Source organism: Telopea speciosissima, chromosome 6 (assembly GCF_018873765.1).
Source record: "Telopea speciosissima isolate NSW1024214 ecotype Mountain lineage chromosome 6, Tspe_v1, whole genome shotgun sequence".
Taxonomy (NCBI): domain Eukaryota; kingdom Viridiplantae; phylum Streptophyta; class Magnoliopsida; order Proteales; family Proteaceae; genus Telopea; species Telopea speciosissima.
This window is the reverse complement of record NC_057921.1, coordinates 66,593,453-66,646,713: the sequence shown is the minus strand read 5'-3', so window position 1 is coordinate 66,646,713 and position 53,261 is coordinate 66,593,453. Positions and strand designations below refer to the sequence as shown.

The 53,261-nt window shown below is 39.0% G+C and overlaps 7 protein-coding genes across 10 annotated transcripts; 3 read left to right on the top strand and 4 right to left on the bottom strand.

The window, feature by feature from the left end:
• Positions 1-1,011: 1,011 nt before the first annotated feature.
• LOC122664961 (ORM1-like protein 3) lies at positions 1,012-9,133 on the bottom strand. Its single transcript, XM_043861009.1, has 3 exons — positions 8,826-9,133; positions 6,643-6,791; positions 1,012-1,420 (listed from the first exon to the last, which is right to left on the bottom strand). Exons 1-3 carry the CDS (start codon positions 9,042-9,044, stop codon positions 1,282-1,284), a joined length of 507 nt encoding a protein of 168 aa, XP_043716944.1. The 5' UTR covers positions 9,045-9,133; the 3' UTR covers positions 1,012-1,281.
• On the top strand, positions 5,303-22,866 carry LOC122664960 (protein LEAD-SENSITIVE 1-like). 2 transcript variants are annotated; one of them, XM_043861007.1, is made up of 3 exons: positions 5,303-5,329; positions 20,170-20,269; positions 22,146-22,866. In XM_043861007.1, the coding sequence occupies exons 2-3, from the start codon at positions 20,176-20,178 to the stop codon at positions 22,859-22,861; spliced, it is 810 nt and encodes a 269-aa protein (XP_043716942.1). In that variant the 5' UTR covers positions 5,303-5,329; positions 20,170-20,175; the 3' UTR covers positions 22,862-22,866. The 2 variants fall into 2 exon arrangements, with proteins under 2 accessions (XP_043716942.1, XP_043716943.1); XM_043861008.1 differs by lacking the exon at positions 5,303-5,329 and having other exon boundaries at positions 20,168-20,269; positions 22,141-22,866.
• On the top strand, positions 11,479-14,164 carry LOC122664956 (pentatricopeptide repeat-containing protein At2g13600-like). Its single transcript, XM_043861003.1, has one exon. It carries the CDS (start codon positions 11,498-11,500, stop codon positions 14,078-14,080), a length of 2,583 nt encoding a protein of 860 aa, XP_043716938.1. The 5' UTR covers positions 11,479-11,497; the 3' UTR covers positions 14,081-14,164.
• Positions 14,064-38,241, bottom strand: LOC122664958. Of its 2 annotated transcripts, XM_043861005.1 has the most exons (6): positions 38,210-38,233; positions 18,082-18,395; positions 17,398-17,603; positions 16,737-16,835; positions 15,368-15,441; positions 14,064-14,637 (listed from the first exon to the last, which is right to left on the bottom strand). In XM_043861005.1, exons 2-6 carry the CDS (start codon positions 18,377-18,379, stop codon positions 14,412-14,414), a joined length of 903 nt encoding a protein of 300 aa, XP_043716940.1. In that variant the 5' UTR covers positions 18,380-18,395; positions 38,210-38,233; the 3' UTR covers positions 14,064-14,411. The 2 variants fall into 2 exon arrangements, with proteins under 2 accessions (XP_043716940.1, XP_043716941.1); XM_043861006.1 differs by lacking the exon at positions 16,737-16,835 and having other exon boundaries at positions 38,210-38,241.
• On the bottom strand, positions 24,219-38,135 carry LOC122664957 (plant UBX domain-containing protein 10-like). The gene is made up of 4 exons (XM_043861004.1): positions 37,175-38,135; positions 25,871-26,041; positions 25,543-25,746; positions 24,219-24,669 (listed from the first exon to the last, which is right to left on the bottom strand). The coding sequence occupies exons 1-4, from the start codon at positions 38,009-38,011 to the stop codon at positions 24,439-24,441; spliced, it is 1,443 nt and encodes a 480-aa protein (XP_043716939.1). The 5' UTR covers positions 38,012-38,135; the 3' UTR covers positions 24,219-24,438.
• Positions 38,242-41,813: 3,572 nt separating the features above from the next.
• Positions 41,814-42,448, top strand: LOC122664755 (50S ribosomal protein L11-like). The gene is made up of 2 exons (XM_043860728.1): positions 41,814-42,365; positions 42,406-42,448. The coding sequence occupies exon 1, from the start codon at positions 41,867-41,869 to the stop codon at positions 42,332-42,334; it is 468 nt and encodes a 155-aa protein (XP_043716663.1). The 5' UTR covers positions 41,814-41,866; the 3' UTR covers positions 42,335-42,365; positions 42,406-42,448.
• Positions 42,449-43,013: 565 nt separating this feature from the next.
• LOC122666126 (transcription factor LHW-like) lies at positions 43,014-49,447 on the bottom strand. 2 transcript variants are annotated; one of them, XM_043862246.1, is made up of 11 exons: positions 49,089-49,447; positions 48,316-48,405; positions 48,032-48,140; positions 47,683-47,730; positions 47,435-47,494; positions 45,367-45,999; positions 44,362-45,318; positions 44,174-44,275; positions 43,911-44,060; positions 43,664-43,789; positions 43,014-43,540 (listed from the first exon to the last, which is right to left on the bottom strand). In XM_043862246.1, exons 1-11 carry the CDS (start codon positions 49,181-49,183, stop codon positions 43,439-43,441), a joined length of 2,472 nt encoding a protein of 823 aa, XP_043718181.1. In that variant the 5' UTR covers positions 49,184-49,447; the 3' UTR covers positions 43,014-43,438. The 2 variants fall into 2 exon arrangements, with proteins under 2 accessions (XP_043718181.1, XP_043718179.1); XM_043862244.1 differs by having other exon boundaries at positions 44,362-45,999.
• Between the last annotated feature and the right edge of the window lie 3,814 nt (positions 49,448-53,261).

Below are 53,261 nucleotides of genomic sequence, written 5' to 3'. Positions count from 1 at the left end.
GATGGGCAAAGCTCAACACAACGAAATAATGGGGCTGGGGTTGAGGCTATTCCCTATAAATTTCCTTTGCTTTTGCTTGAGATTTATGAATGTACAAAGAGAGGGGGGGGGGGGGGGCGGGGGAGGAATCTCAAAAGGGCCACTTTACCTTACACCAACCACACACTCTAAAATGAGGAGCATATGCAGAAGGATTTGCGATTGTCAGAGGGGTCTGTCCGCAAAGCTTTAAATCCACTCAGAATGACATCTCAAAAGGAATCCACATGCCAGTAAGTCTCAGTCATATGGAAAGTTTCTTTACAGTAGGACCCCACAAAGCCCCCAATCCCAAATAAAAAAGAGCAAAGTAGAGAAACGGGCAGAGGGGTAGGGGGAGAGAAGCTGGTAGAAATAGCAGATAGTGAGCCATATACTGTATCCACTTGGTGGTCTTTGGTATCCATTATGGGGTCTAGAATGCACTCTGGAACGACAAAAATGTACTGTTCTTGAACCCATTCTAGGAATTCTAAATCAGAACCTGTACCAAACAACATTTTTGTCACTCCAGAACACATTATAGATTGTGAGAATGCATACAAAACATAGCTCAAATGTGCACCTGACCAGGGAAATGCAGTTGTAACAATTCCCAAAAATGGGTTGGTTCGTGGCCAATCCACTGGGTCCCCCATGAGGGCCATAAAAGCCATAAGCCTGACAAAGGGTCCAATCTAGCATTAAGTTGCCAAGTCATCTTCAGGCCTAACACACAGTTCCAGCACCAAGCTTGGGTGAAAGGGCACTACGGGGCAGAAGGGGTTGTAAAGGGACAATTCTTCTTGTACCATTACAGGCATTAGGGGAGATCAATGACTTGGTCACTTAAAATCATGTCGAAGGGAGGATTATCCTCTTGATGGTCAGTGAGTCATGTTGGCATTTCCATTCCCAAGGGTAGAACTCATCCAGGTGTATTGAGAGAAATACATGTTAAAGAAAAGCCTATACTGAATTTGGAGTTCTGAGAAGATGAGAATAACAGCACTAAAAATTCTCCAGGAGAATTTTTCAACTGTACAGTGGATATCAAATACACTTATTATTCTCATATCTAACAGACAAATATAACTTTGTAAAAGCAGTCCATGCCAAACAACGCTCACTTGTCAAGTAAAAGGATAAAAGAAAAGTAAAGTACCCCTTCCAATCCTGACTCCTGTACAGGAATATAAACCATCAACGATTGAAGGCTTTTACAGAAGTACAACCACAGTGCCTTGTCATCTATGGGTCAACTCAGTGGTCTCCATTGATTCCAAAGATGCGGACCTTGTGCATGTTTGGGAATTTGGCAACCACCAGTACAAACACCGCAAGAGTGTTCAGGAAGAGCATCGGATGTTGGTAGTCAGTTGTGTGCGAGGCAATCAAGTACCTGCAACAGAAACAGAGTTAATAAAATGGATCTTCAATTGGTAAACCTTCAGAAGAGTGGGCATCTCATTAGGTTTTGTATAACAGAAATTAGAAAATATACTAACAGTCTATCAGGCCAAAGCACCCACGGCAAGCATCATATGTAAAAATTTTCAGGTATTTGTTAAATGTGTAAATAAATGTATACTGTAGGGTCATAAAGGTCAAAAAATGGAGAACACAAAGGAGGGGGTAAATGAGATTATAGAATAATAGAAGGGTAGAAAAGCAAGAAATGGTTGAAATTTATAAAATGTGGAGGGCAAGATCATTAGGTTTTTGGGTCTGGACTTCCAGGGGCACCTTGTTGCCTAGGCAAAGCCATGACAACCATGCACTCTCTGCTATTCCTTTGATTCTGTATAATTGGTTTTCAACTCTTATTGTTTCCCGCTTCCCACTTTTTAGATTGGAACTTCCATATCAAATAAAAGTTTCACACAGTGGCCAAGTAGTACAAAATAACAAGTGAGAACCCACCATATCAGACAGCACACTATCAAATATAAGTTACCAATTTGCAAATTATGCTGGTCAATGGCGTTAAATATATTTAAAAAGATGAGGTAGCAAGACCCACAGCAGGATGAAATTTTCACCCCTAGAGCAAAAACCAAGAAACATAAATGATAAACAAGAAACCTGAAAGCTATCAGTTTTGTTATCTTCTGGTCCAACAGTTACCTTCCCAACACCCCCCCCCCTCAACCACAAAAAAACAAATGCAGTTGAGGTTAATTTAAATACTTGACCCTGGAGCTCACTCTCAAACAAGATTTGTGTTTCTTTGGAACAAATTTAATCACGCCAGGAGTGAGGCTTAGTCAATCACCTCATTCATAGATCCATCTCCATTCACATGAATGTCCAACCATGGGTTTCGGGCTCTCAGAGCCCATTCAGCCCTTCTGCTCACTGTGAAGTTAGTCCTCCACAAGGTAATATCTTGAAAGCTTTCCAAAATAGCATACCAAGGGTCTCCAATCATCACAGACAGATCCTCACCTCTCCTGTTCAATCATTTCACTGAATCCAATTCCTTCAATGGCAATGGAAGAAAGCCAACTCCCCAACCAGTCTGCTAGTATCACTCATGATATCAGTTCCACTTGTGCCTTTGGTTTCCTAATCCAATTCAACAAACATCTGAGTGGTAACAGTTCTCTACAAGCCAAGGCAACAACATGGAGACACTCAATGACTCGACCTAGCATAAGAAGTCTCCCCATAGGCCAGGAGGTCAGAAGTAACAAAGATAATACAAAAGTGTGGTCAGTGAATTCTGAAGGAAGAATACAGGACAGATCCAGGCCCTAAGTATGTGTGATTCTCAAGTGTGACCCACTATGGCATTGATTGGTCCAATGGATCACACTAATCTCTAGGCACATCAACTTTAAAATTATTTTTAGCTAGCTTTACATTGATTTTTTTTAGTTATATTCTAGTTTTCGAGTGGTCTTTCTTCTAAAAATATTGACCCTTTTTTTTTTTTTTTTTGGGGGGGGGGGGGGTTGTTTCACCTACCCTTTAGAAACCAAGCTCCTTAAAAAATAATGTGGGATAAAGGCAAAAGTAACTATCCAATGTTGATATTGAGATTCTTAAATCCCTTCTTCTTCTACCCCCCCCCTCTTTTCTATCAAGAGTTTTATGTAAACTAGAAGTCCCAAGCAAAGTCCGGTCAAGTTATGCCATATGCAAAGTAAATGTAGCTGATTACACTATACAGAATGAATTAAGACCATTGGTTGCCTGCCAGTAACGAGATAAATCTAAGTTTCTCAAGATTTAATTCGATTTGATGCTTTTAGAAACTCTAGGTGTGATTTCTAAAGCTCGAATGGTTTTCATGAACTTTTTCCCCCTCCAGCATATACTTTCAATTGTCCAGACCCAAACTCTTTTCTGTTTAATTGGCACAGCCTAAATCATACACCTATTCCACATGTCATTAAGCACTACATTCGCAAATTTCTTAAAGCATACCAGTTTTCTCCCACTCCTCAGATTCGGACTCCAACACTATTTTTATTTTTTTTTAGTTTTAACTAATACAATTCTTCATTTACTGACAAGTGACAAGCATATACAATAGAACCTATGTATATGGGAGAACAAACCCCTTCCCTGGGGGGATACTGATGCAATCTGAAAATTCAGATTACGGATCACAGATGCTAGCAGGCCCAATAATCAAATTTGTGATCAGATCGATGTCAGGAGAAAGGGAAGAGATGAGAACGGTTTTCTTGGGAGGAAGAACAGAGGAGAAGAGAAGAAATCAGGTTTGGGATACCAATCCCGTATGCACTGGTCAGCAACACCAAAACTCTTCAAAAAAAAAAAAACTAATATTCTTTACTCAAATCATCTCCAATTGATTGGAGTCTATTACATATATAAAAACCTTCTAAAATTCTTAAATTCATAAAAGTACTCTTAATCACTCTAACACACTTGATAAAATGAATAAACTCAAAACAAAACTCTATCTAACTATTAAGTATTCTAATCTAACTCAAACACTCAACTACTAACACCTGTACTAACTTTATTCCCACTATATGGGCTTATAAATTCAGCTCATTAAAATGAAAACCCAAAAAATAAAAGCCTCAACCTCTAACATTTGGCGGGATAAGCAAATCCAAATCAAAAAGCAGCTAAATATACCACAAAAATGATCTGCTATTAATATAGCTCTATGTAAAACTATTTGATTGGAAACATTGATGCAACTCAAAAGGAAAGAATTCAAAATAAAATAAATAAAGAAAAATACAAGATAACAAGGTTCAGAGAGGACCACTTAACTCTGCGATCTCATGGAGATTACTAGAGAACCTCAAACTCATAATAGCCTCACCATGGAACACCCACAAGTTTCAAAATACAAATTATCAACTCTACCTTTGATGCAGTTAGGCATAGGATTCATAAGAGATAATGATATAATTTATTTTTTTTTATATTTTTATCTTTTTAGAATCACTAATAGTAAGTAGGATTTAAATTTGTGTTTTAGTTTTAAGTCCAAGTTCGAGTCGACTACTGTTTCAGTTTCAAGGTAAAATTAGGACTTGTGTTTAACTCTATATAATGGCTTGTAACCCGTCGATTTGGGATGGATTTTGAAATTGATTGACTAGTTTAGGGTTAATACCTGGCTGCCAAGAGCGGCATATATTGCTCTCCTCCTCTGAAATCCCTCTCTCATCTCTTCTTCTTTTCGTTTCTCCCTACCTTGCTACCACTATATTCTTACCCTCCTGCTGCCTTTTGTGCACCGCCTGAGTTATTTTTAGAGATTTATTTTCAGTCAGTTGTGAATCCATGGAGCTGCCATTGCATTCGGTAGCGCATTTGAGTAGCTTCCCTTGCCTGAAATTTTGAGTCAAACTGTGGCTGTTTAGGTCAGTTCGAGCATCCAAAACCTATGCTGGTTCCACTGCCTGCACTCTTTTCCAAGGTTGAAGAAGACTCCAATGGTGAGTTATTTCTAACCTTCTTTTATAGTTGCTTCCAAAAGTACCCTCTCCCTCTTTTACTCTACTGTCTTATCATATACCTTATAATTGCTTCCAACATTGTCCCCATGCAAAAAAATACAAAAGACAATTGTGTCTTAAACCACATCCACTTTTCAATTTAACCCCTTAGAAAATTCTGGCCATTACAAGATTGTCATTGCCCTTCAATTATTTGGATTTTATGTTAATTGGGTGGGCCCATAAGCGATCCAAATAGGGTTTTCAAACCCCGGATCCGCATCAACCTACTACAAGTAAAAAGATATATACATATATATATATATATATATATATATATATATATAGAGAGAGAGAGAGAGAGAGAGAGAGAGAGTAAGGGGAAGAAAAGCTGTTGGAAAAGAGCCATTTGAATATAGCTGTTTGAATGTAACCATTGGAAATGTCTTGGAAAGAGTGCATTTGAAAAAGGAGTCGTTGCTTGAGAAAGACGTTGGAAGAGAGGGACAAAGTGGAGTGGGCCCTAAATGCTCATCATCTACATCAAACATTTATCTCGGTTCATGATGCATGTGATCAAGCAATAGAACCTCTTCTTAATTTAACCAATTGAAGATAAAATGAATTTTGGAATTATGGTTACTGCATGGACTTGGTTGTGGAACCTAGGCCTATCCCATCGTCACCCAACAAGCAGAATGATCAATTCAAGGACAGGAAATAGTGAAAGCCAAAGTATACATATAATGACAATGCATAGAAACATATAAAGGAACAGAAAATAATAATATTATTAACATATACATAACATGTCTGCACTGCTTAGCTCAAATTAAACAGTCATATATCTCTCAAAAGTCATAACCAAATCTCAATATTCCAATATTTTAGATTTGAAGGACATCAAGAAAAATATATTACCAAAAATGGGAATTTCCTTTTCATACTCTAATATGAAAAGAATTGATTAATATCCATCCAAAAAAATAAAAATAAAAATGATTTTCCCGAAGTTGTTTGGAAGATCTCCCGCTCCCAAAAAAAAAATCTGTGGAGTAATCCAAGATGTCACTGAGATTTTGTGCTCATAAAATTTCGCTTGTGGAAGATTTGCATTACGCTTAATCTCATTTCACAACATCCATCCCCCCAAGTAAGTATAGGAGTCAACCTAAATTTGGAACTATGATAAAGTTAAAGAGGCCAATACAACCACATTACACCAAAAATAACCTCTTCAAATACCTAACAACATCCAATAGCCCAGAACTTGGATTCATGACTTCAGCAGGGCATTGGTTCATTAAATCATGTGTCCACTTCAATCAACAGAAGTCTCAAAGTACATTTTGTCACATCCAACATTTTTTCAAGACTATCATGACTTGTCAAATAGAGTCAGTCACATTTGTGACTACTAAATGACCATCGTCCCAAAAGACTCAAAGCAGGAAATACGGTCTTAGAATTAATCCCAGAAGCACATTTTACATTTGGTGACTAAATTTTATGCATGCAACATTCATATTGAGAATGCACACCAAGTTGTTGACTGTCAACAAATTATGAAACAGGCTAGTATTGGATATGTTGTACAAATGAAGGAAACAAGTAAGAAATCATTGCTCTGAGTCATTTTATCACTTTCAGAATGCAAAAATTTAAAGTTCATATCATAAAAGATACTCACAGTACCATAGGTACAACAGTCAAAAACTTCCTATTGCGAGTGAGCTGCTTGCCATTGTCCATCTGCTCCCACCAAGTAAGTCCATTATATATACCTTGATCTTCAGAAAATGGAGTTCCCTTCTTCCAGTGGAAGAAGTGATAAGTGACCTGAAAGAGGAACCCCAAACCTCAATCAAGATACATAGAGGAATGGAAATAGAGGAATGGAAATAAAAAGGAATGAGTATATTGGAAAATTAAAAGCCAGATCAAAATTCTTGGTAACCAAATATAATAAAAATTTTGTATAATTGAACAGCAACACAATCCAGATCATGAACAAGAGGGAATGAATAGATATTGAATGTTGCAATAACAGAGTAGGGTAATAACAGCATACCAAAAGGAAAAGAAGGAGAAGCAAACAGAGGTAATAGAGAGAGAAGAGAGGATATCAGAGGGAGGGATGAGAACTGCGCACTCAGCTCTTGGCAGCAACACAGAACCCCTTTTCATTCAATTTTCAAATCTCAAATCTGTTTGTACGATGGTTACACAAAAGTATATAAAGACTTAATAACTCCTACAGAAACTCTGAAATTGACTTCGACTCTAGTCTGGACCCTAAAACTGAAAGAAATCCTAATTGAAAGTTGAAACAGGAATAGAGTTAAGACGCTACCATGGACTCAACTGAACAAGCTTCGACTCAAACTCTGCTTCTATTTACAGCTGAAATAATTCCTAATTTATCCAACGCCTATCTGCATCAGTTATTCTCAAATTCCAGTATGCAATGCCAGGAAATGAGATAACTACGTGTTTATTTAAGAGAAAATCTCACTGCATCTTGTGGTTTCTTCAAGCTCTAAAATACAAAATGAAGATAGTGATTTTGAGAAATCACGATCATGTTGAACAAAAATATAAAACCATAATGACATGGAATTTTAGCAAAAATATGATTTATAGATATCTTCCAGATATTTTAAAAACATAATTAGCATTAACATTCAGTTATTTCTTTTATTTTGGAGTACCAAGTTGATTATGCTATTTGGAGTATGGTAGACGCTACCATGGACTCAACTGAACAAGCTTCGACTCAAACTCTGCTTCTATTTACAGCTGAAATAATTCCTAATTTATCCAACGCCTATCTGCATCAGTTATTCTCAAATTCCAGTATGCAATGCCAGGAAATGAGATAACTACGTGTTTATTTAAGAGAAAATCTCACTGCATCTTGTGGTTTCTTCAAGCTCTAAAATACAAAATGAAGATAGTGATTTTGAGAAATCACGATCATGTTGAACAAAAATATAAAACCATAATGACATGGAATTTTAGCAAAAATATGATTTATAGATATCTTCCAGATATTTTAAAAACATAATTAGCATTAACATTCTGGTCTACCATACTCCAAATAGCATAATCAACTTGGTACTCCAAAATAAAAGAAATAACTGAATAAGAGCTATTACAAAATAGATATCTCTTTTAACCCAGTGTGCTATCCTGTACTCCTAGCGTGGTGAAAGTTAACCAAGCAAGCCATATAATTGGATAAGACTCAATGAAATCAGACAACTACTACTGCAATCAAGCTACGGTTCATGCACTTATATCAAAGGATAGGAAAGGCATTGCATGTACTATTAGACAACTTGATGACAACATAAAATACCTCCAATTCATTATTGCTCCCTCCTTCAAACTAATTGCTTCCAGTCAACATCACCCCATAACAAAAAAAAATATTTAAAAAGGCTCAAAACCCCCATGTGAGATGATCAACCGCAGCACAAATTCGTCAACTCCATCCCACCCAATCTAAACAACCAACCCCCCCCCCCCCCGGCGGCCGGGGGGATGGTTGGTGGGGAAGGAAGAGGTGGGCGGCTCGGGGTTAAAAATCATCCACATGATCCTTTGTTATAGCATAAACCCATCTTCTGTGAGAGATAACAAGATAAAAAACACAACCCTAAATCCAAGTGAGAAATAAAATAACAAATTAAAACAAATGAATCAAAAGTAACATATAATTGAACCCATACCTAAGCCCCGAGAATCCTAAATCACGAAAACAGAAAACAGAATCCCAATATTACAGAGAGCAGAAAACCTCTAGTGTGACATCAAATCTACAATTAATAATTAAAGGAAGCAGAGATGGGTTATTAGGATGAAGCTTACGACGAAATGACAGAGATTGACGATGGTCCAAGCCATGCCAGGGGTGCATCCGGAGACAGAAAGCACCATAAGCCATGAGAAGAAGAGGATCAAGATATATGTGGTCCAGACCCCTGGATACATAAACCACTCCGTGTTCTTGTTCAGATCGGGAGGGGGCACTGCGTTTACGTACAGTTTCCCCATTCTTCCCGATGAGAAGCTCAATCCATCAACCATTAATTAGAGATCAAATACAAATCTCTCTCTCTCTCTCTCTCTCTCTCTCTCTCTCCTCTCGTCTCTTGTATAGTCGCAGAGAAGGACAACAAAGATTATTATCGTTGTTTATTGCAATTAGTATAATAAGGGTTCTCGACTTCTCGGTAATGAAAAATTATTAAAGAAAATAAAAGGCAATAATGTATGGGAGAAAGTTTCTCACGACGCCAATATCTATTATATTAAATCTACCCTCTCGCATGAGATTTTTTTTATTATTATTTTTTCTTTCTTATTTTAATCATGTGGGCCTATATGAATTATACCATTTCTCGTACTACAATTGGTGTGATGTGGGGAATTCCCGTGGAGAACCCGTTCCTTGTAATGTAATGTCACAGCGAAGACTTTGACCAAAAAAAATAGAAAAAAAGTTGTGTCGGGAGTGTGGCCTATGCCAGCACTTCCACGAGTCTCTCTCTTCCTCATGTGAAAAGATACTTTTGTCCTCTTGTTTTAAGAAGGAGAGAGATAGACACATGGGAGTGCTGGCGTAGGCCACACTCCCGTACAAAAAACTGCTTCCCTAGAATGAAGACGATGTCCAAGGCTTATATGGTGAGGTTGAAATTTTATGTATAAGATGACCCCCAATATTTTTAGGGTACAATTGAAATTTGTAAAGGTGAAAAATAAATTTTAAATTTGACATGTGGCAAATCCATCTCATTTTCTAAACATTAAACTGCCAGAATTTCCAAATTAATCTTCCATGTGACATATAATACAAGGCATACTTGTCTACTTCCGAATAAGGACATGCTAAAATCTTTTTTTCTAATATAACTAGGAGTTGCACACACACAAAATTGAGAGAATTTAAGAAAATTGGGGTCAAGTTACCTATGATGGGTCGTCCTCACAAGTTCAGCCCCCGGATGAGGTGTGGACAAAGCTTGTTTGGATGACCCAATTTTTGTCACATGGCAAATAGGGTGGGGTTCAATTTTTTTTTTTTTTTTTTGTTGGTAGCAAGTGGGGTTCAAAGTTTATAGACACGTAAACTTTAAGGTCCCCATTTTATGTGTTGAATTCTATTACCCAAAAAAAAGTTTGTGTTGAATTCCATTCCGAACAAAGTTCACCAAAAAAAAAAAAGTTAAGGACTACAAGAGGGTTGAATTGAAAAATACAAAGATATACGTCAATTGGGTTGAAGGATATTCGAATAAATTAGATCCTGGAATTGAATTTGATGTGTGGTTATTCAAATCCCATACCTATTCATACAACGATTAGAATTGCCTTGTCAGCTAAAAATTGGTGGGCCATCTTCATAACTCTATCAACAAGACCTCTCTTAATGAACACTAATTCATTACAATAAATAAGGAGAAAATCTTATTATAACCAAGGTTGGTGACAAAAAATCAAGTCATAATGTTTTTTTTCTTTTTAATATAATACATTTTTTCTTCTATTTTTTAATTTCAGTAAATCCTATCATTTCACACGTGTAATAAAAAATATGTAATTTTTAATAATTACATAATAACAAACTATTTCTAAATTATTTTGAAAACCTTATTTTACCTCCCAATTAAATAACTTTTGATAATAGGACAACGGACAATAAAAAGAAGATTACAACTTTTCACTTCATCATTTCAGTGACAAGAAGAATTTTTTTTATTTTTTTTTGGTAATGGAAAAGTTCATTGAGGGGGGGGGGGAACTAGTAGAACTCAAGACATCCTTCTCACAGAGTCGAAGGAACCAAGGAGTAGAAATGGCCAAACTGTCTTACGAGTAATCGACAGAGCCTTCTAAGCTAAAGAGTGGGCAGTGACAACAAGATACACCCCATACACAAATGACTAAACCAGGAAGACAATCCATTGGCACTTGTCAAAGCTTGTAAAGGGGTCCCCCTATTAATTTCAAATGGGGCATTTGCCAAAATATCCATTCTCAATTCCTGTTCTCGCATAGGCACCTTCCATCTTATTGGTGGAAGATACAGGCATGATAGGCTCAGCATTCAATATTGGAAAGCTCCATCTCACCTATATCAAGGGTTGATGGCCAATCAATATGACCTATCAAAAAAAAAAATATGATTAGATAAAGACACACTCATAGAACCTCCGAAAAGAAGATGAGAGAGGGATCTATAACATTTGTGATCGGATCAATTTCCACTCTTTGAATTTGAATATCACGTATTTTTATCTTGCGTTTATCATGTATCTATCTGTATTATGTATTTTGATTTCCTCTTAACTTTGGGCGCGTGAATAAATAACCTTTTTTTTTAATAAAAAAAAACAAAAAAAAAAAATGTCTATCTTATTCACCGTCGACGAAGTGGAAGGCATCTTAGCCGTTTGTTGTCGTTACCTTGCATTTGAAAGCCCAAAATATCTTCCCTTGTGCACAGTTGACGGTCTTGAGACACCTTACAGCGTAAAATGGCCGCTCTACCGGTGTCGGAAGTTCAACGTATCGTTAACCCGCCATTCCGATATCCCTGCAATGATTCAAACTCTCGTCACAATGCCCCAAACCTATCGTTTGAAATGTCAAAAGCCGCCAAGCACTCCATGGATTCACCTCTCTCAATTAACAAAAACGATCTCTCGTCCCGTTATGGTCCGCCAGACTCATGTTCATATGCTCCTATCGTTGAATCTTGTAAATGTCCCCGTTTTGGAAAACAGATTCATGCCCACTCCTTTAAAACTGGCTTCTGCAGGAATGAGTTTTTAGAAACTAAGCTGCTGGAAATGTATGGTAGGTGTAGTTGCGTTGAGGAAGCAAGGTTGTTGTTCGAGAAAATGCCACTAAGAAACATTTACTCCTGGACTGCTATTATTACTGTTTTTGCTGACCATTGTTATCTTGAGGAGTGTCTTTCACTGTTTCAAGAACTACAATTTGAAGAGATTAGCTTGGAGTATTTCATATTTCCTGTGCTTTTGAAGGCTTGCAGCGGTCTGGGTACGCTAAAACTGGGAAGGCAGTTACATGGGCTTGTAATTAAGAGTGGGTTTATTTCGAACATTTATGTGGGCAATGCTCTGATAGATATGTATGGCAAGTGTGGAAGCTTGGGAGATGCCAAGGAAGTTTTATCTAATATTCCCCAAAGAGACTGTGTTTCATGGAATTCTATTGTCACTGGTTGTGCAGCTAATGGTCTGGTCTTTGAGGCATTAGAGTTGCTCAAAAATATGATATTAGATAATTTGTCACCTAATCTTGTAACTTGGAGTGCAGTGATTGGTGGATTTGCACAAAACGGGTATGACAAAGAAGCTTTGGAGTTGCTTCATAAAATGCAGGCAGCAGGGTTTAAGCCGAATGCTCGTACCCTGGCAAGCATACTGCCTGCTTGTGCCAGATTGAAAACAATAAGCCTTGGCAAGGAAATCCATGGCTATACAACCAGGCATGGATTCCTGTCCAACCCTTTTGTTATTAATGGGTTGCTTGATGCATATCGGAGGGGTAGTAACATGGGTAGTGCTCTTACCATCTTTTCAAAGCTTTCAGAGAGGAACCTAATCTCTTTCAATACTATGGTTGTTGGGTATTGTGAGAATGGTGAGGTCGATAAAGCAAAGAAACTGTTTGATCAGATGGAGCTTCTTGGGATCAACAGAGATATTACTACGTGGAACTCAATGGTTTCAGGTTATGTAGGAAATGGTATGTTTGATGAAGCTCTGCAGATGTTTAGAGATGTCCAGATGGAAGAACAAATTGAGTCGGACTCTTTCACCTTAGGGAGCATTCTCGCTGTCTGTGCTGAAATGGCTTCTCTGAAACAGGGAAAGGAGATACATTCTTATGCCATCCTTAGAGGCCTACAGTCTAATCCCTTTGTGGGTGGTGCATTGGTAGAAATGTACTGTAAATGCAATGATCTAGTAGCTGCACAATTGGTTTTTGACGAGGTATTCGAAAAGGATACAGCAACATGGAACGCTTTGATCTCAGGCTATGCCCGTTGCAATCAAATGGAGGAGGTTCAGGAACTTCTTCATAACATGAAAATAGCTGGGTTTGATCCAAATACATATACCTGGAATGGAATTATAGCAGGTTATGTGGAAAACGGCCACAATGAATCAGCTCTACAAGTGTTCTCTCATCTGAATGCCTCAAATTTAAGACCAGATGTTTACACGGTAGGCATAGTTTTACCTGCCTGCTCAAGGTTGGCAAGCATTGAGCGAGGCCAGCAGGTCCATGCCCATGCGATCAGATGTGGCTTTGACATCCATATCCATATTGGGGCAGCCCTTGTGGACATGTATGCCAAATGTGGATGTCTAAAGCGTGCACAGTTAGCCTTCAATAGGATATCAAAGCCCAATCTGGTGTCCTGGAATGCCATGCTTGCTGGATATGCTATGCATGGAAAAGGAAAGGAAGGAATCACTCTCTTCCGTGAAATGCTGGCTCATGGTATCAGACCAGATGCTGTGACCTTCCTATCTGCACTATCTTTGTGTGTTCATGCTGGGTCTCTTGACCTAGGCAAACAGTACTTCGATTTGATGCCTCGTTACAACGTGGAGCCTTCAGTAAAACACTACACTTGTATGGTTGATCTCCTCAGTCGTGCAGGGTGTCTTAGTGAAGCTTATGAGCTTGTTAAAAAGATGCCTGTGGAACCTGATTCTGTGACATGGGGTGCTTTGCTTGGTGGCTGTGTTATCCATAGGAATGTTGAATTAGGGGAAATTGCAGCAAACTGGCTAATCAAATTGGAACCACATAATACTGCAAACTATGTGCAGCTAGCAAACTTGTATGCTTATGCAAGGAGATGGGACAATCTTGCCCAGACAAGGCTGACTGTTAAGGACAGAGGAATGCACAAGAGCCCAGGATGCAGTTGGATCGAAGATAGATATCAGATCCATGTGTTTCTTGCCTGTGATAGATCTCACAATAGGACAGAGGAGATATATGCTACATTGGATAATTTGACCCTTCAAATGGGGTCAGAAGGTTATAGAACTCATGTAAGTGGAACATTATAGCTTGGTATTCATAGCAAGTATCACATACAACTGTATATTGTATGCAGCTTTCCCAGAAATCTCTGAAAAACACATTTTTACTGAGACATGCTTCATATACAACTTATATCATGTGTACAGATTTCACAACTGCTCATCTCTTAATCCTCCTTCCTAGGTTGTGGCTATCAATGGAAACAAACAAATAAACAAATAGCCAATTGTCCCACTCCTAGCACTAGCAACCTGACTTTCCTTCAAACTTCTAATTGGATATTGATGTGAGAAAATGATGACTGAAGTGGACTGTCGAAGATCTGTTGGCATCTCAGTCAGTTCCCAATTAGTTGATTCAGTACAGATCCAATGACTCAAGCACCCTACGAGCTTGGATGTGTAGAGCCATCTGCCTCTGCTCTGGGTCAAGGGTCGATCCAAACTGGCTTGCTGCCCATATCAGTGATGCTGACCTCTCACCCATAAGTCGCTTCATGTCTTCATGTATAGTCGCCATGGGAGGCCTTTCCCTACCATTTACATGTCCAATAAGTAGCAGCAGGAACTCCCCACATCTTATTCTGAACCAAAGAGAACACATTTCTTTCTTTATCAGTAGATGTTGAAATAGCCATAGAAGAATTAAGAGTTGCTTAAAACATATAAAGCACCAAAGCAATTATTAAGAAAAGATGGACAGTGAGATTTTCAGCTTTGAAACCTACAATTAATTGAAGAGTGAATCGTGGGTTAAGCCATGTAACAAGCTGGTGAAGTGTAATATATGCTACAGATTCAGTGAAAAATGATACAACTAAGTACTCTAGAGCCAATTATTGGCAGCACCAAGCCTGGTTTAGTGGTCTTCCCTCACAATTTGGAGGAAACCCAACATCTGAAGGCACAGTTGTATACAGGCACCCAGTCAAGTATTGGTTAAGCACATTGATGAGTTTAGATTTAAATAACTCCATATTTGCAGAAAAAGAAAATGTACGACATTTATATACAACAATGAAAAAGTTATATACCAATAACAAACCCCCCACCCTTTAAAAAAAAAAAAAAAAAGAAAAAAAAGAGATCGCCTCAATTGTCTATGCTACAAATTTATTCTGCCAACCAAGCAGCACAATCATCTAAATCTAGAAAACAACTTTCTTTAGGGGAGGGTGGGTAGGGGGTGAAGCAAGAAGTAGAAGAACAAGAAGCCCCATTTGCAACACAACACAACAAGGTATCCACCATCACAAGGAAAAAGTCTATCATATAGAACAGTAGCTGGACAAAATCAGAGATTAAGTAAAGCACCTTATGCTTTCTTCTACTAATTTGTCTTTAATAAGCTCTGTAATTTTCTCAAATCCATTGCATGCCTCAAAATCCTGAAAAACAAATAGCCAAAATATATTTATGAACCACAGAAAAAAAAGATAAGGAGATAAAAGAACACTTTTTACTGATTTTGACCAACAACAAAGAATGTGGAAAATACAGCAATTTAATAATTCATTAAATTACATCTCCAAATGTTGATATCTACCCTGTAATTTGTTCTACTTTGATCTCTACTTAAATTTGAATGTCCAAAGACAGCACAACTGGTACAACTGCATCGACCAAAATCAAGCCTAAAGGGCATACAAGTTACAGACGATTCTGCAATGGATGCTGATGCTTATTTGAGGGCTCTCTCTCAGACGATGGGTCTAGGAAACCCTAAAACCTGTGGCTATTGGCCCGAGATTGAAGTATGAACGGGAACATAGAAATGAATTAAATAAGAGGAAATTAGGATGGAGAAAGTAGGCCAGTTATAGGGCTCTGGATATAAAGTTGTTGTTTTGAGATTTCCCACAAAAGATAGGGTTTTTGAAAGCAATCAATTTGCATCGATGGACAAGCTCTTGTTGTAAAAAGTTATGAATTTCAAACAGAAAATGGAGTTGGGGGATATAGGAAGTGAAACAGCAGAGAGTAAAAGAGAATAACAGAAACAGAAGAGATCAGATTTAAAAGATGGAATGACCAAGAGATTGAGAGAAAATAATAGGACATATCAACTCCTTAGGGTTTTATGGCTACACATCATTGCCATTATTTGAAGAATGATGATTACAATGAACTACGATGAAATGGAAATATAGCAATTAAACATTTTAAAAAGCTGTTAGATTGATTCACCTTAACTCTAAAAGAAAAACAAAATAACCATGATTGATGCATGGAAGGGTATTCAAGGGTACTGGAAGGGGATCTTAATATTTAAACACACACACACACAAGAGAGAATATTTAAGGTCGCTCTTCGTTGGAAATGATATTCAAGTGAAAAAGAGAAGGCAAAGAAACAGATTCAAGCTAGGAAATTGAAGAAAGCGAGGAGCTCAAAAGAAAGCTACAAGAGAGAGAAGATAGACAAATAGGTAAGTCAGCCTACAAGGATGACCTCCCAACCATATTATAATTTACAAAAAAAATATTTCTTTAATTACAACATACTTCAGGCCGTAGGGATTAAAAGTCTAGCTCAAAGAAATTGTGACATCATTCTGATGGGTGGAAGAAAACCAACCACCGACTAAAACAAAATAAAAGATCAAGTATTGATCGAATGAAAACAGGCATATCACCATATTCAAGGAGCCCATAACCAGGAGTCTATTAGAAGCTACCATACCGTTTGATTAGTTGATGAATCCAGCATGACAGAGACTAAAGCATCCAAGCATGCACCTTGGACAAGGGGCCCTCGAGTCGATAATATATTCATCAACACCTGCAGATGACCAAACTATCTCAGTCCATCTCCAACATTCACGATTCATGTTTTGAAAACATTGCGAGATACTCGAGCTACATCAATGAAATTTTAATTGAACACTTCAGAGATGGAGTAACACAAGATCCAGAATATCAAAAGAGATGGAGTACTTAGTACTTGTAGAGGTCATTATAGCAACTGGAACTAAAAAATGCAACAAGTTCATAGTCTGTATTTGCATGCACAAGAAAACCATTCGTCAATAGGAATAACAAGAAAGAATTCCATGACTCAAAACTCAAAAGTGGGGAAGAAAATAAAACCAAAGCAAATTATTTGCATAAACAGCATCAATCAAATCAACCAAATGCTGATGATAAATCAGTCTACATTTGCAAATCAGAAAGCTACTTCTATGATGATTGGAGGAAATCGTAAATTATATAAATCTACTTTGCTACCATTCCTTTTTCTCAAATCACTATCCGTAGTTTAGAACCATTTGCAATGAGAAATCGATTCAACAACCAAAGCAATCCATATCAAGATTAACTGTGTGGTGAAAGGAAACTTATACCTTGATTGCTTTGTGTTGATGGGCCAAAGCTGTGCTTTCCCTGTGGAGTAGACAACATCCTTCCAGAACTCTAAGTGCAAGTGCAATTTCAGTGTCAGTGGAAGGACTAGTAATCTTCATGGGCTCCACACTGAATATATGATCTAAAGTTGGTGCTTGTTCCTCCTTCGATTGCTTAAACGAATTCTCAAACAGAACAGGAACCACTGTTACAGAGCATAAAATTTTACCATCAGCCATTCGAACACAGCAAGTTCATAAGAATTGCAAATAATATGCAAGACACTCTGCAAATGTTCATCAAATCGGCCAGGAATTATCCAATAAAAAAAGAAGGCACAACTAGACTATAACAACAAGGGGAAACTACTACAATGAAATAAACAATGCTTAAGGTCAACAAATATGGTAAACCCACTGTGGATACGAAAATCTGCTAAGAACCATAAAAGCGAGCAAAATGGGCCTATTTTTCTTTATGAATGTTTTTAGTATCAACGAGATAACGAATTAGACAATATAGAGCCGAAAGCCTGCCCTGAGCTGATAATCATTCTGGCTCTCGCAAAGACGATACCCAGAAGCCCTATAATTTAATCCTGCTAGACGGGAAGCGGGGATCGGAAGGAGGAATTTCAAAGGATAAACTAAGAAAACGTACGGAAATAGAGGACGAGAGCCTACCTTGGAGTTCGGGGAGAGATTGGCCGTGGCAGAAGAGGCGAATCATAGAATCTGACTCGGCGACCGATCGGAGGAACTTGAGAATGCTACGAAGGCCACGGACTCGGAGGAACGAGAACTCGGCTCTGGCGTCTCTCAAACCGGTGCGGAGGGCGAGGGTGACCTCCCTGTAGAGCCGCCGTTTGTGAAGCGAATTCACCAAGTCTGCAACGGCCGGTGTAGAAGATGATGAAGACTGAGACTGAGATTGAGATTCCAAATTTAGACCCTCACTCCACAGTGCCTTCTTCAGATACATCTTTCTTTAATCGTTTTTCTTCTTCTCCTCCGTCTCTTTCTCTCTCTCTTCCTCTGTTACTGTTTTTATAGTTTACAGACCTATAATAAGCAAAGAAGAAGGTGGAATTATAGAAATGGGCTGGGCTGGGCTGGGCTGGGCTGGGCTGGGATGGGCTGGACTGGACTGGACTGGACTGAACCTTTTTTGTCTGGGGTAAAAAACTGAACTGGCCGGACCGACTGAATGAACCGACCGAAAACAAAAACCAAACTGCACCCAGAACCAAACGATAGAAACCCAATAGGGAACTTGTGTCTAACACCAAAACTGGTATCGCACCAATAATAACCTGATAAGAAAAATATGATAAAACCCGGGCCAAAAACCCTCAAAACCAATTCAGCTTGATCGAAATCGGGCCAAACCGACCAATTGACACCCTTAATCCAACCGTAGATCCTCAACCTATTTTTCAGCCCAAAATTATCCAAACTTATATTGGCTCTAGCGTTTATGTAGTCCAGGCCCAAGACCAAGTCCAAGTCAAAGTCAAAGAGCTTTGCTAATACCCTGCCCTTTATTTATTAACAAGACGTCAGAATCTTGTTTTGCAATATAAATAAAGAAGTAGTTGATGGAAAAGAAAGACAAACGAAAGGAAAGAGACTCCGGTGAGAAAGAAAACAAAAGGAAAAGCATGAAGCATGCAAAGCAATCATTCTCTATTACTCTATTTCTATTGGATTTGGATTGGGCCCTCTATTCTTACCCAAAAAAAAAAAAAAAGAAGATGGGGCCCTCTAACCCTTTTGAAAGGGAACATTATTGCAAACAAGGTCATTGTGTTGGTACCGGTATGTTTATCGGCCTTGGCCGGTACCAACTCGGATCAGTTGTACTAGGACTGATCCGTCTGTCTTGATCTCAAAATATACTGATACATTGGTTTTAGACCATTTTATCCTCTTTTGTACTGGTATCCTGCTATAGCATTGGTATTAGATATCGGCGATACTAGTAGCTACGGGTGTCAATCTCCAACCCGAATCAGATGGACTGATCGAAATTTATTGGCTCAGCCCAAATCAAACCGGATTGGTCAAAATTGAAACCGATATAAAACCTAGATTGATAAAATCATTAAAGGAAAAGATCTCACGATATCAGCATCTGGACCACTGTTGCATGCCCCCACCCATTTTACCCATAGCACCCCTTTTGAAATTCCCATATATCCCTTGTTTCAGGGTTTTCGTAATACTCCTCCCTCCAATGCCCAAAACTGCACATGGGCATCCAAGGAAAACCTCTCCCAAATCATTATTTGCGGTATTTTTTTAAAGAATATATATATACAAAAAATGGAAACAAAATCAGTAGCAGTTGGATAATGGACCAATAAAAGCCAGTTAATTCAACCTGATTTAAACCGGTTCAAAACCAACTTTTAACTTATTAATGACTTGGTTTCGATTTGACCTACTACCAACCCAAAACCGGACCAAACCGCTTTATTAACACCCCTGACAGTATCGTATCGGCCGGTACCGATTAAATTGTGATGACAATCTAATAGATTAATTCGGTAAGCTACCACTATCACATTTGGAAGTTTTTTTTTTTGTTTTTTTTTGGTGAAACAAATTTGGCCGTAGTTGTTTCACAGATCACCTCTCCTTGGCCCTTGGATTCTTCTCTCTCTTCCCTCTTCTCCCTGTTTGTCCATCTGCAAAGGGTCAACTGCAACGCAGTCTACCAAAAAAAAACTGCAACAGAGGCTAGAGAGAGAGAGACACTCTCATACACACACAGAGATGGGTCTCCTTTCGAATAAGGTAGAGAGAAGCCAGATCAAAGCAGGCGATCACATCTACACCTGGAGAGCCATTTACACTTATTCTCACCACGGTAGCTCAGAGCCCATCTCTGTTTTTCCGTTTCATTTCTTTCTAAGAACTAATGGAAGTTCCAAGGGACAATTTGTTTTCTCCAAATTTTATTCTGTTTAGTTCACTTGCTGGAGTTTCGTTCTTAATGCGAATCGTGAATTTGAGTTATTTTCTCCCAGGAATAGTGGGTTTCACTCTTGAAATGGTTAAGATGACCGATCTAGAAGGTTTCCTTTTGAATTACCTTGTGCATTTTTTTTCTGTACGGTTTATTGAGCCCTTATGAGTCTACCCACCAGTGGGGTGGGGGGAGGGGAAGAGTATTGCTAGAACTTTTGCAGTGATGAAGAAAGGATTTCTTGTTTAGTATTATTGCTGAGTATAATTATTTTCTTCTTGGGCAAAGCAGCATTGATAGGGATTCAGGTTTTTTCCAGAAGAATTTGGTTCTGGGGTTCCTTGGTGAGGCTTCTTGCGTTTCATCCATTGCTAAGTTGAACTACTAGGAATTTATTCTTTTCAGAAATAATTTTTAGTCCAAAATAAATGTAAAATGTATCTCCTAGACCAACCAGGATAAGTTTCTGAAACATTAATCTGGATTTCCCCCCTGAACCAATGAGAATTATGATAAATATTTAGTGAATCTGACAAGCTGTCTATGGTTTTCACTTCCTTGATTTATGAAGAACAATAATATCCCTAGTGTGGGTTCTTATCATGGAGATTCCTTGTTTTCATTGAACTGAGGGATTTCCTACAACCATTGTACCGTTTAACATCTACTTAGTGCACACATTTGAAGCTTGAAGCAAGGAAATATTGTTTTACTAGGTTCTCTATGTGCATGTAGTCATCTAGATGTCAATCTCACTTCAATGCTATGTTTACAGTTAAGCCGGTTAGTATCATCATGGCATTATCTTCTTATCTGCATCATTTGCTGCATAAATCATGCACATTCCCTACTCCAAGTTCATATATTGTACATTCTATATATGGCATTTCGTGAGATCTTAATTATAAACCTATCTTGGTGTTTGTGAAAAAGTGTATTTAATCTTATAATACTAATCAATCTTTGTTTCACTCCTTGTCACCCATTTATATGATCACAACAATGAATATTCTCTTGATATTGTATCTAAGATCCCTAGTTCCCTCCCCCTGTGTAGGAAAACCACATGGCTTACTGATTTTGTTGTGTTGTACCTACATTTCATCGGATGACTGCTTTGATCACTTGAATATCTGCAGAGTAGTGATGTGATTTTAGCTTTTGCTGAGATTGTGAAGGAGTTTTCAATATTTTTACAGTATTTAAACTCAGATCTATCTTGGGAGGAGGGGTTATAACTGTAGAAGAAGCTCAAAATGTCTATTGTTACTGATTCTCAGCTTGCCATTGATGTCATGAATAAGAGTTGCTAGACCTGTAAGGTCATTTATTTCTTCATTTCTGTGGGGTTTTATCAACTTTGAAATTCTATTAGGATCATGTTGGAGGGAAGTGATAAGCCCGCAATTTTTTTTGGCTTCTTTTAGTTCTTCCAGTGATAAAATGACATTTATCATGCTGATTTTCCTGCTCGCTTTCTTGAGATTTGAAGGATACAAGGCATTTAGAAATATGTTTTTGAGAATTTCTCTCTTTTTTTAGTAATCACAAAATTAACATTTACCCATAGTGTAGCCCCCCCCCCCCCCCCTACCACCACCAAAAAAAATTCTGCCCAAATACTTCATCCCATATAACACTTCAACTTAAATTCCATTCTTCCATCTTTTTTTACTACCTAATTGAATTTGGTGCCAAACCATCGCAAATAAAATTTGGTCACATCGAACTACCTTTTGTGCTTTATAAATTCCACACTTATTTTGATACAGTGCAGGCATATATGTTGGAGGGAGCAAAGTGGTTCATTTTACACGGGAACGAGATACAAGTTCAAGTATGGTAACCTCCCCCAGCTCTAGCTTAAATTCAAAGCTTCCATCAGTCTGTCCAACCTTTCCTGACTGTGGATTCAGCCAACCCAACAGTGGGGTTGTCCTCACTTGCCTGGACTGCTTTCTTGGAAATGGGCATCTGTACTGCTTCGAGTATGGAGTTACGCCTTCTGCTTTCCTTGCCAAGGTCCGGGGTGGGACATGTACCACAGCGACATCTGATACCCAAGAAACAGTAATCCACAGGGCAATGTATCTGCTTCAAAATGGGTTTGGGAACTATGATGTGTTCCAAAACAACTGTGAGGATTTTGCACTGTACTGCAAGACTGGACTTCTGGTCCATGATAGTGAGTCAGCTGTGGGTAGAAGTGGTCAAGCTTCTTCTTTCATTGGCGCCCCTTTGGCGGCACTTCTTTCATCTCCTCTGAAATTGTTAATGCCTGGACCTGTTGGGGTTGCAACTGCAGCAGCTGGGATGTATTGTGCAAGCAGGTATGCTACAGATATAGGTGTTAGAACTGATGTAGTCAAGGTGGCAGTGGAGGACATGGCCGTGAAACTTGTTTGGCATGACCCTGATTCGCAACTGTCAACTGAGGAATCTTCTATCATAGATCCCACAGAATCAACAAAAGACCTTGTCACTCTGAATTAACAAAAGTGATCATGAACCCTTTAGGCATAGGCCTTGAGAAGCTGCATGCAGTTATAACCATTTGATATATTAATGAACATGTGTTATCAAGGGGGGAAAAAGATGTTACTCATTTATTATGTGAAATATCTGTTTTATCATTGGCATTAGTAATTTATTCTGTGATATATCTCTGAGAATCGTATTCTTTATTTTTTTGTGGGTGTTATTAGAGTAAATTAAGAGGTTCTTTAAGAAGCTGCTTCTTCTGTAATTGTTGCCTTATTATTTCCTTCCTTTTTCCTGGCAGGATTATGAATGGAGATTCATTAATGGAATCCATAAAATTAAGCAGGTTACTTAGAAAAGAACAACTTCCCTTCTCCCCCCCCCCCCCACCCCCCCTTTTTCCAAAAAAAAATAAAAGGAGAAAGAAAACAGAGAAAAATTAATCTGGATTTCTCTCTTCAAGTAATGACCATTTGCACACACAACACAATGGTTATTTGGTAATCACAGGGCATAAGGTTGAATCTAAGTCTAAAATTTGACGTGTCCAATGTAGACCATTTTCTGGATAATTATACACTGAAGAATGTCACATCACCTTTTCACATAGCAAAACATGGTATTAGTCTGGAGTTTTGCCTACTAACAAAATAAAATACACTATGAGAGGAAATATCTACACCCGCTGGCATCTGATAGCGAAAAAGATAGCCCCCATGGGGGTATAGCCATATTCATATGGAGATCAAGGAAAACCAATCAAAGGAAGAAAATAAAGGGCCACTTTCATAAAGCTCCCACAGTGCCTGCCATGGTCTGCTTTCTTTCCTGTTGATGCATCCACCTCACAGCTTCTTGTGAATCCGAAAGTACGACACCTTATGCTATACTACCATCTCGCAAAGCAATTTCCCACCCACGCCCAACTGCTTGTGGCTCATTGATGATGATACAGACAGCAGCCAGGGAATTCTAGATGAACCCTTTCACACCCAACAACACAACACCAAACCCAAACCCTCCCCCCCTGCCAGTAATAATACTAATGCACCCCTCCTAGTCGGCAAAGATGCTACAGGAACAATAAACAATCGCCACATAAGAAGAATATACCTCACAAACATTGACAGTTGCATGTTTATCACATTTGTCTGTTATCAATAAACAATCCACGCAACATCATCTCAAAGGACTAAGAACATCACCACCAAAGTAAAGTTCAAAAGCGGTTGGACTACATAAATTTACCTATTTCGGAATTGAAATAAGAATCGAGATTTATATTCACTGATCTTTATAGGAAAGATAGCTCACTACATTTCAAGACCAGTGCTGTAATTCTGAAACCATGCATTCATTATTCAACCCATTTGCCATCGAGGATCATTCGTTTGATTCAACCTGTTTGATAGCATTGTGTACCATCAAATAACCATTTTCATACACTGAAGGGCCCATGATCTCATGGTACTATAACTACAGCTGGGGCAGAATATAAAAAGACAATTTTAGAAAGAAAATTTCATTGTTGGGTCCATTATCCAATTCCAGAATACTAGCAGTCATACAACCTTGAACAGAGGTTTCCCTCATGAGTCTACTTCTACGAAAAGGCTAGCCTGAGGATGCAATCCTGCTTCTTTCAATGACTTTGAATGCTTCTCTGGGCCATACACAACCCGAGGAAAATTAGAGACCAGGCGATAATTCTCTGCATTCAAGCAATCCAAGGAATCAACAAAATCATAGAGGGACTGTATGGTAGCCGTGCTGTAGAACCTCCTGTCCTTCCGTTCTCCAGTAGGAAATCGCACCAAAACCTGTTCCCATAAACACAGCAACTAAATTAGAAATTGGGGAAAACAAAGACAAAAAGGAATAAGAAGACACCACAAAAGTTGAAGTCGTGAAATACACCCAATAAGCCAGTACAAGTACATTGCTTTACTCTAATTGTTATGATTTGTCTGTATGTGACTCCTCTCGACTTTCATGGGTAACATGGTAATATCAAGCATAATCTTCTTCTTTTTTTTTTTCATTTTTGAAAGTGGATTTCAGGAAAGTTGTTTCCATGCAGTATACTCTTCATGAGTTTATGACATCACAAACTATCCCAGTATCCAGAAGCTCAGTTACTTTTTATAGCAGAATATGAAGTTCACTGTGTCAGAAAATAAGCAAATGTCTACGAAGTAGCGGCAAGCTCAAAAATGTTGAAAAGCTGAAGCAACAGACATCCAATTGCTTCTAGCAGAAATACTTCTAACAAAATATATTTATTGATTGTTCTACACCTAACAAGAAGAGTTCTTTCATTGTTTTTTTTTTTTTTAAGATAACAGAGATTTACTACCAAAAATTTTTCCAAAAGTACAATATATAGAATACAACGACAACAGCAGGCCATAGCTTCACACCAAAAGCAGAGCCTACTTATATTTTTTAACTCACAGTATTAAGCAATTTAAACTACTCAATCACCGAAGAATATAATAAGAGAAAAGCCTTTTCTCTCGAGGGTATACATTACCATAAAATGGGCATGGTTTGGGACACAAGAAATGGGCTGCCTTACATGGCCAAAAGTAAGCCACGAGAGCTCAAACTCCTTTCCTCAATGGAGTTCAACAGTTGAGGGAAAACAAATACACATGAGAATAAACCATAAGGGATGAAAATAGAAGGATTACTTGTGTAACATTAGGTCCTTTCTCAGGTTCATCACCCAATGCCATAGCTTTCTCCTGCCGCCTATGAGCTAGTGCAGCTTCTTTTTCAGCTGCTTCACGAGCTGCTCTTTCTTGAGCCTCTTCTTCCTCCTTCCGTTTTCTCTCAGCTTCGGCAGCTTCCCTCTCCAATCGCTCTTGCTCCTCTTTCCTTTGGCGCTCTCTAGCCTGATGTAGCAAAGAAACAACATAGCTTCAACTTAAATAAGGAATATAGAAGCAAGATCCATAATTACATATGATTCTCTTTAAATATATAACAAGAGGCACACAGTAACAAAAAGCAGCATACTTGATCCGCTTCAAGTGCTGCCCTGTATGCAGCATCTTGCTCCTCTCTCAAACGCATGTTGTTCCTCCTTTCTTCAGCATCAAGCCTAGCTGGGATGAGAACAGAAGCACTCTCTTCAACTACTCTTTGAAGGATGGTGAGCAATTGTTCAGAAGATTTTGGTCCCTCAATCTGCAGAACAGAAAGCAGACTAATTAAAAATTAAAAAGAAACTAAAGGTGCAAATAACTATAACCATCAGCAATTCAAGTGTGAATCCAATAAACATCAAGACAGAGAAGCACAAATTTTACCTAAAATACTCTCTACAACAGAGAAACAAAAAGGGAAGAACACTAGCAGGGTTAGGGAACACTCTTTGAGGGCAGACTGGAGAATCACTTAATCTAATGCTGTAACCCAAAAATACTATCATTTTGTTCTTCAATTCCCTTTCCAGAGGCAAGAAGGTTACTCTTGTGACACATGAGCTAATTTCCACTCTTAAAGATTCACAGAGCATGCCAATGTGAGCCTCTCCCATTTGATCTTCTGAGGTTTTCTCATTCACCATTGTTATTTGCATTAAGGAAGCAAAAAAATGATTAATGACCCAAGGGGGTAGCTCAGTTGGCAAGGACCAACTCCTCGTAATTAAGAGGTCATGACTTCAACTCTCCTTGGGACCTAACTATCAAAAAAAAAATATGATTAATGGCTTTACATAACTACTTGGAATCCAGCAACTATTCTTCAGTATCACTTTTCAGCCATTGCAAGCAAATTCTCCCACATGAATACCAATGAACTATTTTCTGCTTTTTCCTGCTCTTTGATGGATGATTAAATATTTGGTTACAAGATAAATCCTAATTACATAAGAAATCAAATTTAAAATAGAAACTATCCCTAAGCTAATAAAACCCATACACAAGTAACAACACTTCCCTAAAATCTAGGACTAAGGAAGTTGCCAAATCCTCCTCCACGCATGCCTAATTAATCTTCAATCTTTATCTCCCAGCTAGCTGGCCATGGGTCCCACACAATCTGATCATTATCGGCTGGCCGATAGCTGTTCTCCTAGGCTCCCACAAGATCTATTAAATCCCCTACAAATCAGCAAATTAGTAGCTAATAAATCTGGAAAATGATCCTCCCTTAAATCAGAAATCTTGATCTCTTCTTTGGACAAAATTGATGGCAGAATGTAACCCAAATTATGGGCCACGTACATGCTAATTCGATGGCTCAGAATATGGGGCAGAATTGAACCCAACTGATGCCCAATTGTAGGACCTGATCTGCATCACTACTTTCATTGAACACATGAATCCTGTTCTGCCTTTCCACTCTAAGTATAAGGTATATTTCTGCTAACTCAAAAAATGTCAGTATTTTGCATCTCACTGCTTATTTCTTTTTGGCCTTCTTGTCCTTTTAGAGTCTTCAATCTGCACCATATCAATCCTCATACCGATGCAGCCATTGTTCCCCATCGCATAAGCCTAAATTATGTCATTTTCCCCACCCACTACAACCTTAAACTATGCTCTCTATCAAGTCTAGTCATCCAAAAGATATTAGACAGCTTTTAACAATTTCCAAAATATATAGAAATTTCCTCATCACAAATTTGTTAGACAAATTTCAAACAAATACTTTCCACTCACTGCTAATCAACTATAAAACAAGAAAAATCAGAATGTCAAAGAATTTCAAATTTGGCTGCATCCATCCCTCAAAAAACTACATGCATCAACCTAAGCAACTAACATAAAATGTCAAAGAATTTTAAATTTGGCTGCATCCATCCCTCAAAAAACTACATGCATCTTCTTAAGCAACTAACATTGATCTCATCTTCCATTTGGTGTGTCAAAATACACCACATTGCACAAGCTAATTGGTCTGAATTGGTCCACAGCTTCTACCACCTCACCTTTTGGGATGAGAAGTAAATGAGTATGATTTAACTATTGAACGAGAAACCCCAACTCAAAAAAAGATTATATTGCCATGCAAACATCCGGACCCACCGTATCCCAGTATGATGGATAAAAGGATGGAGTCATGGAGACATACCATCAGGTCCAGGAGCCTTAAAAGGCTTCATACTAAACACCACCACCTTTATTTCATCATCAGAGATTGGCAGGCATAGCTCTCCTATTCACATCTTCAGAAAATTTTGGGAGACAAACAGTCGTGGTTGCTCAAGATTTTGGGAACCATCTAATGAATACAATCCCTGGGAAGTAGTTGAAGATTTCCTCATCTGTATCTTCCTTCTTCTCTAACCATCTTCCATTTCTTAACTTCAGTTTCCAGATTTTGTTTCTACTTCTTCTCTGGAGTATAGTAGAGTGGAAAAAATTGGTATTCCTATCTCCACACTGCAACCATTGTATGCGGGACCTCTGCTTCCAATGTAGCTCTTGCTGTTCTAACAAAAACAGTAACTCCTGCACTACCATCTTGCCTTCAGCCAACTGGGATTCCAAGCCATGATCTGTATTCAGTTTAGGACCTTCATTTTGCTTGCAACTGCAACATCAGCGTTTGGCACAAACTTCTTCATCCAAATAGCCAAATGAGCTTTTGCTATGTTTATTTTCTTGTGCACTCTAAACATAGGAGATCACATCTTCCAACTGCTGTTTATAGTTTAAGCACATCTCGGGATAGAAGCTTCAAACCTCAACAGTTTCTTCTCTTTTGGTTGTGGAGGGACAGAAGGTGATTATCATAGGACAATGATCATATCCGCACGATGGCTCATATCCAACTCCTACATCAGAGAATTTCGCCCTCCAACTAGGAGGGCAGAGGGAGCTATCCACGCTAATGTAGTTCTAGATAGGGTAAAGCCCTACTAGAAGCTAATTAAACCAGGACCAATAACAAGGAACTAAGGGGCTGTTGGTTCTGCAGTTTCAGTAGGACAGAATTGCAGTTTTAGGTCAAATCTAGGGCTTAGGTTAAGATAATGGAAGGGGGGCTTAGGGGGTATGGCTAGGCAGGTTTATAGGACTCTAATAATGAAGGTATCATAGAGTTTTAAGTGTTTTGAAAATCCTGTAAAACTGGGCAGTAAGTCAGGATCGACTATGGGTTTTGGGGAAATTAATGAAGGATGAGGGGATTAAGGTTTTGATGGACAAATATGGCTGAGCAGCAAGATCTAGAGTTTAATGGAATTCAAGCAAAAATAAAGGGGGATCAATTGGGGGGAAGGATAAGAGGATTAGAAGAAGAAATTGGGTGTCAAACTTACTGGAGATTCCACTGGCAGCAGCTTGAACAGATGTAAATGATAGAACCACCTTCGAATTGAAGAAGATCCTCCCAGCCGTCACGGCGTAAGGAGTCAATAGGATTCCACCAGTCCCTTTCCACCTTGATATCCACAAGGATGCACACTCACAAGGAGCAACACTCAACAGAGCAGGGCAGTAGCAATGGCAGCAAACAAAAGCTTTTCATTAATCAAATTCGTGTTCAAGGCTTTGCCCCCTTACAACCTTATATAAAAGACTCAAAAATAGACTTCTACTCTAAAAAGGAAAGGCCTAACCCAATCTTTAACCTATTAGGTAACTTAAACTGACTAGGAAATTAAAATACTAAAAGAAATAGACTCAAAACCTGATTGGACTTATAGAATCCTAATCTAGCCCAACTTACATCACATGACCACTTAAGTTTGCACATGACCACTTAAACAAGTCACATGATCACTTAAGTGATCACATGACCACTAATTACATACAAATCAAAACTAAGGAATTAAAACAACTAATCACGTATGCAACCTAATTACCCATATTTTAGGCCCATAAAAATGGCCTATTACATAGAAAACCCATGGGATCAAAGGCCCAACATACATATAACCCAACCCTAGACTCATTTCTAAGGAAATAAGCCCATTTCGGTGATGAATCTGCATCAACTCTCCCCAACTTGAAAAAATTCGTCCTCGAATTATGCAGTGATGAGGGAGAAACAACATATGAGTAGTAGCTTCAACCATTCCCAAACAAAATTCTAGTGATGCAGGAACATTAGGGATGAAGTCTTCAAGGCATGGAACTTTCTCTTCGAAGAACCATGGTGGCATAACAAACTCTATGTGTTCGATCTCTAAATCACCCGTGAATGCCCTATCCATAGAGTCTTCAGAGTTAATAACCTTCTTAGACACCAGCTCCACCTCTTCATCTTCTACTGTATCAGCCTTATCTACATTGGTTTCTTCGACATAGACAACTTCAGTAGGATCTTCTACATGTTGATTTTCCATCTTTTAAGCTATAGGAGTTGTCTCTTCCTTTCATCACAATTCATTGTCACTTCAGATTTATTTTCAATTTCCTTTGGCAATGAAAATATGTATTCTCTATACCTGTTTGTGTCTTCTCTGTAACCTTTGAGTCTATCCCTATGATCTCTGGCAGGGGTGACTCTTTGTTCTCCCAATTATTGCAACCTTTCCAGGATGGCTTCAGTTGCAGCCCTTTGTTCAACAGCAAATTTCTAGAACAATTCCAACATAGCAGCCATAGGATTTGCTGATGGATTTACTACTTGATTACCATGCTGATCCATGGCTCTGATACGAAATAATGTAGTTCTAGATAGGGTAAAACCCTACTAGAATCTAATTAAACCAGGACCAATAACAAGGAACTAAGGGGCTGTTGGTTCTGCAGTTTCAGTAGGGCAAAATTGAAGTTTTAGGTCAAATCTAGGGCTTAGGTTAGGATAATGGAAGGGGGGCTTAGGGGGTATGGCTAGGCAGGTTTATAAGACTCTAATAATGTCGGTATTATAGAGTTTTAAGTGTTTTGAAAATTCTGTAAAACTGGGCAGTAAGTCAGGATCGACTATGGGTTTTAGGGAAATTAATGAAGGATGAGGGGATCAAGGTGATGCAGATTTATCACCAAATTGGGCTTCTTTTATTAGGAATAAGTCTAGGATTGGGTTATATACATGTTGGGCCTTTGATCCCATGGGTTTTCTATGTAATAGGCCACTTTATTGGGCCTCAAATATGGGTAAATAGGTTGCATACGGGATTAGCTCCCATACTTAGTTTTATTTCCATACTTAGTTTATTTTTGTGTTTTTTAATTGAACCGGTTCAAATTGGTTGCATCCAATTGGTTCAATTTAAATGATCATGTGACAACTTAAGTGGTCATGTGATGTAAGTTGGACTGGATTAGGACTCTATAAGTCCAGCCATGTCTTAAGTCTATTTTCTTTAGTATTCTAGTTTCCTAGTCAGTTTAAGTTACCTAATAGGTTAGGGATAGGGTTAGGCCATTCTTTTTTAATGTCTAAGTCTATTTTTTAGTCTTCTATATAAGTTTGTAAGGGAGGCCAACATTAGATACGAATTTGATTAATAGAAATTAGCTTTATGCTTGCTGCCATTGCTGCTGCTCTTTGTGAGTGTATATCCTTGTGGATCTCAAGGTGGTAAAGGGTAGGCGGACTCCTGCGACTCCTTGCATTGTGAAGATCGGGAGGCTCTTTCAAATCATCAAGCTGCTGCCATTGTCCTGCAATACAGTGAGTTTGAACCTGTTTTCTTATTTTAAACCTTCTTCTATCATCCTTCATCTTCCCTTAGACCTAATCCACAGTCCCCTCCATCCATCAAACCCTAATTCTCCATTAAACCTGCATTCCTACCTCCACTAGGACTCCCTCATAACTTCAGATCTGTCCATCAGTTTCGAACCATATTTCCAGTACATAACCCCCACACCTCTCCCTACACTCGACCTTAAACCTAGTCCATAACTCCCACTCTATCCCCTCCATTCCTCCACTCCATTAAAACCCAAAACCTGCAACTCAATTCTGTCCAGAATTGCAGAATTTTAAAACCTTCCCAAATCCAATTATTTTTATCCCATAATAACCCCCTAGACCTGCATATTAAAGCCATATAAGACCCATTCCCAAATTCCCATCCTAAACCCTAGAATTAACCTAAATCCTAATGTTGTCCATTCGAACCAGCAACCCCTTTTGCTATTGATCCTGCCATCTGGCCATAGTTCGAGAACTCGTTTCGTTTCAGTATTTCGGGCTGACCGAAATATCCGAAATATTCGAAATTTTGGATATTTCAGTCGAAATATTGTATTTTTTTGGTATGTTTCGATAGGTCATTTTGGTGGGTTTTAGGCCAAGTTAAGGCCTGAAACTTCATGGAAACCCTATTTTAGGCTATATAAACACATTTAAATGTTCAAATTGCAAAAATAGTCACCCAAAATGGTGTTTTGGATGTGCACCATTGATTGACAACGTACGGTCGAACCCTAATGTATAAGTGTATAACTTAGTTAATTACACATTTACACATACACATTGTACATTAAACAAGTAAATTGATTTGGAACTAAGTTGGAAACATAATGACTCATAAGTTAAGTCATAAATCATAATATTAAGTACATAAGACATCAAGTCAATAACAAGTTAACAAATAACAACTTAAGAGTTAAGATTTAAGAAGATGATATCAAACATTCCAAATCACAATATGTCAATCACCTTCAAAAACCAAGCAAAAGTACAAAACCATAGCTGTTTCTCAGTCTCGGTCAAAATTTTGACCGAGACTGACGAAACATGTTCATTTATATAAAGCAATTTCTCGAGAAACTCGAAATCTCGCGAAATCTTGAAAAAATCTCGAGATATCTCAAAATTTCGATCGAATTTTTGTATTTTTTTTATTCGAGGTGGCATTTCATTTCGAGGAGGTCGAAATATCCGAAATTTCCGAGATTTTGAACTATGCATCCAGCTCCTAGTAGGCCTCCTACCTATCTAGGACTACATTACAGGGTTTTGATGGACAAATATGGCTGAGCAGCAAGATCTAGAGTTTAATGGAATTAGGGTTCAATGGAATTCAAGCAAAAATAAAGGGGGATCAATTGGGGGGAAGGATTAGAGGATTAGAAGAAGAAATTGGGTGTCAAACTTACTGGAGATTCCACTGGCAGCAGCTTGAACAGATGTGAAGGATAGAACAACCTTCGAATTGAAGAAGATTCTCTCAGCCGTCACGGCGTAAGGAGTCAACCGGATTCCACCAGTCCCTTTCCACCTTGATATCCACAAGGATGCACACTCACAAGGAGCAACACTCAACAGAGCAGGGCTGCAGCAATGGCAGCAAACAAAAGCTTTTCATTAATCAAATTTGTGTTCAAGGCTTTGCCCCTTTACAACCTTATATAAAATACTCAAAAATAGACTTCTACTCTAAAAAGGAAAGGCCTAACCCAATCCTTAACCTATTAGGTAACTTAAACTGACAAGGAAACTAAAATACTAAAAGAAATAGACTCAAAACCTGGCTGGACTTATAGAATCCAAATCCAGCCCAACTTACATCACATGACCACTTAAGTTGTCATATGACCACTTAAACAAGTCACATGATCACTTAAGTGATCACATAATCACTAATTACATAAAAATCAAAACTAAGGAATTAAAACAGCTAATCCCGTATGCAACCTAATTATCCATATTTTAGGCCCATAAAAGTGGCCTATTACATAGAAAACCCATGGGATCAAAGGCCCAACATATATATAACCCAACCCTAGACCTATTTCTAAAGAAATAAGCCTATTTCGGTGATTAATCTGCATCACACGCATTCTCTAATCAGGCCATTTTTCTATCTTCTGACTAACCAAGTATACAAAAGTCCATTAGCGAATACCATCAAGGCGCACTCGTCCATAAAGTCTATCAACCCAGCAATCTGACTAGCCAGCTTTAATCTACCTCCTTATTTTTCAGTCCCATTCAAGACTTTCATTAAAATCAACCAAGACAGACAAACTGAACTCCCCAGAGATGTCAATGCTGCCAGAAGGATGGCCTATACACCAAGTTGAGCTTCCAATATAGTGATCAAGGTGCCTAGGCGACCCAAGATGTTGGAGGGCCGCCTAAGCACTTAGGCGTTGCCTAGGGACCTGGGCCCTTGTATTTCTTTTACGTATCCATCATATCTAGTATATCAATAATATAATTATGCTTACAGCATTACAGCAACAACAGTACAGATTGAATCCATGCACTAATTTGTTACTATATTTAGCAACATCGTTACAACAACAAGATTATGTTAGAAAATCATCATTTGAAAAGGGAGGGGGGGGGGGGGGAACACAAGTGAACAAGAAAATCAAAGTAGTGAAGTTCGTTATCTTTCTTTCTTAATTTATTTATTTATTTCGGGTACTAAATGATCCCATGGTTCTTGATTATACACAAACTTGTACACAAGTCAATAAAAAATGTTAGAAACAACATTATTTAGAAGGAAAAAATGTAAGTAAAAAAAAAATCGACTGGCCAAGGACATAGGCGTCCCGAGGCACCTGCCTTGTTAAGTTAGAATAAGGCAGGCGATCTCCCAGCCCTTGGAAACCCACCGGATGCAGAGACGACGCCTAGATGACGTCTTGACAACTATAGCGCATCAATAACTCCATTAAAGCAGAGATAGCAGTTAATCAATCTTAAAGAGCTAGATATCATCTGCCAGGAAATAGTGTTTGCCCAAAACACACACAAGCCCCCATTAAACCCAATAAGGTCAATAACAAAAAAAATTGGTAATGAAAGAGATTAAGATAAAGATTTTAACTTATCTTTCTTGCGTTTGGTTTCAATAAGAAAGAGTGCAAAGTGTTAATGCTTCAACACGAGTGTCTGGAGAACTTATTGCATCATGAGGAGGGTGAGGGATAGCTGAGACTAAGGGAGGATGTGGGAGGCAGCGGCTTGTATTGGTCTCGGGAAGAAATGTTTGTCAGACATGTTAAGAAGAACAGAGAGCTCAATGGGTGTTCTAATGTGCTTGAGGCACGAGTGGGCTACAATTATAAGGGGTGGAGTAGGGCCTTTTGGGGCTTTTTGTTCATAAACCCATCGAAGGCCTCACAGCAAGGTAGCTCACAAGGTGGGGGTCCATTATTCCTGCTGGCTCAAAAAAAGAAAGGTCGTGCCTTCCCAGAATAACAGGCAGGATGGCTTGGTGGGCTTGGAGTGGTCGAGGATTTAAAATGGGCTTACCAGTTTGAAGCCAAGCGCTAAGCAGGGAGGAAACAGCGTCAACAGAATCTGGCCCGAAAATGAGGCTTTCATCATAGGGAGTCATTCTAATCCTATGATCGGAATGAACACAACTGGCCACTAATGCATCTCTATGGGAGCTTTGAGTAGGCAACCCTAGCAGCGTGATTTTCGACGGGAGCTTACCATTGAGTATTCTTATAGGACAACAGGAGAGACGGATTAATAGCAGGCTTCTCCATTTTACCGCTTCAACATAGAGAGGTCAACTTAGGACTTCAAACGGCTGCGGAATTGAAGAAGAAGCAGAGGTTCCTCTAACCGATACTCAGGCCTGTTGCCTCAGAATGTTCCAATCTGCACGAAGGTTGGCATTGAAAGCTCTCTTTGATCATCCGTATAGCCAGAGTTCAATCCACACTCATGCAAGAAAGAATAATTTTCCATCCATTCGAAGCATTGAAGGCAGAGTGAATCTATGTGCCCAAGTCTACCGCAGTAGTAGCAAAAGGTGTACAGTTTCTCATATTTAAACGACACCGGGGTTGTGAGGCCAAACCCCCCCCCCCCATCATGGCTCCTTGGCAAAGAGGATTTTGTACATCTATCCACACTTGCGCTCAAACGAATTTGTTCCCGGGACTCCTTCCATTATTGATTATACACTTCACCGTCAATAGGCTTCCCTACCCTCTCTATGTTTTTTCCCCACTGCTACTGTTCTATGTGCCAGTGGTAGGCCGTGGATTTGAATCCATACCTTCATGAAATTGAATATCTCCGTATGGCAATCCAGATTAGGAGACCATTTTTTTTTATAAAAATCCAATGCTTGAATATTCCAGGGCCCGTCGGAGAGAGCACGTTGCATGTCAAAGTGATGGAATAATTTGATGAGAACGAAACCATCAGATTGTGCATCGACCTCAAGCCTATGGGTTCCAAGCTCTCAGAACGAGCCTTTTATAGCTTTAGGGCAAGGTAATATTGAGATATAACCCACCCTACAGGAGCAAGTTTTCAGTCAACTGAAACAGAGGTTTGAAGTTCGTCTTCAACGTCTAACAGCTCGTCAGGGTTGGCTTGCTTGTTGCTGCCCAATGAGTCTCCTTCCCATTTTTCTTCTCACATGTACATTACTAAGGAGGTTTTGCTAAAGGTCTACATCCTGCCGAAGCTGAGCTACTAGAAGGAGGATAGGGGATGCGTGGGCAAGACAGAGCATCTGGAGGGGGAGATGTGGGGGTAAGATAGAGAAAGGGGTGGGGGTAGAAGGGAAATGGGTTGGGAGGGACAATGATTGCAGGGACTGGGGGTGGGGTTGAGGTTGCAGAGGAGGCATAGGCAATGGGACTCATGGGAGGAGGGCTCACTGACAAAGGGTAGAGTTTTGGGGTTCACAACTGAGGTAAGGATGCTGCGGGCAGGGATTGCGAATGAAGTGAGTTTGCTGTGAACGAGAGGAGGGATTGGAATTAGATGGTGCAGTGAATCGGCGACGCAAGGGGCAGAGGTCACCGGGGACCTGGTACTACTAGCACTCCCTAAAGCGGCTGGCCAGAGAGAAATACCACATTACCCTCATGCATGGCTTATTTTGATATCTTAGTAGACAATGAATGAGGCAACCAACCTACTTGTATATTTAAAGTCCATGAGATTCTTTCAAATTTTAAACAAATAAACCATCTTATTTTCATCAACCCTACCAATCCAACTGTAATGCTCCTTAAAGGCTAGAAATCCCATTCAAACCTTCTAAAATGCTTCACAACACTTTCAAATAGAAGGAAATTCCTCTGTGGTCTATCCTTCAGAGGATGGAAACAAAAAAAGTTATCATACTCTAATAAGGCAATCATTTCAATGACCTAATTATTTGAGATAAATGCAATAATGTCCAAAAAAACTCCTAGATGTAAAATAACGACAAAAAAAGTCAGCCGTAGGAACATTTGTCATTGAATCATATCTTCTTTTATGAGTGTCTGTTGTTTCAATTTCTATCCACTACATTAATCGATGTTCTTCTTAGCTTCAGCCTCTTTAAAACCAATATATATAACGCAAAGCTACCAATTGAGTGATAAGAGAGTCACTGTCCAGAAACAAGTTTAGCATTGATTCAAACAGAAACAAAAAGCCAAACTCGTGAAGAAAAACTAAAAAGAACCTAAACACAAAGAAAGCTACCTGCTGAAGTAGTGCAATTCTCTGATTCGTGGCCGCCATTACCACCGCACAGAATGGGAACCTGGATGCCTTCAGGCTATTACTCATCTTAAATCCCTCGCTCGCCCGGATACTCCCTCCCCATGATACAAAATTCTCATTGATAAAGGCCGCAACTACTCCGGAACATAAACTCCGCTCACAAAACAACGGCGTATCAGGGTGATCCGGAGAGTGTAAGTAGACGAATAAGAGTTTAAACTCCTGGCGAGAACGCTGCAACGCATCTATAAACCCCTCAGTCACAAAATTTGGACAAGTCGTTCCAAAATCCCTCCCGAATGCCGCAACGAAATGAGCAGCCTCTGAGGCAGACACAGAGAGGGAAACCAGAGGGGAGGAAGATGCATCTCCGTTACGGCCGGGACCCAAACCAAGCAACCCTACGGAGCGGGAGAGGACACCACCGGCAACCCACATACCGAGCCCGATTGCACCAGAAATCAACCCTAAACTGCCAGAAATCACGGAGAAAGGCAGAGTAATAATTTTCCATGCTAAACCAGGAGGAGCATCAACATCTGAAACCGGCTCCAACTCTCGTTGAGACGATTCCGGTCTATCAAGGCCTTCCCAAGACTCTAAATTAGGCTGTCCGCTGCTACCAACAATGTAATGGTCGTCATTAGTGTTGTTGTCGTTTAGGTTGTTCACGGAAGCTGAATTCGACGTGGTGAAGGCCGAGATGGCTAGTTCAAGATCCCAACCATGAGCGGAGAGGATCTCCGTGCACAAATCAGGGTCATCAAGGCCTGTATTTGCTTGAAAGTAAGCCAATTTATCGGCAAGATCCACCATATCTCCCTTATCAGTTGCAGAAGAGTGGGCAATTTATGATTCGAGTCGGTGATTCTACCAGGAAAAAAAAGAGTAAGAAATCTAGGGTTGACGAACTTATTAGTCGAGCGAACTAAAGAACGAAGAAGAAAATCAATAAATGGAGATTGGCGCAAGAACGAAGAAGAAATGGAAATTGGGGCATTGATTTCTTTCCCCCTCTCTCTCTCTCTCTCTCTCTTCCCTCTATGACTCTACAACTGCATCGCTTTCCCTCTCTCCTCCCCTATGACACCATCCTCTCGAGTCATTAGTCATTTGATATGACTTTTTCAAGTCTGTCTCTTAAATCTATCAAGGGAGGTAGTTTTCTGTGCGGTGGCCTACGCCAGCATTCCCATGTGTCTATCTGTCTTCCTCAAAACAAAATAAGAGGATAGAGATGTCTTTTCATATATGGAGGAGAGAGATAGACTCATTGGAGTGCAGGCGTAGGCCACACTGCCGGACAGAATTCTTTTTCTCAATGGGAACGCGTTCACAAGCATCCAATCAGGGGCGGGGTGGTCATTTCATGACCCGACATATGGAGTGCCGACAAGTAATTTTTTTTTTAGTAAATTACTCCCCCTCGATCATGCTTGAATGTCAAACACCACCCTTGGGTATTAAGTAATAACTCTCCCCTCCCCTGAATTCAAAATATTCTATCAACCATACTCATTCCGTGAAAACACGTTATTAAGTGATTGTAAAAGACTATATTAGCCCCTTCTTCTTCTTCATCTTCTTCTTCCTCCACCTACAACCCCTTTCTTGCAACTCCGCCCCCACCCTGGTGCCAACGCAACCCATCTCACCGCCCCTACTCATGCTCTCTCGTCTCTCCTCACCCTTTCCCTGCTACTGACGCAAAGGTTCTCCATGATGAGGAAATAATAACTAGAGTTGATGTGAAGTGAGGAAGATGGGTTTTCGTTTTTTGGTATTCTGGAAAGGAAGAGCCCGCTTGATAACCTTACGAGAACCAGTTTCTTTTCCGTTCTGAGAAATGGAAAAACACCTAAAAATTGCTTGATAACGAAGTGTTTTTTGTGATTGTTTTTGGAAACATAAATCAAAATTTATGCTCCCTGTAAGACTTTTGATAGAACATGTTGGACATGTTCTGTCGTTTCTTGGTTGAAAATTGGAAAAGTGTGCTCGATAAAAACTCTTATATATATTCGTTCACTATGTTCTTTTGTAAAATTGGAAAAGTGTGCCAAACATATCCTTTTGTTAATTAAAAAAAAAAAATTTGCTTGTTTCTAAGAACAGGTTTACCAAGTGGGTCAAAAACGGTTTCTCAGCATAAAAAATGAAAAAACTATTTTCCTTTTTCTCAACACATAACCAGAACAGAAACACCCGTAAAGTTATCAAGTGGTCATGAAATGGATCATGGTGATAATGGAAAAGTTTATTTATTTTCTGTTTTGCAAGTTGTAAATTACAATTGCTCTTCTCTTTGAATCTGTTTTAGTCTTTGCAATGTAATTTTTTTATGAGAACGAATGAAAATGAATGAATTAAATAAAAAGTTCTTAACATCCTCCTTAACTGAGGCTGAGATTTCTCAACCCTTGATTTCATTTCCCATTAATGAGCAATGGAAATCGTCCAGCAAATGCTATTGTCAAAAAGTTTTTATTTTTTCAAATTTCATAAGGTATATATTTACAGTATCACCCTCTCTCTCTCTCTCTTCCTCATGATTTATATACGGATAATTATCAATGTAACAACAAAATATGACGCTTTCAAAAATCACAAAACAAATATGAACTATTCATTTTTATTGCCTTTCTTACTTTAAACCATCTGTTCCGTAAGGAATTGGGAGAGCACACAATATTGATTAGAATATTAATACAAATGTACGATGAGATGCATGCCAATCTAAGAGAGTATTATTTGAAAGGTATAGCTGTTTGTAACCAACCCGATTGCAACAATCCCTTATAACCGGACTGATTTACCCATCTCACATCACTTGGTTATTTTTTAAAATGGGGTATTTTTTGTAATTTTTTCTTTCCTTCACCCTTTCCTCTCCTTCTCCCTTTCTCATCCACCTCCGACGCCTTTAACTCCCTTCCACCCTCCTCTTTGGCTCCCAGAACTAAAAGAATTGGATTCATATCATCATATGGTGGAGCTTTGGTTACAATGGCTGCCGTGATCTATACAATCACTCAAACCAGAGATAACTAAGATATTGATCATGAAGAAAACCATAGGAAAGGCTTTCATCCTCCCCTGTCCCCGGCTAGCCCTACCCATGGAGAGAGGCGAAATCTCAAGTGGGTCCTCCGTTAGTCTCGAAATTTCCTTTGTTGTTGCGTTCTACTCTACTCTAAAAGTCTGTGAAACGTTTTAATGAACTCCAAATCCTACAAATTCTCACCTCACCATAGAACCCAACTCAGGAAATCAAACACATTTTCATTCAGCGCAAGGTTTAAGTCTTTCTGTAAATTCTTCTTGCATCTTTGATTCTCCCTTAATTTCCATATCTTTCTGGTTCTTTCTTGTTTTCTTTCAATTTTCTTTACTTTCTTGATTTCGAGTTCAAGTTTCATTAACTGCGGCCAAGACCCAAGGAAAGGCCATCGGTATCGACTTGGGTACCACCTACAGCTGCGTGGGAGTATGGCAGAACGTTGTGTCGAGATAATCGCCAATGATCAAGGCAACTGGACAAATTCTTCTTATGTAACCAACACCGAATGGTTGATCGGTAATGCAGCAAAGGACCGGCTGCGGTTATCATACCCTTCTGTGCAGAATGACATGAAGCACTGGCCTTTCAAGGTTGTTCATGGACCCAGCGATTTTAGTTTCCGTTTTGGCTAGGGTTCTTGGATTTTCTTTCGCTGAGGCAGCTAGGCGGGGCACGGCTGGGACATGGGAGGGTGGAGTGGCGGAGATGGTGGGGCTGCTTTCTGTGGAAGAAGAAGAAGAAGAAGCAGAAGAGAAGGAAAGGGAACAATGGATTTGGAGCCAGAGTTGGTTGTATACAGGATTTGAGGAAAGATTGAAAAGAAGATAGTTAATTTACATTTTTAGCCTTTTTCAGTAATTGACAAGTCAAATTATAAGAGGCAAAATTGTCTGGTTGAAGGTTACAAACAAACGCACCCTTATTTGAATTAATCTTTAAAATTTAACATATGGTTAATCTAGATTATTATTTCATCTTTCTCCAATGGTCGGAATGGACTCATCTATTTTTTTTTTTTTTGGGTAGAACACATCATCTATTCATGTGGCATTAGTACATGCATTCTCAAGTGTGGAATTTTATTTCACCATTATTTTTTATAAATTAAAATAAAATAAATGAAATTCATAAATAAACCAGATTCATTTATGATTTATGGTATATTTACTTATTTAGGGTCTATGCCGTCACGCTTTTAATGAGCACGTGTTCTAATGATTCAAAAACGGAGGGTAAATAAGTACTTTCATTTAAAATCATTCTTCCAACTACTAACGTGATCCTCGGCTTCTTTTCTTCCCGCTAAGAAGCAAAGAGAGTAGAGACTGGACTCTCGAGAGCCAGCAACCGTTGAGGAGAAAACGGTGGGTTCTCTCTCTTTCTCGCACACGGCACACCAAAGCCCACACACTTTCTCTGTCTCAAGTTCTCAACTCTCTAATATCCAATTCTCTCCACGAAGTGCAGACAGAAAGCCCTAGTCTGCAACTTCCCAGTCCTAATTAACCTGCGGCACAGCCACTAGAACTCTCGCCAGCAAGCCATTTCCAGTGAGTATTCTCTCTCTCTCTCGGTGGGGTTAAGGAACAAGAAAGAAAATTCCTTTGCCCATGTCATCTGTAAAAGAGATCCTAAAGCGCAAGCCGGTGAACGCTACAATCCGGCTGACTGTTCCTGCTGGTGGTGCCCGACCAGGTCCACCTGTTGGACCAGCCCTGGGCCAGTATCGTCTTAACTTAATGACCTTCTGCAAGGACTTCAATGCTCGAACCCAGAAGTATAAACCTGACACCCCAATGGCTGTTACCATCACTGCTTTCAAAGATAACACCTTTGAATTCACAGTTAAGTCTCCTTCTGTCACTTGGTACCTCAAAAAGGCAGCTGGAATTGAGTTTGGAAGCCGTCTCCCTGGCCATGTTGTTGCATCGGTGTTGACTCTGAAGCACATATATGAGATAGCTAAGATAAAACAGTCTGATCCTTATTGTCAGTACATGTCATTGGAGGCAATCTCCAAATCAATCATTGGAACTGCTAATAGTATGGGAATTAAGGTTCAGAAGGAATTAGATTGATTTAAGATTCTGGGATTTTTTTTGTCTTGTTTCACAATTTCTTACTTTACTTTCAATTTATCTTCATTATGGAATAAATGAGAGCTTGACTTTAGGGGTATCCCTTCGTTCATTTTTTTGTACTCTTTCATCCATTGGTTGATAGGATATTAACATTTAAAAAGTGTTCTGTGGATTTGTGTCCACAGCATGGTTTTATAAACTTCTTCGAAAATGCAGGATAGAAAGAGAAGGGCTTGCTAGAACTCTGAAGAAAGGCTTAAAGCAGAGCTTTCTCACTGACTCAGGAAAGGCTCAATATGGTGATGTTTCAGGTTCAGCATCAAAGTTTTTTTATTTTTATTTTTAAACATTGATAATTTATTTGCAATCTGAATACGGGCTCTGTGCTCAAGTATTTTTTTGTTCGTGTGAGTGTGTGTGTGTGAGAGAGAGAGAGAGAGAGAGAGAGAGAGAGAGAGAGAGCTCATTGCCCATTACATAGGAACCCAAAGAACAGGCCAGGATACAAATCTTATAGTTAGCCTATTAACTGGTTCTAATTCTAGCTTTTGATTATACAAAGGTCAGGGAAAAACCCCAAAGAGAAAAAACAAAGGAAAAAGCACCCCAAATCCACCATCTCTCTTGCTCACTTCTGTTTGTCCTTGACATCCTTGCTCTGTATTTGACATCCCTTGGACAAGGCTCACTCCTTATCAATTCCAACCTTACAGATTCACCGTCCCAGTCCCAGTCCCAGCAGCCACTCTTTGGCAGAATGTTCAATTGCAATAGCAATTAGCAAATCACCAGCTTTTTCGGAGATTCTCCACATGCATATACCTGCCTCCACCCCCTTCTTTTAATGCAGAGGAAAAAGTATGATTCCCTTGTGCATCTCCTCCTTCATCATAGAGGAACTTCAATTAATAGGAAGCTTTTTTAGTCCTTTGAGGACAAGTTTGCAGAATACTATTCATGGCAAGGCACAAGATGGTGACTGCTCAAGGCAATTCTGGACCATGATTTTATGCTTCCGATCACTGCATTCCATCAGCCAGGCTTGTTGGGAGTGGCCGGAGATTGCTGGTGATTGTTAGTGGATTTCCACTATCAACAGCTTTATGTTAACTGATTACCTGAACCAACCCCGCTACTCACTGTTTGCTGAAGAAGTTGAACAAGTGACAAAAATATATCCATTCTAGTTATTTCCTTGTTTGCCTGTACCAAGATCAAGATAAGTTTCTAGTTATGGACCAAAATACAGAAAAAGAGAAGGAAGTTTATTTATTTTGGTTTTTTTGTTGGATGGGGGAGTGTATCTTCTTCCATTTAAAATTTTACCTCAATGACAAAGCGTGCCCATAACTTATCTTCCCGAGCTTCCATTACTCCCTTCAAGATAGTCAAGCCAAAACCACGAATAATGTCTGCTATCTCAAGGAAGAAACCCCGCTCTTCACAAAGCATCTGTAACAGAAAATTGAATTGGTTCACTTTTTGCCTTCTGGTGTAAGTAGCTAATATAGAGAAATTTACTGCAAAACACAACCTATTGGATCAAGTTTGTGGATTTTAACTTCTTCCTCACCTCAATCAGCATCTGCCCAGGGGGCCTGAGTTCCTCAACTATAATTGGGCAGACCAAGGTTTGACCGCCCACTTCAAAAGCCCAGGTAGCACCACAGCCACCACCACTCAAATTGTCTTTCAGAATCACACAGCTCTCATCACCAATTATCTGCACAACCATGAAAGTTCAAAATAACATATGGGAGAGATTCAACGATCTAGGCTTCCCTACTTAAATTTCTCTAGACAAACAAATAGAAACAAATGGATGGATTGGATTACCTGAGGCTCATCAGCTTGTTTAAGTTGGTCGGCATATTTAGTCACACTTTGCAAGAAGAGCATATGTTTGATGGTTCGATCCAACAAAGCATCAATGCTACACTGTTAAACCAAATCAACCCAAAAAAAAATAAAATTAAGTACTTCATGGAATTGTCAATTGGACAAACATTAAGATCTAAACTCACCTTTGCACCATTAGGCACAATCTCTCGCAGCTCTTTGACACGGTCTTGGATTTGCTGACGATCTTTGGGCCTTGGCCGAGTAGTTTCTCCTGGCCGAGCTCTTTTCTTGGTAACTTTGGTTGGTTCTTCAGTTCTCTTAGGCTGAGTAACCACAGCACTCTCCACATTGATGCTATAGCTATCATCTATCCATGATCCCACCTGAGATTTTGCCACAATTTCTTTCTGAGTTCCAAGCATGTTGTTATTACATTCAGGCAGCATCACATCCATATTTCCACCCAAGCAAGAAAGACCAGCCAACTGAATTTGATTCCAGAATTCTGATGTGCTTCCTGTCCTCGCTATGGTAGTTCTGGAATCGTGGGAGCTAGGTTTGGTAACTGAGTTAAAACTACAAACAACATCGTTTAACATATTTTCAAGTACACCCTCAGAGAAGAATCCTTTCTGGGGAACAACCTCTGAGATAGACTCTGAAATACCAGTACTCAAGGTCGGGTAACCACCAGTTCCTAGGGGCAATATAACATCACCCCAACTCTCTCCACTCTGGAAGCTGCCAAAATCCAATCCCAAACTATCAAAAAGCTCATTTTCAGTAGGTAGTTGCATAGGAACATTTGAAGAGTTCCCTTTCCAGTCACAAACGGCACCATAAGAATTTATGTTATTTGTGGCAGGAGTAACCGCCTGATTCAAAATATCACCTGGCAGTACTACTGATTGTGACAAATTATCATTCAGTGTCGGAGGAGCCAATCCATTGTTTCCCTGCCCCAGTGGTGGAACATCCAACTGAGAAAGATTATGTACTGGGTTGGGTTCAGAGACAGCTTCCATGGTATTGAATGACCTAGACACCCCAGTGAAAGCAGGAAAGCTAGATGGCACCTTTCGAAGTTCATCTTCTGTTGAATGGGTTAAGTGGGTGGGTGGCTGGATGTCTACCAATTCCTGTGAGCCAGATCCACTAGCTTTGTTGGCCTCAACTACTCCTTTGTCAGACACCATATCATGTGATCTGCCCATGCTGCATAATGGAGGAAAGGTTGACTCCCCTTGAAAATCCACAAACACATTCTTGGAAGAGACAGGAGTATTCAGGGTGGCAGAAGATACTTTTGGAGTAACACAAATTCCTGATCCACACAGCAATGGTCTCTCAAATGAAGTCATGGTTGAACCTTCACCACTCAGTGAACTCATGGTTTGGTGTCTGCCAACAGTGTTGTCAGTACAACTGGAATAAGACTCTGACAAGACCTGTGGTAACTGTAAACAAGGTTTTGATAATATCACTTGAGCCTCCGCACCTGCCATGTTATATTGACTTTTGAGGTGAAATTGATTACCAATCAAGGTGGACATGCTAACATGGTGCCACTCTGGTGTAAAAGAGGAAGAATTGGATTTTGCCATCAGCTCTTTGCAGCTGTCATCGTGCAAGGGTTCAATGTTTCTGTAGTGCGAATAGGAATTTCCAGACAATACTGCAGAAGAAAAAGATCCGCATGGATCATAGACTTCACCACTTGAATCTCTTAGTGCATTCCCTGATAGAACAAGCTCATCAGCCCTTTCAATCTGCCGAAACAAGCTTCTTGTGTGATCCACAAACTCTAAGCTCTCCAGAATCTGTGACAGCAAAAGAAATATGATCAACAGAAAATTCTGGTTTATACAGATGTAGATTGTAGAGATCAACCTAAATCGTGATACTTTGATACTATTTGTAACATAAACATAAAAAGAAAAACTATCACATCAGCATAAATGTAAGTAGATAATTTCAGTACCATGCAGCATTAAGTTGGTACTTAAGCATTCCTGCTGAAATAACTTAAGCTTAAATATTAATCAGAAGTGATTTGAATTTAGATTGGATCGTATAAATATTATCATGTAAGATCTTTGAATTCTAGATTTTTTTTATGCCAACGCATGCACCTACACATAACCAACACCTGTCGATGTGCCTGAGCTTTTCAGTGAATATAAGTCCGACCTTCCTCAGCTATCCCCCAACTAAACAATGAAAGTAACTATAAATAAGAGGAACTGGGAGCAGACAAAAGCTTAGTTATAGGATAGCACCCATGAAATGTTTTCATGTTCACTGTTCACACCAAGATAATTACCCAAATAATCTTGGTTGTAGAACAAAAATCGAACAGATGTTGTTAACAAGATAAACACTTTAAATGGTCCTAACTTACCTTAGGTAGAATTGGTTTTCCAAGATCATGGGTTGAGCTCCCCAAAGTGAAGCAAAGTTTAGTCAGTCATCTCAGTGTTTCATATAGTTTTAACTTTTAAGTGTTGAGCCTAAAATGACTTAGTTTGTCCCTACACGGAGATTTGTCCAGTATAATCTCTTCTGTCATGTCCTTTCCTTCCATATTGTATTATGATGTGCAGAATTTTCCATGTAAAGACACTCTAGATAACAAACCAATTAAAAGAACAAGAGAGAACAAATTCCATACAGGGCACCAAACTTTATGAGGAATTAATGTTTCTTGATTAGTGAGGGCATGCCTTGGTGCAACGGTAAGGTTGCTCCATTGTGACCAATTGGTCACAGGTTCGAGTCTGGAAACAGCCTCTCTGCGAAAGCAGGGGTAAGGCTGCGTACATTATGACCCTCCCCAGACCCGGCGGGAGCCTCGTGCACTAGGTATGCACCCTTAATGTTTCTTGATTAGCATTATAAAAATCAAATAGGAAACCAGATATGTAATAAACTAACAACCAAACAATGATTTAAATAACCCTTTTGCAGGGATGGGGATACTTCCAATGTTTATACAAAAATAGGACCATAAATTTGACGTATTTGTTTTGAACAGGAAAAATCTACTGTGGAATGCTGAAGACTGTAACCTTGTGAACAAGAAATATAAACTAATGTGAAGCAACCAGTGTGGTCATTATATGCATCATTAAAATTTCCCCTATGAAATTCTCAAAAGGTACCTCATAAGTGCTACGATTTATGAATTCTAAATGTAGCAGGGTTGCATATGAGGAAAGGTGATAACTTCAGCCTTTTCAGTCTTTTGGTACTAACCTTCTCAGTGGATCCAAACTGTATCACACCCTGTGGTGCCACAGAAATTACTGCGACTGTCTGCAAAAAGGATCCAAGTGATCAATATCATCTTTTGTGACTTTCAACTCAGAAAATAACTTGATAAAATATAGTAAACAGAGACTGCGGGATGCGAACAAATTGAAAGATATCAGAATGTTCATTGGCCTTTAATATAAAACTACAAATGCTGAGTACACAGAATTATCAAAGAAACAAGTACTCACCTTTATTCCAGAGGAAAATTGATGATGAAAATCCGAATTATCCTGCACCTGCAGGGGTCTAGTCAAGTAAGTGGTAGGAACAACAACAACCTGAAACCGGTATCCTTGCACTCTTAAATCATTTCCGGAAGAATAAGAAGATAGCAGTTCAACACTGATCAATATGCTAGCCTTGGGGAAAAGTTGTAGGTACAGTTACAAGATTGTAAAAAATGGACAAAATCCAAGGTTATTCCAGCATACCAAATAAAATTTGAGACTTTTAAGGGTGGTGAAACAAAGGTCGAACAGAATTCGATTGCAGAAAGTAGAGTTATCAAGAAGCTCTGAATCAAACATACAATAATACCTGGAAGATATTTTGACCAGCAACATGTCCTTTAGAACTCCTTTCTCCATAGTAAGCATCTAAAAAGAACCAGTGGTGCTTCCCAGTAAAAGCAGCTTGTCCAACGATTCTAAATAAGCATGAAACAGAAATTTAGTGTACGAACATTTGAAACAATCAAGACAAGAGAGGGAATATGCATCGGATTGGTAGGTGATCTCTGATTTTTATGATTGCAATAAAAGAAATGGAAGATCAAAAAGTGCAGATTAAGAGCCTAAGACAGTGAAGCATAATGTGCATACCCTTCTCCCAGCACATGGACCCGAGGAAGCATTTTGTTAATCACCAAGCCCATTTGTTCTCCATAGTAGGCATCTTCCAAGGTCAACAGCCTGGAAAGCATAACAGTATCAGTGAAGATAGCTCCTATTTCCATCTCAGGATAACCTGACTGAGATACATTCCCATAATCAGTGTATTCCAGTTTTCCATCAGTAAAAAAAGGGCCAGTACATTCTCTGCAATGCTAATAGATGAACTTTCAATGATAAACTACAACTTGAGGAGAATGATCCCAAACAGAAACTAGTAAGTCTGACAATGTTTGCATGCAAACAAGGCTAGGTGTACTCTTAGAGTAAAGCTAGATAAATAAAGCTCATATGGGAAGAAATAAATCCCCAAAAATCAAATTGAAGCACTCATTGTCCAAACAACCAATTCGGGAAGGGGAACAGAGAAGAGGGGGGGGGCGAAAGAAATTAGCAGATAAATAGAAATCATGTGGGAGACAAAGTAGAAATAGAAGGAAAAAGAGTAAGAAGAAGAATGAGGATATCTTTCACCTAATGACCAGAAGAAAACAAAAGACCAAATGAACAAAAAACAAAAAATGAAAGAAAAGGACTAAATGGAAAAGATAGAAACCAAATCTTGGAACAAACATGATATTATAGTATAAAGGAACGACTAGAAGGAGATCAATAAAAGAGCAGCATAGATCACCTGATGATGTTTAAAGCCTTGAACAAACTTAGAAAGAAAAACTGAAGCACACAAACGCAGGTACACTTACAGGGAATTACGGCGATGGACGCGCCAGAAGACCCCATACGACCACCCATTGTTACAACAGAGTCTCTTAAGCTCAACTTTAAGCCGAAAACTCATCTCTGCTTCGAAATCTTACAAATCAGAGACGAAAAACATCTATTTCAAAGCTTCCACAGTGATTTCTAGCTTCCGCGGCAGGATCCTCTCCCTGTCCGCTTCTTTCGTAGATCTCTGTTTCGTCTCATCGCCTGCTCCAGAACCTGAACCAATAGATTATCTATTTCCATGAACGGGAAGTACCTGAGAGTTCAATGAACGATCCAACTATAATTTCCACAGCAAATGAATCGGAAGCAGTAAGAACTGTTTTCTAAGCTTAAGATCTTAATCCAGAGATTGCTTCAGCTATGCAATGGACTTCAACCACGCCAAAATAGGCAGTAAGCACCGAACCTCAGAGATGGCTTCTATTCACGAAAAGAGGTTCACGGAGCTGAAAAGACAGGTTTCTACGCAGTTGAGAGAATGCATGCAAGTACGAAACAATCAAAGATGAAAGGAAGAAAGCGGTTTCTTCGTAATTTTTCAGAGCTTTTCTTCAAAAACATTGAAAAGAGCGGTAAACAATAAAGAGCGAAGTAGAGCTTCTACACTTGGAAGTTGAAACTTGAAAGCAGTTTTTCTCTTTTGCTTTTCGTTTAACGAAGCTAAGCAGCTTTAGTGAACAAAAGAAAGAAAAAGAGGAAGAAATCGAGAAAAGGAGAAGCATTAAAGCTCTGATTCCAACATCAAGAAAAACCAGAATCTGAAGGTTGACGTCTGTGAAGTCTGAACTCTGAAGTGAAGTTGAAGAAGGGAGACGAAGAGAAAACCCAAAAAATAAAAACAAAAAAGGCAAAGCGGTTTTTATAGGTGCAGGGTAGAGTAATCTGAGGCTAAAAACAAGAGGTTTTGCTGTTTGTTGGCGGCAACGGTGGCCGTTGAGACTTGAGATGTAATAAACGGATTAGTAATGTCTACTGATATAGAAGAGAGCAGAGGGTGAAATTTGGAAACTGGAAAGGTCGATTTGTTTAAGGCATTTTTGTTTAGGTGTATGCTTCGTGTAACCAGCTACAGTGACATGGATATTAACCTTTAATTAGCGAGAGAAGTGAGGAAGTCTGAAGTGAAAACAGTATCTAACTTGCGTTTATAGGAGGATGGAAATTAAAATTTCGTCCTTCAGGCTTCATTAAGATGCATGAAGAGGCATTTATTGGAGTCCCGATAAACTCCCCTTCTGTGGAGTGCGACAACTCTTCATGTATAATTTTGTGATAATACGTGTCGTTTTTTTCTTTCACAAATACTCATGGTTTGATGTATCAGTATCGGATTGCATCCGTATTGGTTTCGTTAACTATCGATTTCGTATCGATGAAACAATATAGACAAAGGGTAAAATTATCAAAAAAAATAATAATTTTTATAAAAAATTAAGGGCAAAACTATCTGATTCATATCAATATTGCATCGATTTCTGGGATAGTCGATACTCGATCTAATATTGGGTATTAAATCCATAAAAATACTCTAAACTATCTTAATGGCGACATGAGGAGCATTAATGAAAACAGAAGGACACGTGTCATTGTGTTATTACTAAATCGTATGTGAATCCTCTACATACAAGGAGTTTATTTAGACTCTATTTACAGAATAAAAAAGAACACATATCATCTCCTAATCAGGATACAAATGCATTTTGTCAATGGTGATCAGTCTAGGTCAAACCTATAAATGTCCTTCCTTGCTTTTCTTGATTTCCAAACATAACCTAAGCGAAGAGAGGAGAATAGAAATATGTTTTTTTTTTCCCTGATGAAACCCGTGAATATTTCCTCAAGCTTTCTAGTGGAAAAGGTCCCCCCAGGCCCAGCCCACTGTTTACTTATATTGGCAAACCCAAGGCCCTAGTAGAGTATAGAGAGCCTACTACCTAAGCGTAAGCCAAAGCTAGCCGACCATGAATTATATATAATCCTTAATTGCTTCCTTCCATTGTACTCCACTCAATCAATAATTTAAAGTATAAATAAGGTAATAGAGATAAATAGTTATGATAGCATTGGCGGATTTGAGGGAATATCGCCGGGAACGTCGAGACTTTTGGCCGGAGGAATATTCCGGGAGAGGTCCACCTCTTGGAAAGCGAGAAGATAAAGATTAGAAATGGTGGTACTGGTACCCCCCCCCCTCTCTCTCTCTCTCTCTCTCTCTTTCTCTCTTTCTCTCTCTCACTCTCTCTCAGAGAGTGTGGGGTTTGTAGGGTTCATCTTCTGAAGCTCTGATTGTGCCCTTCTGCCAGTGACAGGAGGAGACCCCACGAAGGAGACAGACACAGTCTCCCACAGCAACTGTTGAGCAAAACCATCTCCAATTCTTGGTTTAAGTTTACGGTATCGGTCACAGCCGATACTATCCGATATCATTTCAGTTCAGTCTGTGTCGATTGAGATTAATGGTTTTGTCTCTAATTTTTTTAAAAAAAATTAAATTACAGGTCACCCCTTGATTTTCAAATGAAACTCAGATCATTCCCCTAATTTTTTAAAATTTTCAAATAAAAAAAAAATCATTATTCCAACTATTGGGCTTTATCCAATGAAGGATTTTATGAGAATGATTCCATACTAACCTAACTCACATGACATGGTATAGATATCCTTCCCCCAAGGATTGGCTGTTCCTAGTGCTATAGCATATGTATACTTTTTGTGGTATTAGTCCTTGTGAAATCATACCTAACACACTCAAAATATTGAAATCATTCTTAGAAATTTAAATTAAAATCTAACCAAAGAAAAGCATAAAATTAATTCTTTTCTTCCCATTCCATTTGATTTAGACGTGAAACTAAAGCTTTTAACACAAACACATGTAACAATAAGTCTAAAAACTAGGGATGTAAACGGATCGAATTCAGTCGGATAGTGGTATTATCATATTCGTATCCGATTATATTCGAACGGATTCGGATAATATCCTCTCGGTTTTCGGACGGATTCAGATAATTTTCGGATAGTGATTTTTTGAATACAGGTTCTCCTAAATGGATATGAATGTGGATCAAATACGATTTTTTTGACTATCCGTTGACATATTTACCGTTTTTATGATGAGGATTAGGGTTGAGACTTGAGAGTTCAGTAACTACCCTTTCTTCTACTCTTCTTAGTCTTTTATTCTCTTACGTTTTTTACTTTTGATTTTTTAACAGATATGTAATTCCATGTATCACATTGCATAAAACAATATATATAAACCAATAGCAGATCTAGAAAAAGAATCACATTATCTTAACTTATAAATTTATAAAAATAAGATAACAAAATCCAATAAGGTAACTTAAAAGGATAGAAAAACATAGAGTTGTATTTCAGATATTTTATTATCGTCGGACTGCTAAATGAATCGAATAATAATCGGTCAGATAGGGGGATTATCATATTCGTATCCGATTAGTTTCAGAAGGATTCGGATTCTCCTAAACGAATACGAACGCAGATCGAATACGAATTTATGAATATCCATTTACATCCCTACTAAAAACTACTTACTAGCTTACACCTTACCACACACCATGCATGCATGCATGAAGTATGTGGGGCTAATACTTAAGTAGTAGGTCTAACGAGCTGAGGTCCCGTCTCTCAAGCTTTTTAATTTGCAGATAAATCTAGCATCCACCTGTCCATGTGGTTGTTATTTTCGTCATTCCCTGATGGTTCCAATCAGCAACCCTGAACCTGAATATAGCCATTCCCTCAAGCTACCTCCCATAATTCTCCCTCATCCACTGGACTCTCTTGTCTTTCACCAATAAGTCTATGACTGAGATATTTCAAGGTATTCCAATTCAAAAACACCCAAAAAGGATGTTGCAATGTCTCTAGCTCTTATAAGAATCAAGCATCTCTCTATCTCTCTTAAAAAAAAAAAAAAAAGGCATACTCAGTGCACCAGACTCCCGCCACTACGGGGTCTAGGGAGGGGTTATAATGTACATTACCTTATCTCTGCTTTCGCATAAAGGGTGTTTTTAGACGGAAAATTATCTGCTCCAGTTCCCCAGTCCCTCTAATAAGGGGGGGGGACCCCACCCAGGAAGATTGTTTGGGTAGGGGTAGGATAGTCATTGCGCCTACCTTGT

Coding starts and splice junctions, on each gene's coding strand:
- LOC122666126 (XM_043862244.1), bottom strand. CDS start 49,183: ATGAGTTTTCGGCTTAAAGTTGAGCTTAAGAGACTCTGTTGTAACAAT. Junction 44,061..44,173: donor AACAAGCTGATGAGCCTCAG/GTAATCCAATCC, acceptor ATGGTTGTGCAG/ATAATTGGTGATGAGAGCTG. Junction 43,790..43,910: donor CTGGGCAGATGCTGATTGAG/GTGAGGAAGAAG, acceptor TTTCTGTTACAG/ATGCTTTGTGAAGAGCGGGG.
- LOC122664960 (XM_043861007.1), top strand. CDS start 20,176: ATGGGTCTCCTTTCGAATAAGGTAGAGAGAAGCCAGATCAAAGCAGGC. Junction 20,270..22,145: donor TTACACTTATTCTCACCACG/GTAGCTCAGAGC, acceptor GATACAGTGCAG/GCATATATGTTGGAGGGAGC.
- LOC122664958 (XM_043861005.1), bottom strand. CDS start 18,379: ATGTATCTGAAGAAGGCACTGTGGAGTGAGGGTCTAAATTTGGAATCT. Junction 16,836..17,397: donor ATCAACACAAAGCAATCAAG/GTATAAGTTTCC, acceptor GGTCATCTGCAG/GTGTTGATGAATATATTATC. Junction 14,638..15,367: donor TTAGTAGAAGAAAGCATAAG/GTGCTTTACTTA, acceptor TCTTTGGTTCAG/AATAAGATGTGGGGAGTTCC.
- LOC122664961 (XM_043861009.1), bottom strand. CDS start 9,044: ATGGTTGATGGATTGAGCTTCTCATCGGGAAGAATGGGGAAACTGTAC. Junction 6,792..8,825: donor TCAATCTCTGTCATTTCGTC/GTAAGCTTCATC, acceptor TTCCTCTTTCAG/GTCACTTATCACTTCTTCCA. Junction 1,421..6,642: donor ACTGTTGTACCTATGGTACT/GTGAGTATCTTT, acceptor TTTCTGTTGCAG/GTACTTGATTGCCTCGCACA.
- LOC122664957 (XM_043861004.1), bottom strand. CDS start 38,011: ATGGTGGATCTTGCCGATAAATTGGCTTACTTTCAAGCAAATACAGGC. Junction 26,042..37,174: donor GAATTGCACTACTTCAGCAG/GTAGCTTTCTTT, acceptor TCTGTTCTGCAG/ATTGAGGGACCAAAATCTTC. Junction 24,670..25,542: donor AAGGACCTAATGTTACACAA/GTAATCCTTCTA, acceptor TTATGGGAACAG/GTTTTGGTGCGATTTCCTAC.
- LOC122664956 (XM_043861003.1), top strand. CDS start 11,498: ATGGCCGCTCTACCGGTGTCGGAAGTTCAACGTATCGTTAACCCGCCA.
- LOC122664755 (XM_043860728.1), top strand. CDS start 41,867: ATGTCATCTGTAAAAGAGATCCTAAAGCGCAAGCCGGTGAACGCTACA.